We start from the raw sequence: 71,919 nt of genomic DNA, 5'->3' as shown, positions 1-71,919 counted from the left end.
TTCATAACCGTCATCTCAGTGCACCAAGAAGAGTTCAAGCTACCTAGTTTTACTGCATTGCCAGTCAGGTTAATACAAGTGAAATTGTTCACAGCTACATCTGAAGAAAAGAAAGGTGGTTTATTAGAGACCGAGCGTTGAGTTTTAGGAAAGTGGTTTTCCAGATATGAGCAATGACCTCGTTTTGTATTGTTCATAAGGTGCAGGAGGCATGCACTATTGACTGGCGCCGGTACAACTCTTAAAGTGGGGCGTGCTCCCATACAAACTATGCAGTCGGAAGCCGTCTTGTCAGCAGCTTGTTCAGCTAGTAGTAACCAGTTGTTTGTTGCTCCAGAAATACCGGTTAGAATTTGGAAGAGGTCATCTTTAGACATTTTATTTGTGTCTACAATGCGTATTCGGCCGTTTCTCCCCCCGTTTGTATATGTCACCGGAGGGCCATTAAAGGTGGGGTTATCATCTTTAACTACAGAGCTTGGAGCTGCACCAACGCTAGGGCATATTTCCATTTGCCAATACAGGGCGGTGCGATCAGTCCAAGGGGCAAGTATAAATTGTTGACAGGAGGTCAAGGCCAGATCCTTTAGGGTAAAAATTAAGCCTGAAAGATCCGGTTTTTTTGCTATTCTGAGCATATTTTGGTTTCTCCAGTGCAAAGCCTGACCCCTAGAGTGCTTGGACCAATCGAGGTCCGTTTCTGACACTAAACTGGACCACTTCCACTGATGCCAACCTCCCAGGGTTATATACCACACTGAGGAGGAGAGATGTACTGCAAGGTTAAAAAGATCCCCCCCTTGGTCTTTGGTGACGGGAGTGACTGGGAAGCTAGCGAAATCTATTTCGACTACCCAACTTTTATTGTTGGGGACACAGAGAGTAATCATTCTAGTCGTACTTGGGGTACAGGAGGTAACCGTGTGTCGTTTCTTTCTAAATGGAGCGGGCGTGGGCAAAACTGGAGAGGAAGTGGTGGGCAAGACCCTAGGGGCTACATTTGTCAGATTGGGACTGTCAGAAGGGGGCGAAGCTTTTGAACTTGAAGGTGTCAGAAGTGTCGGGGGCCCTTCACAGATCAGGATTATGCCAATGGGAATGAGACCCAGGGCCAGGAAGCAAACAAAGACGCAACATCTTTGCCTGCCTGTCATTTCAGGGGGAAAGGGCCAAGACATGTTTACTTAGCTTGGATGTCGTCTAATAGAGGATGATGGGGCACAGAAAGGTGGTCCAGTTCCCCCCACCTCGCCAAGGGCGTGTTCTAGGAGTTAAAGAGCAACAAAAAGTATCAGTGACACAACTTTAAATGAGCTTTCAGCGGTTAAAACTATTGCAATGTAAAATGTAAATCTTAAAAACTCAAGCCAATATAAAAGCAAAGTCATAAAAGATGTTAAAAATATAAAAAAAATGTTTAGTTCAGTATGAAGAACACCCCCTTTTGTAACCAGCCGGCTTGTAGGTTGAGCTTTGGCTCCCTCAAGTGGTTGGTGATGCTGTTGCAGCTCCTTCTGACAGGTCCTTCTGCACCTCTCTCAAGGTTCTTCCTGGTTCGGTGGCAGCAGCGCACTGTGTGTAATGAAACCAGGTGTCACCTTTTCCTTCGAGCCTGACAGCGTGGGAGGTCCGCTCTGTTATGCGGTAAGGGCCTGTCCAGCGAGGCTCAGCCCACTTTCTCTTTGTGACTTTCAGGAGGACGTAGTCCATTCCAGGTGTAGCCGCCTCTTTCAGCTCTTGCTGGTTTCTTTCAGCGACCTGTGAGGAATACTGGGCAACAAAACTGCGGAGCATGTTATAATATGTCCTCGGATCGAGGTCTGAATCAGCTTCATCCGACATTAACAGGCGAGAGGAGGGGCCAGGAAAAGGCCTGCCATGCTCCAACTCAAATGGAGTGTAACCAGAGGTTTGATTTACTGAGCATCTTATGGACATTAATGCAAGAGGCAATGCCTTAACCCAATCTAATTTGGTCTGTGCACAGATTTTAGCCAATTTAGTTTTTAGAGTTTGATTCATCCTTTCCACTTTCCCCTGGGACTGGGGGTGGTAAACTGAGCCAAACTTATGTTTCAAACCTAATGCGGCTTCAACCCTCTGCAGATCGTGGTTCCTGAAATGTGAACCATTGTCCGACCTTATGACCTCGGGAAACCCATGCTGTGGTATATAATGATTAATCAGACACTTCACCACAGTTCTACTGTTTTCACTTGCTGTCGGCCAGGCTTCTGGCCAACCTGAAAATGCATCCACAGCCACCAGCAGGTACCTGTAACCACCCACTCTGTCCACCATGTCTGTGTAATCAATGATTATTTCTTTCCCTGGGCAAAGTGGGATGGGGAAGTACCCTGCTATTGGCTTGAAGGCGGGCTTGATTCCAAATTGGTTGCACTCCTTACAGGTTTTAACCATGTATTTTGTCATGTCTTTTAGATAAGGGTGCCACCAGACGGCTAAGTTTCTCATCATTTGTGCAGGTCCCACATGCCCCACTCCATGTGCCTCTTCCATTGCTGTCTGTCTGACCCCTGGCGGTAGAATGGGCCTTCCATCTGGGCCACGCCAAACATCTGTGTTTGTGGCCCCTCTTGTTACCCATAATGATTTTTCCTGGGGGCTGGCTTTGTCCTGTAACTCTCTGATTGTGGCTAGGCCTAGTTGTATGGGTGGTCTTTCTGGAGGGGGTGTGGCTTCTGGGTCCATTACCATAATCAGGGAGGGTAAGTAACCAGCTGTCTGCTTAGCTACTAAGTCGGCCTGTTTGTTACCTAATGCCACTAAATCCAATCCGGCACTGTGTCCTTTGCATTTTACCACTGCCACCTTAACAGGTAACAACAGTGCTTCCGCTAATTCCCTCATTTCCATCTCATGTTTAATAGGCTTTCCGCTGGCTGTCAAAAAACCAGCTCTTAGCCACTGCTTGAGCTCCACATGCACTGCTCCCACAGCATAAGCTGAATCACTGTATATATTCACTTTCTGTCCCTTTCCCATCCTTAAGGCTTCAATCACCGCTCTCAGTTCAGCTCTCTGTGCAGACTGTTGTCCTGTCAACTGCTCTGCCTTCACTGTTTTCCATCTCATGTCTGTCTGTTCCACTATTGCCCATGCAGCCTTCAACATTCCACTTTCAGTTCTGAAACAACATCCATCTGTGAACCAATCTTTTTCTGCATCCATTAGAGGTTCTGCCTGCAAATCTGGCCTGATTTTCTCCTGTACCTGCACAACCTCATCACACATATGTGGTTCCCCCGATCCCATGTGATCAGCCATGTTTATGCCTTCATGTGAGTAGGTGATGTGTGGTGCTTCCAAAATGGTACTGAGGCGTCTCTGCCTGAGTGAAGTGAGTGTGAAGGCCTGTGAGGAGACGTAGGCCACCACACTGTGTGATGTCAAAATTTTTAGTGGGTGGTTCATCACTATGTGTGCTGTTTTCTGAATGATTTTTGCAAGTCCAGAAACGTGTTGTGTGCACGGTGGGTGGCGTTTTTCAGTGTTGTCAAGCATTACGCTTACATATGTCAACACTTTTCTCTCTCCCCCTTTTTTCTGGAACAGGATACCATTGATATGGGTTCCAGTTCCAGAAACATCAAGATGAAAAGGCAAAGCATAATCCGGCACAGCAAGGTCAGAGGCGACAGAAAGCTGTTGTTTTAACTTTATAAACGCCTGTTCTGTTTCTGTAGTCCATGAGAGGGGAGCAGAGAGGTTTCTCATGCCTTGTTCATTTACCAAAGCGCGCAAAGGGGAAGTAAGGCCAACATAGTCTGGGACATAGGTCCTGCTGTAACCAGTCAGGCCCAAAAATGACAACATGTCTTTTACAGTTAGAGGTTTTGGATGGTGCAAAATGGAGTTCCTGTGTTCTGGGGACAAGGAAATACCGGACTGTGAGACCATGCGGCCTAGAAAAGAAACCTGTTTTCTTGCAATCTGTAGTTTGGTTTTGCTCACTTTAAAACCTGTGTTGGCCAGGTGGTGAAGTACCACTCTGGTGGCCTCCAAACAGATGTCAGCCGTGGGGGCAGACAGCAAAAGGTCATCCACATATTGTATTAACATACAGTCAGATGGTAGTGGGCTGGTTTGTAAAAGTTCTTTCAAACACTGATTAAACAGTCCTGGGGAGAGGGCAAATCCCTGTGGTAAGCGAGTGTAACGCCATTGTCGGCCTCTAAATGTAAATGAGAAAATGTCACGCAGTGACTCACGAAGTGGGAGGCAGAAGAAGGCATTAGCCAAGTCAATGCAGGTGAACCAGGCATGAGATGGTGGGAGGTTGGTCAAGGCAACATAAGGATTAGGCACAGGCAAAGTAGGAGTGCCAAGTAAGGCATTAATCCTTCTCAAATCATGTGCCATTCTGAACTTCCCCGTGCCTTTTTTCTCAACGGGTAGGATGGGCGTGTTCCACTTAGAGCAGGAGGGCTCCAGGACACCGGCAGTGACCAAACCAGAAATTGTTTCTGCAATCCCGGCCTCAGCCTCCGGTTTGTGTGGGTACTGAGGCTGCCACAAAGGGGTAGCAGATGACAGTTGAAAAGAGACTGGCTCCACATCAACTAAACCTACATCTGTGGGTCCAAGGGACCACAAACAATCTGGAAGAGAGTCGAGTAAAGGCGCAGCATCACAGTGGTCTGTGTGTTCTCTGCCATGTGACCCGCTGACTACTCCATGTTGCAGTGTTGCGGAATTAAAGCAATCATTTAAAATTTGGTATGTCTTGGTAGATGGAGAAAACAAAACCTGTGGGAGTTTTGTAGGTGTCCAGTCAGTGGCCGCAAGGGAACGTTTAACCATTCCACCCAGCTCCTTAGCCTGGTGTCCAGGATGTAAGGCCAGTGACACATGGGGAGCTGCCTCATCAGACATCATGTACCACTGTAATTGATCTGTTGTAAAAGTAACCGCTGCTGCCACTCCCTCCGGTGCCGCAAAAATGCACGACATGCTCAAAGACCAAGCCCGCCCCTCACACTGCTCTTGGAACATGTGCTGGTACCAGGTGGTGTCATGCCTGTCATAAAACAGTGTAACATGAGGTGGGTCAGGGGGAGGGACATAAGGATGCAGGAGTGAGAGCCACGGCCGCCATTGCTGAAAAGCAGTACAAACTCCTGGTTCAGCAGGTGTTTCAACTTCCAATAATGCCCAGTAGATGTCAGCAGAGTCCGCCAAACAGGAGGAGGGTTGCAGCAGAAACTGACCACCTCCCTCTGGCCCATTAGAACAGGGAAGCACAACCCCAGTAGGGAGAGTTACAGTTAGGCCTTGTGAAGAGCAGAGTATTGTGGCTCCTAATTTAATCAACAAGTCTCTTCCCAGTAAATTCACAGGCGCCTGTTTCGAACAAACATAGCTGTGTAACAAAGTCTGATCTCCAACCGTTGTGGGGAGGGGCACGGTGTAAGGCAGAGTTTTAGGTTCCCCAGATATGCCCACCACTGTAATCACTGTGTCAGTAAGTCTTTCACGAGCAACATCCTTAATGGTGGAGTACGTAGCTCCAGTGTCCACTAAAAAGCTGCTTCTTCTTCTATCTACAGTTATGGACAGCATAGGGTCCGCCGTTGTCCCTTCACCGTCCTGGGCAGTCTGTGGGGTGTCCTATAGCTGGGGACCACCCTCGTAGTACTCCCACCCCATCACAGGCATCTGTGGGGCCGGGGGCACTTCAACTAAAGCACCACGAGGTCCACCTCTGTGGCCAGGATGCCGATAGGGCCCACCACGGGCTCCCCTGCCTCTTCCAGCAGCCGGGTTCAAAGGGCACGCTTTAGCCCAGTGTCCAGGTTGTCCACACCGGAAACAAACATACATCTGGCCTCCCCTACCACCTCCCATCTGACCCCTTCCCCTGAAACCACCTCTGTTTCCTCCAAATGGGGAACCTCTCTGCCCATAAGGGGCCGGGGAGTGATAAGCACCATACTGGGGGGGCTGTGGATCAGCTGGCCACGGGTTCGGATACAAATCAGGGGCAACTGGACCAGGAGGGGGAGCCGCAGCGGCCACAAGCTGCTTTTTAGGCTTGTCACCTTTTCCACCCAGGTCGTTCTTAGCTTTCTGCAGCTGAACCTTCAACAGTTGCAACTGTAAATCTTCGACGCTCTCCGCTTTATCATCAGACTTAATCTGCACTTTGTTAAGATTAAAAATCAAATGTTTCTTCCAGATTGCAAAGTCACAGTCCTGCAAATCAGGATTATCCTCCATTTTCTGGCTTACTGACTCCGGAATGCCCCTCAGCACCGCCCTTCTAAACCACATGCTCTGTGAACAAGTCCTACTGGGGTGATGACCTGTATGGTTCACCCAGTCTTCAACAGCCTGATTTAGATAATGGGTGGGATTTTGCTTTCCCTCCCATTTAAATTTCTGTAAGGTGCCTTGATTTTTGGGTGGGAATTGTTTGCGCAGGGCCGGTCCAATAAACCTCAAGGCCTGCATTAGTGGCACCTCGTTCTCATGCGTGGTAGTACCCGCATTTTGTTCCAGGTCCGCTGCCTGAGATCGGGATGTGCACCTAGTTATAATAGCTCTAAAATCTCCCAGTGCGAGGTCCTGTCCAGCTGTGTATTTATCCAAACCAGCCAACCAGGCATTCCCTCCCTCCATTATGTCAGGGAGTTTGTCCACTAGGGCCTGGACATCTCCGAATGAATAAGGTTGATACACTGGTCTACGTTGCGCTTTAGTCTGGACCAGGGGAAACATGCCTGGAGGCTGAGGCACAGGGCCCTTAGATCTAGTCTGATATCCTAAACTGTGAGGGGTAGAGGGGGGTGTATTGTTAAGGTCACTGAGTTCATCATCAGTATCCTCAGTTTTTCCCCCGCCTGGTGGGGTAGCAGTGTCAGCAAAAACGTGGGCTAAACTCATCTGTGTTTCCGGATCCTGACGGCCCACCAAAGACATGGTAACTGTGACATTTGGTGAAGTGCCAGGCTCAGTTTTTGCAGTAGCGGTCAGATCTCCTTTAACAGCGACAGGAGTGCTGGCAAAGGGGTTGGACCGGGAAAGAGGGGCTGACGCAACACGATTATTCACCTGGACCACTGACCTATGTTCATTTAAGCAGCTGCGTAATGCTGCTTCTAGATCAGTTAATTGTTGTTCAGTGGGTTCCTGTCTGTTCATTCGAACCGCAAATGGTGCGCTCGCAAATGGGTCAGTTAGGCCCTCAGATCCGGTTCCAAAACAATGGGACATGGAAGAGGGGGCTCTACTACTAGCTGAGGATGTCGCCGACAGAGAGGAGCTTCCTGGGCAAAGATGCTTGGTATCTATGGGAGTTGGAGCTACGGGCGGTTCTTCTCCAATAGTCATTATTCCACCAGAGATATTGAGTACCGGATATATGCCTGCTGAGGGAGGAGTTGAGGCAGAATAGGGAGGTGGCTGAGACCTATTTTTCTTCATGTGTGGTTTTGCAGTTTCCCATAAACACACCCAGTGATTAAATTTAGCTTTGCGGCCTGCGTGCTTATCTGCTTCCTTTCTGTGTCTCACCCCGCTCATCACACCTGCACCTGCTGCTGCTGAGTTGGCTTCTTCCTCTTTCTCTTTTGCCTGCATAGCCTTATTCTGCCAAATTATTCCCCAGTTACCACTACTCCCCTCGTCCTTTCCCTTTTCTTTCATTAACCTTTCAGCTGTTTTCCTCAATGACTCTTTCTGCTTTTTTGCTTCTTTAGGCTGGTGTGTGGAGTTGATGACTGTCTCAACACATGTTAATTGTTCTCCCAATGTGCTAAGAATAACACCGGGACCCCAACCATCATCATTAGTTTCTCGATCTAATTCTCCATCCATTTTACTGTCAATGGAGGAGTATTCTTTTATTGATTTTAAAGGAGAATTTGGGCCAGCTGGGTTTCTGCCTCTGTTAGGCACTAACAGCTGGGGCGCTGCTTTAAAGGTGAGTCAGCACTGAAATATCCCTTCAGGTGTTACCAAGCTTCTACCAAACCGGAGTCTGGCGGGTAACCTTGCCTAGAGCTTCCTGATAGGGGTGCTAGTTGGTTGTCACCTTGTTCACACGTCTCATTCACACTTCATACATTACCTGCAGTCACTCATTACCCTCCTTATGTATGTAATAAATGTGTAAAAAAAAAATTCTATGTGTGGTGTATTATTTTAACCAAAAGAGGAACTTAGTTCCTTTAATTGTGTAATCTGTGAACAACGGAGAACCAAAATGTCCTGCCCAGTGTTCCACAGCAAGCATTCAGCGTGTATTTATGTGTGTCCAATATCAAACAGAACATCAAAACATTTAAAACACTAAAATCATCGGGGTTTTAAGAAGAGATCCGTTTTCTCCTATTGATCAAAGGGACCCCTCCTTTGGACTCCAACCAGTACTTCTCCTTTTTAAGTTTTAGAGGATCTTTTCTAATAAAGTCCTCTGGGCCTTCCTAACCCTTCTGTAGTTTAGAGAATATTACTAAAAAATATTCTCAAGGCCTTTAACCTTTTAATTTGTTTAGAAAGGCGTTACTAATAAACCCTTTCAAGGTCCCAGACCTGCACTGAGGTATATATCCGACACCGGAGAGCAACCCGTCGGCTGCAACCGTGGTCAGACCTCAGTTCACTCTTATCTTTATTCACTTATTCACTTATTTCTTATTCACTTATCTCTTATTCACTTGTCTGATTCTCAGCAAGCCTTAAGTAAGCCAGACAATTTTGGTTATGAATTACTAGGAGTTTGGACACTAAGTATTTTTATAATGTTCAATATAGCAGAAATAAAAGGTCTGCTTACCTTGTTTTTGTGTGCACACAGCTTTTGTCCAAACTCCGTTCACTCAGACCACTGCCGATGTCCTCCCATCCGATCCAGTTGACCTGGAGCGGATCCTGTTCCGTGACGCCAATTGAAGGATATAAAAAAAACAACAACAGCAATAGAATAATATTAAACACAAAGTGAACCCGTCTTCCTTCATTAAATAGGTTCTTTTAGATGTTAAGGAGGAATTGACTTAACCAGGCTGGCGGAGAATGAAGACAACCGGACACCTGCTGCAGATGGGGAATCAGTGAACTTTTATTGAGACAGAGACAACCTCTCAACACAGCTCACATCAGGAGATTCCTAATATTTGCTGTGAGGATGGGTATATATTCTCTAAAACTTACAGGAGGGGGTTGTGAGGAAAGTGCTGCATTAGCAGAAAAACAACTCCATAAAAGGAAAGCGGCCTTGGGTGTTCTAGTCTCTTCGCTTGCAGATATCTTTCACCTGCAGGATGAGGCGATCGCTTCTTATCGCTCTCAAGGCCAAAGTCGTGAGCACATTTTTATTACACAGTTGCACAGTAACTTTAAAGCTGAACAATATTTAAAGCTGAATAATGTTTGATCAGATTATATTTTCTTCAGCTTTCAAAAAACGTACGGAATAGATAATAATAATAAAAAAATAGAATAATAATAAAGATTCGAATAACAATACTGTGAATGCTTTTTAAGCATTCACACTAATAAAGATTCGAATAACAATACTGTGAATGCTTTTCAAGCATTCACACTAATAATAATAATAATAAAGATTAGAAGAACAATACTGTGAATGCTTTTCAAGCATTCACACTAACTAGAAAGTGCATTTTCTGAAGAAACTGCAGTGTGAATGCTTGAATCTGAATGTATGCACTGAAATGAATTAATTGCTGAATTTTGAGTTAAAAATATTGAATGAGATAAAAAAAAAAAAAAAAAAAACGAATTTAACCTGAAAACAAAGGTGCTGAACTGCTAAAAGCTGAAGGTTACACAGAAGGAGGAGTTGGAAAAAAACTGAAAATGTTTTAAATGTAAATTAGAAAACCCTAAGAAATGAGAAAAGAACATTTAGAGTCAGAAAACATCTGAATGAATATTAAAAGGTCATATTCTTTGAATCACTGAATGACTCAAATGTGATCCCCTCCACTTTGATCCACACAGTTTAAAAAGTTTAAATGCCTGAGCTTTGAAAGATACGGTGTTGGAAAGAGAACAATAATGGCGACAATTTGAGGGTAAAATGATGGCTGTAACACTGTGGACACAGCAGCAGTTGAAAGAGAAGTGCTTAAGCTGAATCTTGGTACAGTGGCAGGCAGAGCTCGTTAAGCAGGCAGGTGTGAGCCTGGTTGCTATAGTGACCGCACCCAATGGCTCCATACACACGCACACAGACATGCACCTCACTTTTGCTGCTTAAAATGAACAGAAAAGTCAGGCCGAAACAAATCGTTCCCAAATGAAAAGTAAAAGTCGTATTGACAAAATTCTTTCACCGTGAGCGACAGCCATGTCTAGTCTACCAAATTCTCAGTTTTCATGCCTGTGGAGTTTATTATATGGACGTGGTGACAGTGGAAAGACACCATGCTCTTCTGATTTTCAAACGAACCTTCTGAGCCATTTTAACATTAGAGTCTATGGAAGAGTTGGAGGGAGGAGGCTGTGCATTGGTGACATTTATGAAAGAACCATAACACCTAGGACAATAGTAAACACATTGGATGAAAGAGGACAGCCATGGCTACGTTTTGAGGGTAAAATCATACCTGTAGAGCAAATGCTGCGGACACAGCAGCAGTTTTAAAAAAGATTTTAAGATTAATTTTTTTGCTCCTCTCACTCTAGCAGTTGAGCTGTCTCACTCTAGCCCCAACATTCCGTCCCATACACACCCATTATAAACTCTGAAACGGGTGAAAAAACATCATGAAACTTAAACTGGAACTGAAGAAAAAGTATAATAGATATTGAAAAGATAAATACAAGTTGAATAGTTGAATGTCTTGTCTTCGTTTTAAAGTTTGAATGGTGGCTCTATGTCAATGTATGTGGAAGTAGATACAGTTTAAAGAGGAGGAAGTTGAATGAGAATTTGAAGGGTCTCCCCATTGAAATACATTATAAATTTTTGTTGAAAAAAGTTGAATAAAATTAAAAATATAAATGTTAAAAATGAGAAAAATAGAAGCAATGTTATCCAAAAGAATAGGAATCTAATGGTGTTTGAATGGTTTTTCTAAGTTGAACGGTTTTGAAGGAGTAGGCTTTCAAAAAACGTACGGAATAGATAATAATAAAATAGAACTAGAAAGTGCATTTTCTGAAGAAACTGCAGTGTGAATGCTTGAATCTGAATGTATGCACTGAAATGAATTAATTGCTGAATTTTGAGTTAAAAATATTGAATGAGATTAAAAAAAACCAAAAAAAAAAACCGAATTTAACCTGAAAACAAAGGTGCTGAACTGCTAAAAGCTGAAGGTTACACAGAAGAAGGAGTTGGAAAAAAACTGAAAATGTTTTAAATGTAAATTAGAAAACCCTAAGAAATGAGAAAAGAACATTTAGAGTCAGAAAACATCTGAATGAATATTAAAAGGTCATATTCTTTGAATCACTGAATGACTCAAATGTGATCCCTCCACTTTGATCCACACAGTTTAAAAAGTTTAAATGCCTGAGCTTTGAAAGATACGGTGTTGGAAAGAGAACAATAATGGCGACAATTTGAGGGTAAAATGATGGCTGTAACACTGTGGACACAGCAGCAGTTGAAAGAGAAGTGCTTAAGATGAATCTTGGTACAGTGGCAGGCAGAGCTCGTTAAGCAGGCAGGTGTGAGCCTGGTTGCTATAGTGACCGCACCCAATGGCTCCATACACACGTACACAGACATGCGCCTCACTTTTACTGCTTAAAATGAACAGAAAAGTCAGGCCGAAACAAATCGTTCCCAAATGAAAAGTAAAAGTCGTATTGACAAAATTCTTTCACCGTGAGTGACAGCAATGTCTAGTCTACTGAATTCTCAGTTTTCATGCCTGTGGAGTTTATTATATGGACGTGGTGACAGTGGAAAGACACCATGCTCTTCTGATTTTCAAACGAACCTTCTGAGCCATTTTAACATTAGAGTCTATGGAAGAGTTGGAAGGAGGAGGCTGTGCATTGGTGACATTTATGAAAGAACCGTAACACCTAGGACAATAGTAAACACATTGGATGAAAGAGGACAGCCATGGCTACGTTTTGAGGGTAAAATCATACCTGTAGAGCAAACGCTGAGGACACAGCAGCAGTTTTAAAAAAGATTTTAAGATTAATTTTTTTGCTCCTCTCACTCTAGCAGTTGAGCTGCCTCACTCTAGCCCCAACATTCCGTCCCATACACACCCATTATAAACTCTGAAACGGGTGAAAAAACATCATGAAACTTAAACTGGAACTGAAGAAAAAGTATAATAGATATTGAAAAGATAAATACAAGTTGAATAGTTGAATGTCTTGTCTTCGTTTTAAAGTTTGAATGGTGGCTCTATGTGAACGTATGTTGAAGTAGTAAGAGTTTAAAAATGAGTAAGTTGAATGAGAATTTGAAGGGTCTCCCCATTGAAATACATGGGAAATTTTTGTTGAATAAAGTTGAATAAAATTAAAAATATAAATGTTAAAAATGAGAAAAATAGAAGCAATGTTGTCCAAAATAATAGGAATCTAACGATGTTTGAATGGTTTTTCTAAGTTGAACGGTTTTGAAGGAGTAGGCTTTCAAAAAACGTACGGAAAAATAAAATATAATAATAACTAGAAAGTGCATTTTCTGAAGAAACTGCAGTGTGAATGCTTGAATCTGAATGTATGCACTGAAATGAATTAATTGCTGAATTTTGAGTTAAAAATATTGAATGAAATTAAAAAAAAAATCAAAAAATCAAATTTAACCTGAAAACAAAGGTGCTGAACTGCTAAAAGCTGAAGGTTACACAGAAGAAGAAGTTGGAAAAAAACTGAAAATGCTTTAAATGTAAATTAGAAAACCCTAAGAAATGAGAAAAGAACATTTAGAGTCAGAAAACATCTGAATGAATATTAAAAGGTCATATTCTTTGAATCACTGAATGAAGAAAATGTGATCCCTCCACTTTGATCCACACGGTTTAAAAAGTTTAAATGCCTGAGCTTTGAAAGACACGGTGTTGGAAAGAGAACAATAATGGCGACAATTTGAGGGTAAAATGATGGCTGTAACACTGTGGACACAGCAACAGTTGAAAGAGAAGTGCTTAAGATGAATCTTGGTACAGTGGCAGGCAGAGCTAGTTAAGCAGGCAGGTGTGAGCCTGGTTGCTATAGTGACCGCACCCAATGGCTCCATACACACGTACACAGACATGCGCCTCACTTTTGCTGCTTAAAATGAACAGAAAAGTCAGGCCGAAACAAATCGTTCCCAAATGAAAAGTAAAAGTCGTATTGACAAAATTCTTTCACCGTGAGCGACAGCAGCTTCTAGTCTACTGAATTCTCAGTTTTCATGCCTGTGGAGTTTATTATATGGACATGGTGACAGTGGAAAGACACCATGCTCTTCTGATTTTCAAACGAACCTTCTGAGCGATTTTAACATTAGAGTCTATGGAAGAGTTGGAGGGAGGAGGCTGTGCATTGGTGACATTTATGAAAGAACCATAACACCTAGTACAATAGTAAACACATTGGATGAAAGAGGACAGCGATGGCTACATTTTGAGGGTAAAATCATACCTGTAGAGCAAACGCTGCGGACACAGCAGCAGTTTTAAAAAAGATTTTAAGATTAATTTTTTTGCTCCTCTCACTCTAGCAGTTGAGCTGCCTCACTCTAGCCCCAACATTCCGTCCCATACACACCCATTATAAACTCTGAAACGGGTGAAAAAACATCATGAAACTTAAACTGGAACTGAAGAAAAAGTATAATAGATATTGAAAAGATAAATACAAGTTGAATAGTTGAATGTCTTGTCTTCGTTTTAAAGTTTGAATGGTGGCTCTATGTCAATGTATGTGGAAGTAGATACAGTTTAAAGAGGATGAAGTTGAATGAGAATTTGAAGGGTCTCCCCATTGAAATACATTATAAATTTTTGTTGAAAAAAGTTGAATAAAATTAAAAATATAAATGTTAAAAATGAGAAAAATAGAAGCAATGTTGTCCAAAAGAATAGGAATCTAACGGTGTTTGAATGGTTTTTCTAAGTTGAACGGTTTTGAAGGAGTTGGCTTTCAAAAAACGTACGGAATAGATAATAATAATAAAATATAACTAGAAAGTGCATTTTCTGAAGAAACTGCAGTGTGAATGCTTGAATCTGAATGTATGCATTGAAATGAAATAATTACTGAATTTAAGTTAAAAATTTTGAATGAGATAAAAAAAAAAAAACCCGAATTTAACCTGAAAACAAAAGTGCTGAACTGCTAAAAGCTGAAGGTTACACAGAAGAAGAAGTTGGAAAAAAGCTGAAAATGTTTTAATTGTAAATTAGAAAAACCTAAGAAATGAGAAAAGAACATTTAGAGTCAGAAAACATCTGAAAGAATATTAAAAGGTCATATTCTTTGAATCACTGAATGACTAAAATGTGATCCCTCCACTTGGATCCACACAGTTTAAAAAGTTTAAATGTCTGAGCTTTGAAAGACAAGATGTTGGAAAGAGAACAACGATGGCGACGTTTTGAGGGTAAAATGATGGCTTTAACACTGTGGACACAGCAGCAGTTGAAAGAGAAGTGTTTAAGATGAATCTTGGTACAGTGGCAGGCAGAGCTCGTTAAGCAGGCAGGTGTGAGCCTGGTTGCTATAGTGACCGCACCCAATGGCTCCATACACATGACACAGACATGCACCTCACTTTTGCTGCTTAAAATGAACAGAAAAGTCAGGCCGAAACAAATCGTTCCCAAATGAAAAGTACATGTCGTACTGACAAAATTCTTTCACCGTGAGCGACAGCAATGTCTAGTCTACCTAATTCTCAGTTTTCATGCCTGTGGAGCTTATTATATGGACGTGGTGACAGTGGAAAGACACCATGCTCTTCTGATTTTCAAACGAACCTTCTGAGCCATTTTAACATTAGAGTCTATGGAAGAGTTGGAGGGAGGAGGCTGTGCATTGGTGACATTTATGAAAGAACCATAACACCTAGGACAATAGTAAACACATTGGATGAAAGAGGACAGCCATGGCTACGTTTTGAGGGTAAAATCATACCTGTAGAGCAAACGCTGTGGACACAGCAGCAGTTTTAAAAAAGATTTTAAGATTAATTTTTTTGCTCCTCTCACTCTAGCAGTTGAGCTCTCTCACTCTAGCCCCAACATTCCGTCCCATACACACCCATTATAAACTCTGAAACGGGTGAAAAAACATCATGAAACTTAAACTGGAACTGAAGAAAAAGTATAATAGATATTGAAAAGATAAATACAAGTTGAATAGTTGAATGTCTTGTCTTCGTTTTAAAGTTTGAATGGTGGCTCTATGTCAATGTATGTGGAAGTAGTAAGAGTTTAAAAATGAATAAGTTGAATGAGAATTTGAAGGGTCTCCCCATTGAAATACATGGGAAATTTTGGGAAATTTTTGTTGAATAAAGTTGAATAAAATTAAAAATATAAATGTTAAAAATGAGAAAAATAGAAGCAGTCATGTCCAAAAGAAGAGGAATCTAATGGTGTTTGAATGGTTTTTCTAAGTTGAACGGTTTTGAAGGAGTAGGAGTACAAAAAACGTACGGAATACAGAATAAAATAGAATAAAGATTAGAAGAACAATACTGTGAATGCTTTTCAAGCATTCACACTAACTAGAAAGTGCATTTTCTGAAGAAACTGCAGTGTGAATGCTTGAATCTGAATGTATGCACTGAAATGAATTAATTACTGAATTTAAGTTAAAAATCTTGAATGAGATTAAAAAAAAACCCGAATTTAACCTGAAAACAAAGGTGCTGAACTGCTAAAAGCTGAAGGTTACACAGAAGAAGGAGTTGGAAAAAAACTGAAAATGTTTTAAATGTAAATTAGAAAACCCTAAGAAATGAGAAAAGAACATTTAGAGTCAGAAAACATCTGAATGAATATTAAAAGGTCATATTCTTTGAATCACTGAATGACTCAAATGTGATCCCTCCACTTTGATCCACACAGTTTAAAAAGTTTAAATGCCTGAGCTTTGAAAGATACGGTGTTGGAAAGAGAACAATAATGGCGACAATTTGAGGGTAAAATGATGGCTGTAACACTGTGGACACAGCAGCAGTTGAAAGAGAAGTGCTTAAGATGAATCTTGGTACAGTGGCAGGCAGAGCTCGTTAAGCAGGCAGGTGTGAGCCTGGTTGCTATAGTGACCGCACCCAATGGCTCCATACACACGTACACAGACATGCGCCTCACTTTTGCTGCTTAAAATGAACAGAAAAGTCAGGCCGAAACAAATCGTTCCCAAATGAAAAGTAAAAGTCGTATTGACAAAATTCTTTCACCGTGAGCGACAGCAGCTTCTAGTCTACTGAATTCTCAGTTTTCATGCCTGTGGAGTTTATTATATGGACGTGGTGACAGTGGAAAGACACCATGCTCTTCTGATTTTCAAACGAACCTTCTGAGCCATTTTAACATTAGAGTCTATGGAAGAGTTGGAGGGAGGAGGCTGTGCATTGGTGACATTTATGAAAGAACCATAACACCTAGTACAATAGTAAACACATTGGATGAAAGAGGACAGCGATGGCTACGTTTTGAGGGTAAAATCATACCTGTAGAGCAAACGCTGCGGACACAGCAGCAGTTTTAAAAAAGATTTTAAGATTAATTTTTTTGCTCCTCTCACTCTAGCAGTTGAGCTGTCTCACTCTAGCCCCAACATTCCGTCCCATACACACCCATTATAAACTCTGAAACGGGTGAAAAAACATCATGAAACTTAAACTAGAACTGAAGAAAAAGTATAATAGATATTGAAAAGATAAATACAAGTTGAATAGTTGAATGTCTTGTCTTCGTTTTAAAGTTTGAATGGTGGCTCTATGTCAATGTATGTGGAAGTAGTAAGAGTTTAAAAATGAGTAAGTTGAATGAGGATTTGAAGGGTCTCCCCATTGAAATACATTATAAATTTTTGTTGAATAAAGTTGAATAAAATTAAAAATATAAATGTTAAAAATATGAAAAATAGAAGCAGTGTTGTCCAAAAGAATAGGAATCTAACGGTGTTTGAATGGTTTTTCTAAGTTGAACGGTTTTGAAGGAGTAGGCTTTCAAAAAACGTACGGAATAGATAATAATAAAATAGAACTAGAAAGTGCATTTTCTGAAGAAACTGCAGTGTGAATGCTTGAATCTGAATGTATGCATTGAAATGAAATAATTACTGAATTTAAGTTAAAAATATTGAATGAGATAAAAAAAAAAAACCCGAATTTAACCTGAAAACAAAAGTGCTGAACTGCTAAAAGCTGAAGGTTACACAGAAGAAGAAGTTGGAAAAAAGCTGAAAATGTTTTAATTGTAAATTAGAAAAACCTAAGAAATGAGAAAAGAACATTTAGAGTCAGAAAACATCTGAAAGAATATTAAAAGGTCATATTCTTTGAATCACTGAATGACTCAAATGTGATCCCTCCACTTTGATCCACACAGTTTAAAAAGTTTAAATGCCTGAGCTTTGAAAGACAAGATGTTGGAAAGAGAACAATAATGGCGACAATTTGAGGGTAAAATGATGGCTGTAACACTGTGGACACAGCAGCAGTTGAAAGAGAAGTGCTTAAGATGAATCTTGGGACAGTGGCAGGCAGAGCTCGTTAAGCAGGCAGGTGTGAGCCTGGTTGCTATAGTGACTGCACCCAATGGCTCCATACACACGTACACAGACATGCGCCTCACTTTTGCTGCTTAAAATGAACAGAAAAGTCAGGCCGAAACAAATCGCTCCCAAATGAAAAGTATAGGTCGTATTGACGAAATTCTTTCACCGTGAGCGGCAGCAATGTCCACTCTACCTAATTCTCAGTTTTCATGCCTGTGGAGTTTATTATATGGACGTGGTGACAGTGTAAAAACACCATGCTCTTCTGATTTTCAAACCAACCTTCTGAGCCGTTTTAACATTAGAGTCTATGGAAGAGTTGGAGGGAGGAGGCTGTGCATTGGTGACATTTATGAAAGAACCGTAACACCTAGGACAATAGTAAACACATTGGATGAAAGAGGACAGCCATGGCTACGTTTTGAGGGTAAAATCATACCTGTAGAGCAAACGCTGTGGACACAGCAGCAGTTTTAAAAAAGATTTTAAGATTAATTTTTTTGCTCCTCTCACTCTAGCAGTTGAGCTGCCTCACTCTAGCCCCAACATTCCGTCCCATACACACCCATTATAAACTCTGAAACGGGTGAAAAAACATCATGAAACTTAAACTGGAACTGAAGAAAAAGTATAATAGATATTGAAAAGATAAATACAAGTTGAATAGTTGAATGTCTTGTCTTCGTTTTAAAGTTTGAATGGTGGCTCTATGTCAATGTATGTGGAAGTAGATACAGTTTAAAGAGGAGGAAGTTGAATGAGAATTTGAAGGGTCTCCCCATTGAAATACATTATAAATTTTTGTTGAAAAAAGTTGAATAAAATTAAAAATATAAATGTTAAAAATGAGAAAAAATAGAAGCAATGTTGTCCAAAAGAATAGGAATCTAATGGTGTTTGAATGGTTTTTCTAAGTTGAACGGTTTTGAAGGAGTAGGCTTTCAAAAAACGTACGGAATAGATAATAATAATAATAAAATATAACTAGAAAGTGCATTTTCTGAAGAAACTGCAGTGTGAATGCTTGAATCTGAATGTATGCATTGAAATGAAATAATTACTGAATTTAAGTTAAAAATATTGAATGAGATAAAAAAAAAAACCCCGAATTTAACCTGAAAACAAAAGTGCTGAACTGCTAAAAGCTGAAGGTTACACAGAAGAAGAAGTTGGAAAAAAGCTGAAAATGTTTTAATTGTAAATTAGAAAAACCTAAGAAATGAGAAAAGAACATTTAGAGTCAGAAAACATCTGAAAGAATATTAAAAGGTCATATTCTTTGAATCACTGAATGACTCAAATGTGATCCCTCCACTTTGATCCACACAGTTTAAAAAGTTTAAATGCCTGAGCTTTGAAAGACAAGATGTTGGAAAGAGAACAATAATGGCGACAATTTGAGGGTAAAATGATGGCTGTAACACTGTGGACACAGCAGCAGTTGAAAGAGAAGTGCTTAAGATGAATCTTGGGACAGTGGCAGGCAGAGCTCGTTAAGCAGGCAGGTGTGAGCCTGGTTGCTATAGTGACTGCACCCAATGGCTCCATACACACGTACACAGACATGCGCCTCACTTTTGCTGCTTAAAATGAACAGAAAAGTCAGGCCGAAACAAATCGCTCCCAAATGAAAAGTATAGGTCGTATTGACGAAATTCTTTCACCGTGAGCGGCAGCAATGTCCACTCTACCTAATTCTCAGTTTTCATGCCTGTGGAGTTTATTATATGGACGTGGTGACAGTGTAAAAACACCATGCTCTTCTGATTTTCAAACCAACCTTCTGAGCCGTTTTAACATTAGAGTCTATGGAAGAGTTGGAGGGAGGAGGCTGTGCATTGGTGACATTTATGAAAGAACCGTAACACCTAGGACAATAGTAAACACATTGGATGAAAGAGGACAGCCATGGCTACGTTTTGAGGGTAAAATCATACCTGTAGAGCAAACGCTGTGGACACAGCAGCAGTTTTAAAAAAGATTTTAAGATTAATTTTTTTGCTCCTCTCACTCTAGCAGTTGAGCTGCCTCACTCTAGCCCCAACATTCCGTCCCATACACACCCATTATAAACTCTGAAACGGGTGAAAAAACATCATGAAACTTAAACTGGAACTGAAGAAAAAGTATAATAGATATTGAAAAGATAAATACAAGTTGAATAGTTGAATGTCTTGTCTTCGTTTTAAAGTTTGAATGGTGGCTCTATGTCAATGTATGTGGAAGTAGATACAGTTTAAAGAGGAGGAAGTTGAATGAGAATTTGAAGGGTCTCCCCATTGAAATACATGGGAAATTTTTGTTGAAAAAAGTTGAATAAAATTAAAAATATAAATGTTAAAAATGAGAAAAAATAGAAGCAATGTTGTCCAAAAGAATAGGAATCTAACGGTGTTTGAATGGTTTTTCTAAGTTGAACGGTTTTGAAGGAGTAGGCTTTCAAAAAACGTACGGAATAGATAATAATAATAATAAAATATAATAATAAAGATTACAACAACAATACTGTGAATGCTTTTCAAGCATTCACACTAATAATAAAGATTACAACAACAATACTGTGAATGCTTTTCAAGCATTCACACTAACTAGAAAGTGCATTTTCTGAAGAAACTGCAGTGTGAATGCTTGAATCTGAATGTATGCACTGAAATGAATTAATTGCTGAATTTTGAGTTAAAAATATTGAATGAGATTTTAAAAAAACAACAACAAAAAAAAAAAACGAATTTAACCTGAAAACAAAGGTGCTGAACTGCTAAAAGCTGAAGGTTACACAGAAGAAGAAGTTGGAAAAAAGCTGAAAATGTTTTAATTTTAAATTAGAAAAACCTAAGAAATGAGAAAAGAACATTTAGAGTCAGAAAACATCTGAAAGAATATTAAAAGGTCATATTCTTTGAATCACTGAATGACTAAAATGTGATCCCTCCGCTTGGATCCACACCATTTAAAAATTTTAAATGTCTGAGCTTTTAAAGACACAGTGTTAGAAAGAGAACAACGATGGCGACATTTTGAGGGTAAAATGATGGCTGTAACACTGTGGACACAGCAGCAGTTGAAAGAGAAGTGTTTAAGATGAATCTTGGCAGAGTGGCAGAGAGAGCTCGTTAAGCAGGCAGGTGTGAGCCTGGTTGCTATAGTGACTGCACCCAATGGCTCCATACACACGTACACAGACATGCGCCTCACTTTTGCTGCTTAAAATGAACAGAAAAGTCAGGCCGAAACAAATCGCTCCCAAATGAAAAGTATAGGTCGTATTGACGAAATTCTTTCACCGTGAGCGGCAGCAATGTCCAGTCTACCTAATTCTCAGTTTTCATGCCTGTGGAGTTTATTATATGGACGTGGTGACAGTGTAAAGACACCATGCTCTTCTGATTTTCAAACGAACCTTCTGAGCCATTTTAACATTAGAGTCTATGGAAGAGTTGGAGGGAGGAGGCTGTGCATTGGTGACATTTATGAAAGAACCGTAACACCTAGGACAATAGTAAACACATTGGATGAAAGAGGACAGCGATGGCTACGTTTTGAGGGTAAAATCATACCTGTAGAGCAAATGCTGCGGACACAGCAGCAGTTTTAAAAAAGATTTTAAGATTAATTTTTTTGCTCCTCTCACTCTAGCAGTTGAGCTGCCTCACTCTAGCCCCAACATTCCGTCCCATACACACCCATTATAAACTCTGAAACGGCTGAAAAAACATCATGAAACTTAAACTGGAACTGAAGAAAAAGTATAATAGATATTGAAAAGATAAATACAAGTTGAATAGTTGAATGTCTTGTCTTCGTTTTAAAGTTTGAATGGTGGCTCTATGTCAATGTATGTGGAAGTAGTAAGAGTTTAAAAATGAGTAAGTTGAATGAGAATTTGAAGGGTCTCCCCATTGAAATACATGGGAAATTTTTGTTGAATAAAGTTGAATAAAATTAAAAATATAAATGTTAAAAATGAGAAAAATAGAAGCAATGTTGTCCAAAATAATAGGAATCTAACGATGTTTGAATGGTTTTTCTAAGTTGAACGGTTTTGAAGGAGTAGGCTTTCAAAAAACGTACGGAAAAATAAAATATAATAATAAAGATTAGAAGAACAATACTGTGAATGCTTTTCAAGCATTCACACTAACTAGAAAGTGCATTTTCTGAAGAAACTGCAGTGTGAATGCTTGAATCTGAATGTATGCACTGAAATGAATTAATTACTGAATTTAAGTTAAAAATCTTGAATGAGATAAAAAAAAAAAACGAATTTAACCTGAAAACAAAAGTGCTGAACTGCTAAAAGCTGAAGGTTACACAGAAGAAGAAGTTGGAAAAAAGCTGAAAATGTTTTAATTGTAAATTAGAAAAACCTAAGAAATGAGAAAAGAACATTTAGAGTCAGAAAACATCTGAAAGAATATTAAAAGGTCATATTCTTTGAATCACTGAATGACTAAAATGTGATCCCTCCACTTGGATCCACACAGTTTAAAAAGTTTACATCTCTGAGCTTTGAAAGACAAGATGTTGGAAAGAGAACAACGATGGCGACGTTTTGAGGGTAAAATGATGGCTGTAACACTGTGGAGATAGCAGCAGTTGAAAGAGAAGTGTTTAAGATGAATCTTGGCAGAGGGAGAGAGAGAGCTCGTTAAGCAGGCAGGTGTGAGCCTGGTTGCTATAGTGACCGCACCCAATGGCTCCATACACACGTACACAGACATGCACCTCACTTTTGCTGCTTAAAATGAACAGAAAAGTCAGGCCGAAACAAATCGCTCCCAAATGAAAAGTAAAAGTCGTATTGACAAAATTCTTTCACCGTGAGCGACAGCAATGTCTAGTCTACCTAATTCTCAGTTTTCATGCCTGTGGAGCTTATTATATGGACGTGGTGACAGTGTAAAGACACCATGCTCTTCTGATTTTCAAACGAACCTTCTGAGCCATTTTAACATTAGAGTCTATGGAAGAGTTGGAGGGAGGAGGCTGTGCATTGGTGACATTTATGAAAGAACCATAACACCTAGTACAATAGTAAACACATTGGATGAAAGAGGACAGCGATGGCTACTTTTTGAGGGTACAATCATACATGTAGAGCAAACGCTGTGGACACAGCAGCAGTTTTAATAAAGATTTTAAGATTAATTTTTTTGCTCCTCTCACTCTAGCAGTTGAGCTCTCTCACTCTAGCCCCAACATTCCGTCCCATACACACCCATTATAAACTTTGAAACGGGTGAAAAAACATCATGAAACTTAAACTGGAACTGAAGAAAAAGTATAATAGATATTGAAAAGATAAATACAAGTTGAATAGTTGAATGTCTTGTCTTCGTTTTAAAGTTTGAATGGTGGCTCTATGTCAATGTATGTGGAAGTAGTAAGAGTTTAAAAATGAGTAAGTTGAATGAGAATTTGAAGGGTCTCCCCATTGAAATACATGGGAAATTTTTGTTGAATAAAGTTGAATAAAATTAAAAATATAAATGTTAAAAATGAGAAAAGTAGAAGCAGTCATGTCCAAAAGAATAGGAATCTAATGGTGTTTGAATGGTTTTTCTAAGTTGAACGGTTTTGAAGGAGATAGATTACAAAAAACGTACGGAATAGATAATAATAAAATAGAATAAAGATTCGAAGAACAATACTGTGAATGCTTTTCAAGCATTCACACTAATAAAGATTAGAATAACAATACTGTGAATGCTTTTCAAGCATTCACACTAATAATAAAGATTAGAAGAACAATACTGTGAATGCTTTTCAAGCATTCACACTAATAAAGATTAGAATAACAATACTGTGAATGCTTTTCAAGCATTCACACTAATAATAATAATAAAGATTAGAAGAACAATACTGTGAATGCTTTTCAAGCATTCACACTAATAAAATAGAACTAGAAAGTGCATTTTCTGAAGAAACTGCAGTGTGAATGCTTGAATCTGAATGTATGCACTGAAATGAATTAATTGCTGAATGTTAAGTTAAAAATTCTGAATGAGCTGGAAAATACAGAAATTTTCACCTGAAAACAAAAGTGCAGAACTTTTGAAAGCTGATGTTCACACAGAAGAAGTTGGAAAAAAGCTAAACATGTTTAAAATGTAAATAATAAAAAGATGAGTAATGACAAAAGAAAATTTAGAGTCAGAAAACCTCTGAATGAATATTAAAAGTTCAAATTCTTCTAATTGAAATGAACTTAAAAGATGAACAAAAATTCTGGAGAAAATACAAACTTTAATATACAGCATAATGTTTTTCAGACATATACACATGTGTATATCATGTTTAATAGTATTACATACATCAATTTGTTTTGTATGTCATAGAAAATAACATAAAAATCTTAAGTCATATTTTACAGCTTCTTTCTGAAAAGGACTAGTAGAATAAATAAAAATAACTAAATTAAATAACTAAATAAAAAATAATAAGCAAGATATGAAATACATGAAAATTCAACTTTTAAAACCACAATCCTGAACCTTTAAATTGTGTTGGTTTCTTAGAACATGGCTGAACAGCTGTTTCTATCGGTCTACTTAATCTGTCTACACATCTTTTTATTACTCATTCTTCTTTATGTTTTAATGTAAACAGAGTCCACACAGTGGTAAAAGAGAACTGTATAGAGATTTTTGAGTAAAGTCAAATGAAAGCGTAAGGTGGTGACACAGTTTAACACATGCAAATAATCAAATAAACACATTAGTCCTTTTTGTGAACATGGATAAATAAGTATCAATACAGCATTGTTCAGCCATGCCACTAAATGCTTTTTTACACATTGTTTTAACCTGGGCTCAGACACAAAGTCCCAAAATTAGTTAGTCCCTGACTTTGAGTTGTGGTTATGACTAATTATTATACACAAGGCTTTATCTATCTGAACTCTAAGGACACAAATATGAAAAAAAAAACCTATACTTACCAGCTGATACCCCACACTACACACTAGGTGTGCCATGTGACCTGAAACTTTGGTACAAAATCATCATAATCATTCTGTTAACACTGTTTTTTAACGCTGTTTGTGTTGCTGTTCAGCAGTTTAAAATGTTTTAGATTGGATTACATGGAATGAATTTGAATTTTCTTGGGGGGTTTTGTGTGTGTTTTGTTCTTAGCAGATTTTTTCTTCCATACTGTTGAATTCCAGTTACCACATTTCTGGTCATATGACATCCCGAGTGCCCACTTAAAAAAAATCCCCACAGTTAATTCAACATTAGAACAAAATAAAAATATCCATCCATCCCTCCATTCGCTTCCGCTTATCCTTTCCAGGGTCGCGGGGGGCGCTGGAGCCTATCCCAGCTGTCATAGGGCGAAAGGCGGGGTACACCCTGGACAGGTCGCCAGTCTGTCACAGGGCCAACACACAGGGACAGACAACCATTCACACTCACATTCACTCGCACATTCACACCTAGTGACAATTTGGATTAATCAATTAACCTATCCCCACAAAAAAAAAAAAAAAATATGTTAAAGAAAAAAAGGTTTGCTCTGTGATGAAATACTAAATAAGCATACATTGTACAGAGCACTAACAATGACAACAATCCTTTAGCCTGTTGATCAGAGAGAGGCAGTCATTATGTCCATTTAAAACCTGTAATCACAGAGCACATCGTTTCTGTGAAACTATAAAGTCCCATATGATCCTCATCATGTCCAGTGACTTCAGAGTGGATCCTCCCTGTCATCCGGCCAGTGTTTGATGTGTGGCAAGCAGCACAGAAGCAGGATAGCTGAGGACTTTAAAAGAAGAGCAGAAAACAGGAATATGTAGTTGTAAATGTAAATATCAGTGATACTTGTCTTGTCAAAGGGAATAAAATAATGAAAATGTTAACTTACACACTCATTTAGGGAGGATCTTGACACTGCACAGAGGAGGCACAGTCAGTCTGACAATGATGGTGATCTCCAGGGATGTTTTCCTGCAGCAACATTCCTGCCAACTGGCCATATGATCCAGAGTAGTGGGTTTGTAATGAACAGAAAGGTGTATATGTTAGGTAGTGTGCACTCAGAGCTGGTCCTAAGAAACAAACACATCCTGTAATAAACTGAATACCTGTAGTAGTGCTGCTGCAAATATAAAGCCCTTCTATCATGAGTGGTTTCAAAGAAGGTGTTTTGGAGGCTCAGTCACAGAAACTGTGCCGTCTGTTCAGTCCTGAGTGTCTCAGCTCTGAAGGGGATGGATCACAGAGGGAAACACCTGAGTACAGACATTACAATACACTCTAACACTCCTAAGGTCAAGTGAAAACACAATTTAAACACTTTACAAAGAATGAATACATGTTTTCATGGAAATTATGTCATTAACCCTTTTTGTTGTGAGTAAATCTCACCGACTGCTTGTGGGACAAGCTAGAAGGAGGACTTATCACAGAATCTCTCCTGTGCTCCAGATGTGAAGTCTCACGCTCTGATCGTATGGCGATGAAGATGGTGATCATGAAGTTTCTCTGATCTGTGGCATTACAGTTTCTGGCTGCTATGTGCTTCACATTGTTGGATTTTACATGTGAAGCTTGGAGAAGACACAGGAGGACTGTGTCTTGCTTTAAAAAAAAAAAAGAAAAAAAAAGGAAACCTAACAGGAAAGGAAACCCCCCCCCCTCAACTCCCACCGTACCCCCCCCCCCCCCCCTCCCACTCAACTCCCCAACCTCACACCATCCAATGTCTATACAAATGTAGGGTATCAGCTGGTAACAGAAAGCAAGTGTAACATATGCACTACATATGTAACACTGCTGAAACATTTCTGGCCAGAAATGTGCAGTTATCAACCCAGACCCACCCTGATGATTGCACTGGCCAGAAACATGATAAAAGCTCATAAAAATTTATGTTTCATAGTAAAATTGGTCCAAAAATATAATCGTATACTTTTGAAAAAGTTTAAAGTTTATAACAAACCAAAATAATAACATTTTTGTAAATAGTATTTCAAAATAGAGGCACACATAAAGTGGCTTAACTGTCATTATTGCTGTAATTAGGTTTGTTTGTTTGTTTGTTTGTTTTTTTAAAAAGCAACCTTTAGTCATTATTGTTCTCTCAGAAACAATGAAGAAGCTGTTGAACATTTATGTGTTGTGTAGGCAATCCTCTGGTCCACCCTCCCTCCCTCCCAGCCACAGTGAGACTGGGGCAGCCTGGCAGGATGTTGAAGCCTGGCTGCAGAGAGGATATGCCTACACTATTCATTTTAAACTGCTATATTTGATTTTTCTGACATTTATAGGTTACTGTTAGTGAATTTTAGATTTTTTATAATAAATAAAATTGTCATCTTTTACTGATATCATTACTTAATTCATGTAATTGTATTTTATGTAAACAATTCAAACATTATACTGCAATGCAGGGCGTCAACTTTTAAATATCGCTCTACTTTATGTCTGTGAAGGTTCTCAGTCATCCAGGTCATCGTAGTCAAAGGAGCTTGCAAAGAAAAGCGTCTGGACTTCTTTCTGGAGTTCAAGCATCGCTCTACTTTCTTAAGTCATTCAAAAATATAGATATTACTTACTGTATTCAAAGATCTAGATCATGAATCATCACAGGACAATACACAGTATACTGGGTCATGGTAACTATGGTAGGTCTTCATGACTCCAGAATGGAGACATCGATCTGACTGAGAAATGAAAATTAGGTCAAGCAGTGTGTTCTTCTCTGTGGTAGGGGCAGTGATGACCTGTGCGTATCCCCTAGACTCAAACAGCTCCAGGATTGGTTTGTTTGCACTGGATAAAACATTCTCATTAAAATCACCACAAACTATGATGGGATGACAGTCCATGATCTCCAATGAGTCTAATAGGCTTACCAGGTTTTTCAGGAATGGCCTCAGAGTGTAGTCTGGAGGTCTGTATACAACTGCAATCAGAGCACTGACTGGTGCTTCAACCTTTAAAGCCAGAAATTCAAGGTCAGTTACATTATGGATGTACTGTTTTTCATGCACTTGAATGTCACTTTTCACATAAACAGCAACTCCACCACCACTTCTGTTTGCCATCTGGGGAAAGTTTGTGTAGGACAGGTGTCTGTTGCGTTTGAACAAATTGTAATTTTCCAAGTGGAGACTCTCTGCGACAAAAGAGCCCCGCAGGTGTGTTTCTGTTAGGCACAAAACATCTGCTAGACACAATTCATGGTGACTTTTGATGTCATTAATGTGAGCTGGCAGTCCCTCTGTATTATGATGAACAATGGTGAAAACCTCTGACCTGCTCAGTGTTTGCCTCACGTGTAGAAGAGGCATCATGTCATCAAGGTTGGCTTGTCTCATGTTCTCAAGCGCTGCAGTGATTTCTGGGTTGGTGAATATTTTTTTCTCCTCCATATCAAGAAGATACAGTCCACTGAGAGACGTCACTCTACTGACAGCTACGTAGGCCATGCCGGGCTCAAAAATGCTCTTAAGAGAGACAACAGCTGATGTAGTTGTCATACCCTGTACCTTATGTATTGTACATGCAAAGGCCAGCTTCACTGGGAACTGTCTTCGTACCACTCCTTTCTGCTTCAGATTCTCCTCTGCTCTCTCAATGTACACCATGTCGTCTGCTGGTGTGCGGTTATTCTTTCCAGATGTCTCATTATCCATTTTAAGTCCAAGCTTGATGATGTGTTGGTCGTTTTCAGAGTGAACTACTCTAAGTAGTATTCCAAAAGCTCCATTAACCAAACCATTTTGTATGTCAATGTTTCTGGTGAGCATGACACGAGCTCCTTCTGCAACTTTCAGTGTGTCTGGTAACTCGTTTTTACCTCCTTTCAATGGTCTGTCTTGAAGTGCCATTCTGCCAGTTCTAGGATCTTTTCTATAATCATCTGCATGGATGTCAATGATATGAGTGTGGAGCAGAGCCAGTGTTGCAGAGTTGTGTGCATCCACTTCTTTATTAGTTGCAAAAATGTGCAACGCATCAGTTGGACAAAGGGCTGGTTCAGTTATGGCCTGTGACAACAAATTTCTATCTGCTTCGCAAAGCTCATCCAACTTTCCTTTCACACGAATTCTGTTCAGCATCTCTGCAAAGACAACATCATCTTTCTGACGCATAATCTCAGTCAGAGTGATCATCTGAAAATGCTCCCGCCACAGGTCGATCTCGGACGGGTCGTGCACACAGAGAGGTTTAGACTGTCGCACTGGGGGTAGCTGATAGAAGTCTCCGACAGCAATGACTGACATGCCTCCAAAGGGTCTCCGAGTCCCTTTGATCTGTTTGAGTCTTGCATCTACATATGCAAACAGATGTCTTGACACCATAGACACTTCGTCAATGACGATTATTTCAGCATTCAAAAGTTCTGATCTGACTTCATCCAGCTGATTGCCAAGTCCCTGAATGGGAGGTTTTAAGCTTCTAGGCAGCTTGAGAAGAGAATGCAGTGTTGTTCCAGAAATGTTAAAAGCTGCAGTCCCAGTGAAAGCAGTTAACAGGACAGTGGGTTTTGATATGTCAACGTCGTCTGCATATCTGGGCACTTTGCTCAGTATCTTAGATGCTTCTGAGTAGATGCATTTGATAAGATGTGATTTTCCTGTTCCAGCACCACCATTAATATAAAAGAAAAACTGCTCTGGATTTAGAGCACAGACTCTTTTAATGCACCAGTCTCTAACTGCATAAAATATGCAGGCTTGCTTCTTGTTCAGATTCTGAAACATCTGACGTAACAATGTGGGATCAATAGCAGGGGGTTCCCTGATGGCTCTGACTTCTGTTGAAGCATCAGCCTGACGGCTGTAGTCGGGCACATCTTCCTGTTCATTTTCATTGTCTCGCTCTCTTTCTTGTTCAACAAGTGGCAACCTTACGAGATCTGATTCAGGTGCCAGATTACACCATTCGTCAGTCACACCTCTGTTCTGCTCATATTCCTCAACAGCGCTCTCGATCTCCTCACTGTTTTTCTCATATTTTTCTCTGTTTCTTTTGACAATGTGTTGCACGTACTCAAGACGGTCAGTACCTGGCAGCTGTACACAGCCAGCACCATAGAAAGCCTGATAGGTTGGCAACGATGGTGTTTTCAGTTCGTGGTCTGAACGATGAGGAAGGTACAGTTTAAGCAGTCTTCCGTAATATTGCTCTGGATGTTTTTCTTGTGAGCAGCGGTGAAATCTGATGATAGCAGGCTTATTGTTTTTGCGCCTTTGCACAAACCCCATCTCATTGAGAAGGGGCAAAACATCTTTACCTTTTTTCTGTTGGCCATAGACAATCCTGCAAGTAGCAGCAAAGTCTGCCATGCACATCTCCTCATACTCTGGTGTTTCAGGTCTGGCTTTGTATTTGTCATTCAAAGATGTCATCCAAACATTGGAAGACTCAGGTGTTGTGTTGTCCAGAACTGACAGGGGACGACTCATTTTCACAGGATTATCATCAGTTGGAATGAATATTACAGCACGTGAGCATTGCTTCATGTGAAGACCACATGCACGAGCAACACACTCCTGTGCACTGATCTCTCGCTTCTTTGAATATGCCTGCATGACGGCTCTCATTTCATCGCACTCATTTACACTGTCCTTATGGGAGTTCTCAATGACAGTTTTCAGGTACTCAGATAGCCCGCCCTCTTTTTTTGATATATATTTCATTAAATAATTTGCAGCACCAAAAGCATCTAAAACAAAGCTTATGTCGATATTACTGTTCCAGGCTTCAAGCAGATGTGGATTATAGCCGTTTATCCAAGAGTCTTTTGGATCACGCTTTAGTATGATCGTACTCCTCATGTTCATTTTATTCAGGTATCTCTCATATTCTGCATGTGTCAACTTGCATCTTTCCAAGAGCTGCTCTAAACTCATGGAAGCAGTTTCAGGTTCATTCAGCAGCTGGTTCAGTGGTCTGAGCTTGTTCTTTGCCGTTTCTACTTCCAGTGCATCATCCTCACTGGGTCTTGTGATCATTGTCTCATTGCAGGGTGGTTTGGGAAAACCAAAACGGCACCCGGAGCTTAAACTCCTAAAGCACGTCTTTGTGTGGTTCTTACTGTGTTTTTGCACTTCTGTTACTTTTTTGTACAGTTCAGGTTGTTTATGTGGATCAGGCAGCTGAGCTGTGATGTATTTGTTTATAAAATCAAGAACAGTTTGCTCATCATCCTCCTCAAACACAGGAGCACCTTCTACCCACAGGAGGCAGTGTATGTGTGGGCTTCCTCTGTGCTGAAACTCAACTCTGTAAAAGTAGTCAATGACTTTGCCAAGTGGCTCTGCGGGAGATAAGAGTAAATCTCTGAATAATGCTTCAACTCTCTTGTCAAACATGCGCATTGTTGTGACAGGATTGCTTCTCAGGATGTCACACTTTGCTGACCAGTCGAGTCCTTCAAAATTCACTTGTTCACCTTGCTGCCTTGTTATTGCCTCGATCACTTCAGGCCAGCGCATTTCAGCAGCTGAAAATGTGCAAAAGAACGTGGGAGTTCCCAACTGTCTGATCATGGCAAAAAGATCTCTTGTTGTTTTCTCCCAATAGGCTGGGGTTCCTCTCAGAGGCTGCATGAATCTCACTGCATCTTTATTTCGCACCAGTTTCTCCACCTCATGTTTATCTTGTAACATGCCTGAGGTTATTTTTCTACCATCTCTGGTCAGAGGCTTTGCCTTCCTTAACTGTACTGTCATGCTGGATGTAGCCAAGTGTATTTCAGTCACAAACTGTGCAAAGAATAAATAGTTTGTGTCTTTGGCAAAACGATCATCAATGCAGAAAAGTCTTGATTTGAAATACCCACTGGGGGATACTTTGATCAGCCTTCTTTCATCAAGTGTGTTTTGGCCTGTAGGAAACTGCACAGGGAAGGCCATGGCCTCCAGTTTAGGTGTTTTGAAAAAACTTATTGGATTGTTTCTCTCTGCAGGAGCAACAGAGTAGATTCCTTCACTGAAACATAATATCTCCTCAGCCACATCAGGGGGCTGCAAACAGGACTCGAGTGCAAAACCACCATTAGTCAGTCCATCTGCTTGCTCTGAATCATCTCTCATCTGTTCATGCGATTGTTCACCATCACAGGGTAACATGTCAATGTCCTGTTCATTTATATTTTGTGCTTCACTCAGTGCATTTTTCTCACAGCTGTCAATTTCCATTAAATCAGCCTCATCATAATCGTCCTCATTCATGTTTTCATCATCATCATCATCTTCATCAGGAAGTGTTGGATCACACAGCTCAGCATCATCTCTGATGCTCACATCCTTATACTGTGGATGAATCTGCTTGAGTTTATGCAGTGCTTGCACAAGTTTAGACCAGCTTACAGTCTGAAACAGCTGATGACCTTTGTAAGACAAGCGTCTCTTCAGTTTTATTCTCATGACCTGAGAATTAATTCTTAATCGAGGCAATGCTTCAACAGTTTCCTGTACCTCTGATGGGACACAGACCACATTTCCTCTAATTGCTCTTTGTCTGCCTTTGGGAAGAGGAATGATCTTGGCAAATGGTATACACTTGGCTATGAGATGTCTCTCCAGTATGTTGAGATCAGACAGTTCAGGTGGAGTATCAGCAAGATCCAGTTTATTGGCAACAGCAAGCGCTGGCATGGATCCATTTTTAAGATGATCGTGGCAGGTGTGACAAATCCACTCTCTCTTTCTCTCATCGGGAACATTGCACTGCTCATTTCTGCAGTTTTCATCACAAACATGAACAAATCTTCCAGTCAAACATGTTGCAACCACATGTGGGTTTTTGACATACTTTGACCTTGTGCAGGGTCGCACTTGGTTTGGAAATGAAGCCTTGAAGCATACAGTACATGGGTATGATGGTCCAGCTTTGATTTGTGATTTGAACACAGATATGGCCTCGTTGATCACACTGTTGTCACTCTCTTGGGTTTGTCTGTTCACCCATCTGTATTTCCTTTTTATTTTCATTGCACATCTCATGTTGTGCATAATCCTGAATGCAAGATTACTTTGATACCTGTCTCGCATTAGTTGTTTCATTAGTTGTCTGTGTCTTACTCTGAATGCGTTATCACGTGCATAACGCTGAGTCACTCGAGATCTCTGTCTCTCTCTGAATTCAGGGTTTTCTTGATACCTTTTAGTGATATAGTTTTTTTGTTTTTGTCTAAATTCAGCATTGTCACAGTAGCGTCTTTTAATATATTGTTGTTGTTTCTTTCTGAATTCATCGTTCTCACAGTAGCGTCTTTTAATATATTGTTGTTGTTTCTTTCTAACTGTAGCATTCTCAGAAAAACGTTTTTTAACATATTGTTTTTGTTTCTTTCTGAATTCATCATTTTCACAGTAACGTCTTCTAATATATCTCTGTTTTTTCTGTCTCAATTCATCATTCTCACAATAACGTCTTTTCATATACTGTTGTTTTTTCTGTCTGACTTGAGGATTGTTTTTATATGCCTCGCTTGTGCAAGACTTTTTCTTTTCTTTGTACTCTTTGTTTGAAGCATACTTTTGTCGTTCTTTCCTTTTTTGGTTTTCTTTTCTCTGATTTCTGGGTTTCTCTGATGCCATTAATCTTCTTTTCATTTTGTGCCTTTGTTCTTTATTAACTTTTTTCAGTTTTTGTAAAACTATATCAGAAAGATCACAGGAAGCAACATTTGTTATTGCAGCATTTGATTGACATAAAAAAGCATCCCTTGATGGAAGGAAACTTAATTCACTGCATAGTTCTTCAGTTGGTATATTAGGAGGTTCATTCTGATCTTCATATGATGTGAACTGAGTCACGTGAACTTCTTTTTGTTTCACCGGTGGCGTACAAATGGACATTTGACAAAAGATGTTCTCAGTCAGATCAGTCGTTGTGTTTCTCCTTGGAGTAGAGGAGTTTGCTTCATCAACAGTTGTATCAGAGTGAGTAGATGCCACAGCAGTGGCAGCTGTTGGTCTGCAGACTGTGTCTGTGATAGTATCACTCAGGTTGACTGTGCTCATACTGTAGAACTGCACAGGCTTCAGTTCATAGTTACAAGAGGGTGATATCTCCATCATTTCATAAGAATCTTGGATCCTCTTAATCATGTCACTGAGGAGTGTGAATTTCAGCATCACTGCTGTACCACGATTACGTGACCATAGTGCTAGAGGAAGACCACTGGGTGTTCTGGAGTGTGGATCAAAGAAACCATATTTGCCTGATGTGGATCTGAACACTGCGATACACAATCCACTCATAATCAATAAGGCATACTGCACATCTGACAACAGGCAGCTCAGTCCTGCTTCTAAGCTGAGAAAGGTATCTACTGCTTCCTCTGGAGGTTCTTCAAATGTCCCATACCGGGAAGGCTGTGTCATGTCGACATCATACATAGACCAGCGAGCATCAACTTTGTCTGGCAGCTCATCGGTTGCCAAATGAATATTTTTAGGAAATCTTTTCTTGGCCTCTTTGTACATCACATCACCTTTATCCAAGACCAGATTAAGGTCAGCTGTAGTCATGTTTTCATTCTCATGAAGGAATGCAAGAAATGTGAGTGAGTTGCATGTGCACTGCTTGTTTCTGGAGTCTCCATATTTAGGATGTGCCTGGCTGTGAGATGCACAGACAAGTGTAATAGAGGGCTGGTTTTCAAGGTTCACTCTTTCTGCATGAGATGGTCCTGCCACATCACTGTGACAGCCTCTTTTCAAAAAGTCAGCATAAACCCACCTGTGGGGCACTTGACACCTCATGTTGTTCATTAACTTTATGCTGCAGTCCACTCTTTACAGCATCAGCATAAGATACCTGTTGTACATGTGCAGGAACATGTTGACCTGCCTGTTTGACACTGTCAGAATTGGTCTTTGTAGACACACTGTCTTCTGCAGAGCTCTGAGGAAAATCAAACTCAGCTTGTTCACATGTTGGTACTTTGTGAAACTCATGAAACTTTTTCCAGCGTTGTTTTGCAGCTTGTGACTTTTTCTGCTTCCTTGGCATTTTCACACACCTGCAAGTGTTTCTTAGTCTTTAGAAAATATGTTCACAAGATAAGAGTGGCACACACCAGGAGATGTTGTCTTTGTTTTTATATTTCAGTTTTTATTTGTCTTAAACAGTTGTCTTTCGTTTGACAGTTTGTTCTTCAGTTGAGAGAATATTATGCACTCTCTTTATTGGCTTGGCATTTTTCAGCAGCAAGCCAAGAGTGAAAAACAGGTAGAGAGAAAATTTAGAAGAGAGAACAGGCAGAGCAGGAGAGACACGGCTGGGAAATCACAATCAAACCGTGAATTAGTTTTCTTTGTTTGTTCAGTTTGTTCTCAGGTAGAGGCAATATATGCACTCTTTATTGCTTTAATGGCTTGGCGTTTTTCAGCAGCAAGCCAAGAGTGAAAAACAGGTAGAGAGAAAATTTAGCAGTGAGAACAGACAGAGCAGGAGAGACACGGCTTTAAATCAAACCGCAGATTTTTCTTTGTTTGTTCAGTTTGTTCATAGGTTGAGGCAAAATATGCACTCTTTATTGCTTTGTTGGCTTGGCGTTTTTCAGCAGCAAGCCAAGAGTGAAAAACAGGTAGAGAGAAAATTTAGCAGAGAGAACAGACAGAGCAGGAGAGACACGGCTTTAAATCAAACCGCAAAAGGATTGTTGGTTTGGCAAAATTTCTCACAAACCACAGAGTGAAATACAGATGGAAAGAAGGCAGAGACAATAGGTGGAGCAGGACAGAGGATAGAGGGGTTGGGGGGTTGGGATGTGAGAGAGAAGACTGGAGATCTGGTCCTTGTTCTTCTTCTTCTACACACTCTGAACAAAAAACAAGAAAAAAATAATTTTATTAAAATTATATCACATGGTAATTGTATGAACTAAATGTGACTACTGCAAAAGGACAAAACAAATATTCAAGCTAAACTGTTGTCGGCTGCCATGTGCAAAAAGTTGCATAATTGGGCACTTTTTAAAAGAATAAATATTTAATTAAATTCAGCAATAATATTTTTAAATACAAATATGATTGAGTGAATCATTAATTAATCACATGTAGTGTGACTACAAAAATGTACGAAAAAAATATTTTAGCCCAATTGTTAAGCTGCACTTATGTGTATTTATTATAAAATTGTGTTTAAAAGGTCTAGCACAAAGTTTGAACCCATCACTTTACAGCTTATATTAGTCATATAATTTTTTTTATTTTGGTCTACTTCTCTTACAGTATGTGCACACCTACCAGGCAAAGCACAGTGTCAGTCAGGTTCCTGAAAGAAACGAGAAATAATACGTTAGTTGTCTGTACAGTGTTATCAGACTAACAGAAATACAAAGCCCACACGACATGATACACTGAACTTCTAGTCAGCAGGGTAATTATAGAGTAATATAGCACACCAACTGATACAGCAGTCATTTTACAATTCAAACTAGTTAACTGAAGTATTGCCACTTATGTAAGGCTACTGTTAGACTGTTACTAGCCTTAGCATTGCTGCTAGCGCTAGCATTCCGGCTAGCATTAGCACTTCAGTTAGTGTTAGCATTGCAGCTAGCGTTAGCATTGCAGCTAGCGTTAGCAATGCTGCTAGCGCTAGCAATGCTGCTAGCAATGCTGCTAGCGCTAGCACTCTTACTATTAAAACTGAGCCACAATGGCAATAATAAAGCTAATTTCTTACTTTTGTCTCACTGACCGGCAAGAAATATCACAGGAATATTATTTTTGTCAGTTAACAACTGCTAAGGCTAGTGTTAGCACTATAGCTAGCGTTAGCATTGTTGCTAGCATTAGCATTGAAGCTAGCGTTAGCACTGCTGCTAACAGCAAAACGTAATAAACGTATATAAATGATAGCGAAGGTTATTCTTTTTTCTTTCTTTCTTCTTTGAATTGTTTTTAACTCTGTTGGACTTGATATGTGAGTTTAAATGTCAAACATGTATTTTTTCCATCATAAAAATAAAACACTGCAGTACTGAGTGTACTGTACTTACCACAGCAGAGAGCAAAGCGGAATGACGACAGTTGGTCCAGTGATAGGTTAAAAACAGATGAGGCGTTCAGGTGGTGCTTGGAAATTTGACCATCAGTTTGAACAGCAATAATGAGCATATACATGTCTGTGTGTTGGTCTCTGTGTGTGACAGACATAGAGAGATAGAGTGAAAAAATACACTATACTAGTGTAAAAATTGGTCCTTTTTGCCCAAGTATAAGCGAATGAGTGACATACAGAAAAACAACTGGCAACTGGCATTAAATGAGCAAATAAAAAGTATTAAATCTTGAACTGTTTTGTGGGTTTTATTTTAAGACTACTTTGAGTGTATTCGTGGGGAAATAAACTATACAGACTATAAACAGAGACATTAAATGAGATTAGGTTAGTTAAACGTTAGTTAAAAGGTGGGGAAATTAACTACAGACTGATAGATGCTGAGAGCTTTAATTATCCAGTCAGAAAGGATGATTTTGAAGTCATCAACTGACTCCAACTGCCCAGATCTGAAAAACCTTTGTGCCAATCACAATGCTCTACTTAGTTGGCATATACTAACTAGTGACAAACTATTAATCTGTGGCAAAACCCTGTCAAATCTGTCTTATTGTACTTTTGAAAAAGTTAATCTTACTACAATCTAACATTTTTAGGTTTAACCTTGGCAGAGTGAGAGAGAGCTCGTTAAGCAGGCAGGTGTGAGCCTGGTTGCTATAGTGACAATGGCTCCATACACACGACACAGACATGCACCTCACTTTTGCTGCTTAAAATGAACAGAAAAGTCAGGCCGAAACAAATCGTTCCCATATGAAAAGTACAAGTCGTATTGACGAAATTCTTTCACCGTGAGCGACAGCAGCTTCTAGTCTACTGAATTCTCAGTTTTCATGCCTGTGGAGTTTATTATATGGACGTGGTGACAGTGTAAAGACACCATGCTCTTCTGATTTTCAAACGAACCTTCTGAGCCATTTTAACATTAGAGTCTATGGAAGAGTTGGAGGGAGGAGGCTGCGCATTGGTGACATTTATGAAAGAACCATAACACCTAGTACAATAGTAAACACATTGGATGAAAGAGGACAGCGATGGCTACGTTTTGAGGGTAAAATCATACCTGTAGAGCAAACGCTGCGGACACAGCAGCAGTTTTAAAAAAGATTTTAAGATTAATTTTTTTGCTCCTCTCACTCTAGCAGTTGAGCTGCCTCACTCTAGCCCCAACATTCCGTCCCATACACACCCATTATAAACTCTGAAACGGCTGAAAAAACATCATGAAACTTAAACTGGAACTGAAGAAAAAGTATAATAGATATTGAAAAGATAAATACAAGTTGAATAGTTGAATGTCTTGTCTTCGTTTTAAAGTTTGAATGGTGGCTCTATGTCAATGTATGTGGAAGTAGTAAGAGTTTAAAAATGAGTAAGTTGAATGAGGATTTGAAGGGTCTCCCCATTGAAATACATTATAAATTTTTGTTGAATAAAGTTGAATAAAATTAAAAATATAAATGTTAAAAATATGAAAAATAGAAGCAATGTTGTCCAAAAGAATAGGAATCTAACGGTGTTTGAATGGTTTTTCTAAGTTGAACGGTTTTGAAGGAGTAGGGTTACAAAAAACGTACGGAATACAGAATAAACTAGAAAGTGCATTTTCTGAAGAAACTGCAGTGTGAATGCTTGAATCTGAATGTATGCACTGAAATGAATTAATTGCTGAATTTTGAGTTAAAAATATTGAATGAAATAAAAAAAAATCAAAAAATCAAATTTAACCTGAAAACAAAGGTGCTGAACTGCTAAAAGCTGAAGGTTACACAGAAGAAGAAGTTGGAAAAAAGCTGAAAATGCTTTAAATGTAAATTAGAAAACCCTAAGAAATGAGAAAAGAACATTTAGAGTCAGAAAACATCTGAATGAATATTAAAAGGTCATATTCTTTGAATCACTGAATGACTAAAATGTGATCCCTCCACTTTGATCCACACAGTTTAAAAAGTTTAAATGCCTGAGCTTTGAAAGACACGGTGTTGGAAAGAGAACAATAATGGCGACAATTTGAGGGTAAAATGATGGCTGTAACACTGTGGACACAGCAGCAGTTGAAAGAGAAGTGCTTAAGATGAATCTTGGTACAGTGGCAGGCAGAGCTCGTTAAGCAGGCAGGTGTGAGCCTGGTTGCTATAGTGACTGCACCCAATGGCTCCATACACACGTACACAGACATGCACCTCACTTTTGCTGCTTAAAATGAACAGAAAAGTCAGGCCGAAACAAATTCTTCCCAAATGAAAAGTACATGTCGTATTGACAAAATTCTTTCACCGTGAGCGACAGCCATGTCTAGTCTACCTAATTCTCAGTTTTCATGCCTGTGGAGTTTATTATATGGACGTGGTGACAGTGTAAAGACACCATGCTCTTCTGATTTTCAAACGAACCTTCTGAGCCATTTTAACATTAGAGTCTATGGAAGAGTTGGAGGGAGGAGGCTGTGCATTGGTGACATTTATGAAAGAACCATAACACCTAGTACAATAGTAAACACATTGGATGAAAGAGGACAGCCATGGCTACGTTTTGAGGGTAAAATCATACCTGTAGAGCAAACGCTGTGGACACAGCAGCAGTTTTAAAAAAGATTTTAAGATTAATTTTTTTGCTCCTCTCACTCTAGCAGTTGAGCTGTCTCACTCTAGCCCCAACATTCCGTCCCATACACACCCATTATAAACTCTGAAACGGGTGAAAAAACATCATGAAACTTAAACTGGAACTGAAGAAAAAGTATAATAGATATTGAAAAGATAAATACAAGTTGAATAGTTGAATGTCTTGTCTTCGTTTTAAAGTTTGAATGGTGGCTCTATGTCAATGTATGTGGAAGTAGTAAGAGTTTAAAAATGAGTAAGTTGAATGAGGATTTGAAGGGTCTCCCCATTGAAATACATTATAAATTTTTGTTGAATAAAGTTGAATAAAATTAAAAATATAAATGTTAAAAATATGAAAAATAGAAGCAGTGTTGTCCAAAAGAATAGGAATCTAACGGTGTTTGAATGGTTTTTCTAAGTTGAACGGTTTTGAAGTTATAGGATTACAAAAAACGTACGGAATAGATAAAATATAATAACTAGAAAGTGCATTTTCTGAAGAAACTGCAGTGTGAATGCTTGAATCTGAATGTATGGACTGAAATGAATTAATTGCTGAATTTTGAGTTAAAAATTTTGAATGAGATAAAAATAAAAAAAAAAACAACCTGAATTTAACCTGAAAACAACAGTGCTGAACTGCTAAAAGCTGAAGGTTACACAGAAGAAGAAGTTGGAAAAAAGCTGAAAATGTTTTAATTGTAAATTAGAAAAACCTAAGAAATGAGAAAAGAACATTTAGAGTCAGAAAACATCTGAAAGAATATTAAAAGGTCATATTCTTTGAATCACTGAATGACTAAAATGTGATCCCTCCACTTGGACCCACACAGTTTAAAAAGTTTACATCTCTGAGCTTTGAAAGACAAGATGTTGGAATAAGAACAACGATGGCGACGTTTTGAGGGTAAAATGATGGCTTTAACACTGTGGACACAGCAGCAGTTGAAAGAGAAGTGTTTAAGATGAATCTTGGCAGAGTGAGAGAGAGAGCTCGTTAAGCAGGCAGGTGTGAGCCTGGTTGCTATAGTGACTGCACCCAAGGGCTCCATACACACGTACACAGACATGCACCTCACTTTTGCTGCTTAAAATGAACAGAAAAGTCAGGCCCAAACAAATCGCTCCCAAATGAAAAGTAAAAGTCGTATTGACAAAATTCTTTCACCGTGAGCGACAGCAATGTCTAGTCTACCTAATTCTCAGTTTTCATGTCTGTGGAGTTTATTATATGGACGTGGTGACAGTGGAAAGACACCATGCTCTTCTGATTTTCAAACGAACCTTCTGAGCCATTTTAACATTAGAGTCTATGGAAGAGTTGGAAGGAGGAGGCTGTGCATTGATGACATTTATGAGAGAACCGTAACACCTAGGACAATAGTAAACACATTGGATGAAAGAGGACAGCGATGGCTACGTTTTGAGGGTAAAATCATACCTGTAGAGCAAACGCTGCGGACACAGCAGCAGTTTTAAAAAAGATTTTAAGATTAATTTTTTTGCTCCTCTCACTCTAGCAGTTGAGCTGCCTCACTCTAGCCCCAACATTCCGTCCCATACACACCCATTATAAACTCTGAAACGGCTGAAAAAACATCATGAAACTTAAACTGGAACTGAAGAAAAAGTATAATAGATATTGAAAAGATAAATACAAGTTGAATAGTTGAATGTCTTGTCTTCGTTTTAAAGTTTGAATGGTGGCTCTATGTCAATGTATGTGGAAGTAGTAAGAGTTTAAAAATGAGTAAGTTGAATGAGAATTTGAAGGGTCTCCCCATTGAAATACATGGGAAATTTTTGTTGAATAAAGTTGAATAAAATTAAAAATATAAATGTTAAAAATGAGAAAAGTAGAAGCAGTCATGTCCAAAAGAATAGGAATCTAATGGTGTTTGAATGGTTTTTCTAAGTTGAACGGTTTTGAAGGAGTAGGAGTACAAAAAACGTACGGAATAGATAAAATATAATAACTAGAAAGTGCATTTTCTGAAGAAACTGCAGTGTGAATGCTTGAATCTGAATGTATGCACTGAAATGAATTAATTGCTGAATTTTGAGTTAAAAATATTGAATGAGATTAAAAAACAAAACAAAACAAAACGAATTTAACCTGAAAACAAAGGTGCTGAACTGCTAAAAGCTGAAGGTTACACAGAAGAAGGAGTTGGAAAAAAACTGAAAATGTTTTAAATGTAAATTAGAAAACCCTAAGAAATGAGAAAAGAACATTTAGAGTCAGAAAACATCTGAAAGAATATTAAAAGGTCATATTCTTTGAATCACTGAATGACTCAAATGTGATCCCTCCACTTTGATCCACACAGTTTAAAAAGTTTAAATGCCTGAGCTTTGAAAGATACGGTGTTGGAAAGAGAACAATAATGGCGACAATTTGAGGGTAAAATGGTGGCTGTGACACTGTGGACACAGCAGCAGTTGAAAGAGAAGTGCTTAAGATGAATCTTGGTACAGTGGCAGGCAGAGCTCGTTAAGCAGGCAGGTGTGAGCCTGGTTGCTATAGTGACCGCACCCAATGGCTCCATACACACGTACACAGACATGCACCTCACTTTTGCTGCTTAAAATGAACAGAAAAGTCAGGCCGAAACAAATCGTTCCCATATGAAAAGTAAAAGTCGTATTGACGAAATTCTTTCACCGTGAGCGACAGCAGCTTCTAGTCTACTGAATTCTCAGTTTTCATGTCTGTGGAGTTTATTATATGGACGTGGTGACAGTGGAAAGACACCATGCTCTTCTGATTTTCAAACGAACCTTCTGAGCCATTTTAACATTAGAGTCTATGGAAGAGTTGGAGGGAGGAGGCTGTGCATTGGTGACATTTATGAAAGAACCATAACACCTAGGACAATAGTAAACACATTGGATGAAAGAGGACAGCCATGGCTACATTTTGAGGGTAAAATCATACCTGTAGAGCAAACGCTGTGGACACAGCAGCAGTTTTAAAAAAGATTTTAAGATTAATTTTTTTGCTCCTCTCACTCTAGCAGTTGAGCTGCCTCACTCTAGCCCCAACATTCCGTCCCATACACACCCATTATAAACTTTGAAACGGGTGAAAAAACATCATGAAACTTAAACTGGAACTGAAGAAAAAGTATAATAGATATTGAAAAGATAAATACAAGTTGAATAGTTGAATGTCTTGTCTTCGTTTTAAAGTTTGAATGGTGGCTCTATGTCAATGTATGTGGAAGTAGTAAGAGTTTAAAAATGAGTAAGTTGAATGAGAATTTGAAGGGTCTCCCCATTGAAATACATGGGAAATTTTTGTTGAATAAAGTTGAATAAAATTAAAAATATAAATGTTAGAAATGAGAAAAATAGAAGCAGTCATGTCCAAAAGAATAGGAATCTAACGGTGTTTGAATGGTTTTTCTAAGTTGAACGGTTTTGAAGGAGTTAGATGCCAAAAAACGTACGGAAGATGATATAATAATAAAGATTAGAAGAACAATACTGTGAATGCTTTTCAAGCATTCACACTAACTAGAAAGTGCATTTTCTGAAGAAACTGCAGTGTGAATGCTTGAATCTGAATGTATGCACTGAAATGAATTAATTGCTGAATTTTGAGTTAAAAATATTGAATGAGATAAAAAAAAAACAAAAAAAAAAACGAATTTAACCTGAAAACAAAGGTGCTGAACTGCTAAAAGCTGAAGGTTACACAGAAGAAGAAGTTGGAAAAAAGCTAAACATGTTTAAAATGTAAATAATAAAAAAATGAGTAATGACAAAAGAAAATTTAGAGTCAGAAAATCTCTGAATGAATATTAAAAGTTCAAATTCTTCTAACTGAAATGAACTTAAAAGATGAACAAAAATTCTGGAGAAAATGCAAACTTTAATATACAGCATAATGTTTTTCAGACATATACACATGTGTATATCATGTTTAATAGTATTACATACATCAATTTGTTTTGTATGTCATAGAAAATAAAAAAAAAATCTTAAGTCATATTTTACAGCTTCTTTCTGAAAAGGACTAGTAGAATAAATAAAAATAACTAAATTAAATAACTAAATAAAAAATAATAAGCAAGATATGAAATACATGAAAATTCAACTTTTAAAACCACAATCCTGAACCTTTAAATTGTGTTGGTTTCTTAGAACATGGCTGAACAGCTGTTTCTATCGTCCTACTTAATCTGTCTACACATCTTTTTATTACTCATTCTTCTTTATGTTTTAATGTAAACAGAGTCCACACAGTGGTAAAAGAGAACTGTATAGAGATTTTTGAGTAAACTCAAATGAAAGCCTAAGGTGGTGACACAGTTTAACATGTGCAAATAATCAAATAAACACATTAGTCCTTTTTGTGAACATGGATAAATAAGTATCCATACAGCATTGTTCAGCCATGCCACTAAATGCTTTTTTACACATTGTTTTAACCTGGGCTCAGACACAAAGTCCCAAAATTAGTTAGTCCCTGACTTTGAGTTGTGGTTATGACTAATTATTATACACAAGGCTTTATCTATCTAAACTCTAAGTACACAAATATGAAAAAAAAACCTATACTTACCAGCTGATACCCCACACTACACACTAGGTGTGCCATGTGACCTGAAACTTTGGTACAAAATCATCATAATCATTCTGTTAACACTGTTTTTTAACACTGTTTGTGTTGCTGTTCAGCAGTTTAAAATGTTTTAGATTGGATTACATGGAATGAATTTGAATTTTCTTGGGGGGTTTTGTGTGTGTTTTGTTCTTAGCAGATTTTTTCTTCCATAACGTTGAATTCCAGTTACCACATTTCTGGCCATATGACATCCCGAGTGCCCACTTAAAAAAATCCCCACAGTTAATTCAACATTAAAACAAAATAAAAATATGTTAAATAAATAAAGGTTTGCTCTGTGATGAAATACTAAATAAGCATACATTGTACAGAGCACTAACAATGACAACAATCCTTTAGCCTGTTGATCAGAGAGAGGCAGTCATTATGTCCATTTAAAACCTGTAATCACAGAGCACAACGTTTCTGTGAAACTATGAAGTCCCATATGATCCTCATCATGTCCAGTGACTTCAGAGTGGATCCTCCCTGTCATCCGGCCAGTGTTTGATGTGTGGCAAGCAGCACAGAAGCAGGATAGCTGAGGACTTTAAAAGAAGAGCAGAAAACAGGAATATGTAGTTGTAAATGTAAATATCAGTGATACTTGTCTTGTCAAAGGGAATAAAATAATGAAAATGTTAACTTACACACTCATTTAGGGAGGATCTTGACACTGCACAGAGGAGGCACAGTCAGTCTGACAATGATGGTGATCTCCAGGGATGTTTTCCTGCAGCAACATTCCTGCCAACTGGCCGTATGATCCAGAGTAGTTGGTTTGTAATAAACAGAAAGGTGTATATGTTAGGTAGTGTGCACTCAGAGCTGGTCCTAAGAAACAAACACATCCTGTAATAAACTGAATACCTGTAGTAGTGCTGCTGCAAATATGAAGCCCTTCTATCATGAGTGGTTTCAAAGAAGGTGTTTTGGAGGCTCAGTCACAGAAACTGTGCAGTCTGTTCAGTCCTGAGTGTCTCGGCTCTGAAGGGGATGGATCACAGAGGGAAACACCTGAGTACAGACATTACAATACACTCTAACACTCCTAAGGTCAAGTGAAAACACAATTTAAACACTTCACAAAGAATGAATACATGTTTTCATGGAAATAATGTCATTAACCCTTTTTGTTGTTAGTAAATCTCACCGACTGCTTGTGGGACAAGCTAGAAGGAAGACTTATCACAGAATGTCTCCTGTGCTCCAGATGTGAAGTCTCACGCTCTGATCGTATGGCGATGAAGATGGTGATGATGAAGTTTCTCTGATCTGTGGCATTACAGTTTCTAGCTGCTATGTGCTTCACATTGTTGGATTTTACATGTGAAGATTGGAGAAGACACAGGAGGACTGTGTCTTGCTTAAAAAAAAAAAAGAAAAAAAAAAGGAAACCTAACAGGAAAGGAAACCCCCCCTCAACTCCCACCGTACCCCCCCCCCCCCTCCCCTCCCACTCAACTCCCCAACCTCACACCATCAAATGTCTATACAAATGTAGGGTATCAGCTGGTAACAGAAAGCAAGTGTAACATATGCACTACATATGTAACACTGCTGAAACATTTCTGGCCAGAAATGTGCAGTTATCAACCCAGACCCACCCTGATGATTGCACTGGCCAGAAACATGATAAAAGCTCATAAAAATTTATGTTTCATAGTAAAATTGGTCCAAAAATATAATTGTGTACTTTTGAAAAAGTTTAAAGTTTATAACAAACCAAAATAATAATATTTTTGTAAATAGTATTTCAAAATAGAGGCACACATAAAGTGGCTTAACTGTCATTATTGCTGTAATTAGGTTTGTTTGTTTGTTTGTTTGTTTGTTTTTTTAAAAAGCAACCTTTAGTCATTATTGTTCTCTCAGAAACAATGAAGAAGCTGTTGAACATTTATGTGTTGTGTGGGCAATCCTCTGGTCCACCCTCCCTCCCTCCCAGCCACAGTGAGACTGGGGCAGCCTGGCAGGATGTTGAAGCCTGGCTGCAGAGAGGATATGCCTACACTATTCATTTTAAACTGCTATATTTGATTTTTCTGACATTTATAGGTTACTGTTAGTGAATTTTAGATTTTCTGTAATAAATAAAATTGTCATCTTTTACTGATATCATTACTTAATTCATGTAATTGTATTTTATGTAAACAATTCAAACATTATACTGCAATGCAGGGCGTCAACTTTTAAATAGCGCTCTACTTTCTTAAGTCATTCAAAAATATAGAAATTACTTACTGTATTCAAAGATCTAGATCATGAATCATCACAGGACAATACACAGTATACTGGGTCATGGTAACTATGGTATGTCTTCATGACTCCAGAATGGAGACATCGATCTGACTGAGAAATGAAAATAAGGTCAAGCAGTGTGTTCTTCTCTGTGGTAGGGGCAGTGATGACCTGTGCGTATCCCCTAGACTCAAACAGCTCCAGGATTGGTTTGTTTGCACTGGATAAAACATTCTCATTAAAATCACCACAAACTATGATGGGATGACAGTCCATGATCTCCAATGAGTCTAATAGGCTTACCAGGTTTTTCAGGAATGGCCTCAGAGTGTAGTCTGGAGGTCTGTATACAACTGCAATCAGAGCACTGACTGGTGCTTCAACCTTTAAAGCCAGAAATTCAAGGTCAGTTACATTATGGATGTACTGTTTTTCATGCACTTGAATGTCACTTTTCACATAAACAGCAACTCCACCACCACTTCTGTTTGCCATCTGGGGAAAGTTTGTGTAGGACAGGTGTCTGTTGCGTTTGAACAAATTATAATTTTCCAAGTGGAGACTCTCTGCGACAAAAGAGCCCCGCAGGTGTGTTTCTGTTAGGCACAAAACATCTGCTAGACACAATTCATGGTGACTTTTGATGTCATTAATGTGAGCTGGCAGTCCCTCTGTATTATGATGAACAATGGTGAAAACCTCTGACCTGCTGAGGGTTTGTCTCACGTGTAGAAGAGGCATCATGTCATCAAGGTTGGCTTGTCTCATGTTCTCAAGTGCTGCAGTGATTTCTGGGTTGGTGAATATTTTTTTCTCCTCCATATCAAGAAGATACAGTCCACTGAGAGACGTCACTCTACTGACAGCTACGTAGGCCATGCCGGGCTCAAAAATGCTCTTAAGAGAGACAACAGCTGATGTGGTTGTCATACCCTGTACCTTATGTATTGTACATGCAAAGGCCAGCTTCACTGGGAACTGTCTTCGTACCACTCCTTTCTGCTTCAGATTCTCCTCTGCTCTCTCAATGTACACCATGTCGTCTGCTGGTGTGCGGTTATTCTTTCCAGATGTCTCATTATCCATTTTAAGTCCAAGCTTGATGATGTGTTGGTCGTTTTCAGAGTAAACTACTCTAAGTAGTTTTCCAAAAGCTCCATTAACCAAACCATTTTGTATGTCAATGTTTCTGGTGAGCATGACACGAGCTCCTTCTGCAACTTTCAGTGTGTCTGGTAACTCGTTTTTACCTCCTTTCAATGGTCTGTCTTGAAGTGCCATTCTGCCAGTTCTAGGATCTTTTCTAAAATCATCTGCATCGATGTCAATGACATGAGTGTGGAGCAGAGCCAGTGTTGCAGAGTTGTGTGCATCCACTTCTTTATTAGTTGCAAAAATGTGCAATGCATCAGTCGGACAATGGGCTGGTTCAGTTATGGCCTGTAACAACAAATCTCTATCTGCTTCGCAAAGCTCATCCAACTTTCCTTTTACACGAATTCTGTTCAGCATCTCTGCAAAGACAACATCATCTTTCTGACGCATAATCTCGGTCAGAGTGATCATCTGAAAATGCTCCCGCCACAGGTCGATCTCGGATGGGTTGTGCACACAGAGAGATTTAGACTGTCGCACTGGGGGTAGCTGATAGAAGTCTCCGACAGCAATGACTGACATGCCTCCAAAGGGTCTCCGAGTCCCTTTGATCTGTTTGAGTCTTGCATCTACATATGCAAACAGATGTCTTGACACCATAGACACTTCGTCAATGACGATTATTTCAGCATTCATAAGTTCTGATCTGACTTCATCCAGCTGATTGCCAAGTCCCTGAATGGGAGGTTTTAAGCTTCTAGGCAGCTTGAGAAGAGAATGCAGTGTTGTTCCAGAAATGTTAAATGCTGCAGTCCCAGTGAAAGCAGTTAACAGGACAGTGGGTTTTGATATGTCAACGTCGTCTGCATATCTGGGCACTTTGCTCAGTATCTTAGATGCTTCTGAGTAGATGCATTTGATAAGATGTGATTTTCCTGTTCCAGCACCACCATTAATATAAAAGAAAAACTGCTCTGGATTTAGAGCACAGACTCTTTTAATGCACCAGTCTCTAACTGCATAAAATATGCAGGCTTGCTTCTTATTCAGATTTTGAAACATCTGACGTAACAATGTGGGATCAATAGCAGGGGGTTCCCTGATGGCTCTGACTTCTGTTGAAGCATCAGCCTGACGGCTGTAGTCGGGCACATCTTCCTGTTCATTTTCATTGTCTCGCTCTCTTTCTTGTTCAACAAGTGGCAACCTTACGAGATCTGATTCAGGTGCCAGATTACACCATTCGTCAGTCACACCTCTGTTCTGCTCATATTCCTCAACAGCGCTCTCGATCTCCTCACTGTTTTTCTCATATTTTTCTCTATTTCTTTTGACAATGTGTTGCACGTACTCAAGACGATCAGTACCTGGTAGCTGTACACAGCCAGCACCATAGAAAGCCTGATAGGTTGGCAAAGATGGTGTTTTCAGTTCGTGGTCTGAACGATGAGGAAGGTACAGTTTAAGCAGTCTTCCATAATATTGCTCTGGATGTTTTTCTTGTGAGCAGCGGTGAAATCTGATGATAGCAGGCTTATTGTTTTTGCGCCTTTGCACAAACCCCATCTCATTGAGAAGGGGCAAAACATCTTTACCTTTTTTCTGTTGGCCATAGACAATCCTGCAAGTAGCAGCAAAGTCTGCCATGCACATCTCCTCATACTCTGGTGTTTCAGGTCTGGCTTTGTATTTGTCATTCAAAGATGTCATCCAAACATTGGAAGATTCAGGTGTTGTGTTGTCCAGAACTGACAGGGGACGACTCATTTTCACAGGATTATCATCAGTTGGTATGAATATTACAGCACGTGAACATTGCTTCATGTGAAGACCACATGCACGAGCAACACATTCTTGTGCACTGATCTCTCGCTTCTTTGAATATGCCTGCATGACGGCTCTCATTTCATCGCACTCATTTACACTGTCCTTATGGGAGTTCTCAATGACAGTTTTCAGGTACTCAGATAGCCCGCCCTCTTTTTTTGATATATATTTCATTAAATAATTTGCAGCACCAAAAGCATCTAAAACAAAGCTTATGTCAATATTACTGTTCCAGGCTTCAAGCAGATGTGGATTATAGCCATTTATCCAAGAGTCTTTTGGATCACGCTTTAGTATGATCGTACTCCTTGTGTTCATTTTATTCAGGTATCTCTGATATTCTGCATGTGTCAAGTTGCATCTTGCCAAGAGCTGCTCTAAACTCATGGAAGCAGTTTCAGGTTCATTCAGCAGCTGGTTCAGTGGTCTGAGCTTGTTCTTTGCCGTTTCTACTTCCAGTGCATCATCCTCACTGGGTCTTGTGATCATTGTCTCATTGCAGGGTGGTTTGGGAAAACCAAAACGGCACCCGGAGCTTAAACTCCTAAAGCACGTCTTTGTGTGGTTCTTACTGTGTTTTTGCACTTCTGTTACTTTTTTGTACAGTTCAGGTTGTTTATGTGGATCAGGCAGCTGAGCTGTGATGTATTTGTTTATAAAATCAAGAACAGTTTGCTCATCATCCTCCTCAAACACAGGAGCACCTTCTACCCACAGGAGGCAGTGTATGTGTGGGCTTCCTCTGTGCTGAAACTCAACTCTGTAAAAGTAGTCAATGACTTTGCCAAGTGGCTCTGCGGGAGATAAGAGTAAATCTCTGAATAATGCTTCAACTCTCTTGTCAAACATGCGCATTGTTGTGACAGGATTGCTTCTCAGGATGTCACACTTTGCTGACCAGTCGAGTCCTTCAAAATTCACTTGTTCACCTTGCTGCCTTGTTATTGCCTCGATCACTTCAGGCCAGCGCATTTCAGCAGCTGAAAATGTGCAAAAGAACGTGGGAGTTCCCAACTGTCTGATCATGGCAAAAAGATCTCTTGTTGTTTTCTCCCAATAGGCTGGGGTTCCTCTCAGAGGCTGCATGAATCTCACTGCATCTTTATTTCGCACCAGTTTCTCCACCTCATGTTTATCTTGTAACATGCCTGAGGTTATTTTTCTACCATCTCTGGTCAGAGGCTTTGCCTTCCTTAACTGTACTGTCATGCTGGATGTAGCCAAGTGTATTTCAGTCACAAACTGTGCAAAGAACAAATAGTTTGTGTCTTTGGCAAAACGATCATCAATGCAGAAAAGTCTTGATTTGAAATACCCACTGGGGGATACTTTGATCAGCCTTCTTTCATCAAGTGTGTTTTGACCTGTAGGAAACTGCACAGGGAAGGCCATGGCCTCCAGTTTAGGTGTTTTGAAAAAACTTATTGGATTGTTTCTCTCTGCAGGAGCAACAGAGTAGATTCCTTCACTGAAACATAATATCTCCTCAGCCACATCAGGGGGCTGCAAACAGGACTCGAGTGCAAAACCACCATTAGTCAGTCCATCTGCTTGCTCTGAATCATCTCTCATCTGTTCATGCGATTGTTCACCATCACAGGGTAACGTGTCAATGTCCTGTTCATTTATATTTTGTGCTTCACTCAGTGCATTTTTCTCACAGCTGTCAATTTCCATTAAATCAGCCTCATCATAATCGTCCTCATTCATGTTTTCATCATCATCATCCTCATCATCTTCATCAGGAAGAGTTGGATCACACAGCTCAGCATCATCTCTGATGCTCACATCCTTATACTGTGGATGAATCTGCTTGAGTTTATGCAGTGCTTGCACAAGTTTAGACCAGCTTACAGTCTGAAACAGCTGATGACCTTTGTAAGACAAGCGTCTCTTCAGTTTTACTCTCATGACCTGAGAATTAATTCTCAATCGAGGTAGTGTTTCAACAGTTTCCTGTACCTCTGATGGGACACAGACCACATTTCCTCTAATTGCTCTTTGTCTGCCTTTGGGAAGAGGAATGATCTTGGCAAATGGTATGCACTTGGCTATGAGATGTCTCTCCAGTATGTTGAGATCAGACAGTTCAGCTGGAATATCAGCAAGATCCAACTTATTGGCAACAGCAAGTGCTGGCATGGATCCATTTTTAAGATGATCGTGGCAGGTGTGACAAATCCACTCTCTCTTTCTCTCATCGGGAACATTGCACTGCTCATTTCTGCAGTTTTCATCACAAACATGAACAAACTTTCCTGTCAAACATGTTGTAACTACATGTGGGTTTTTGACATAATTTGACCTTCTGCAGGGTCGTACTTGGTTTGGAAATGAAGCCTTGAAACATACAGTACATGGGTATGATGGTCCAGCTTTGATTTGTGATTTGAACACAGATATGGCCTCGTTAATCACACTGTTGTCACTCTCTTGGGTTTGTCTGTTCACCCATCTGTATTTCCTTTTTATTTTCATTGCACATCTCATATTGTGCATAATCCTGAAGGCAAGATTACTTTGATACCTGTCTCGCATTAGTTGTTTCATTAGTTGTCTGTGTCTTACTCTGAATGCGTTATCACGTGCATAACGCTGAGTCACTCGAGATCTCTGTCTCTCTCTGAAATCTGGGCTCTCTTGATACCTTTTAGTGATATAGTTTTTTTGTTTTTGTCTAAATTCAGCATTGTCACAGTAGCGTCTTTTAATATATTGTTGTTGTTTCTTTCTGAATTCATCGTTCTCACAGTAGCGTCTTTTAATATATTGTTGTTGTTTCTTTCTGAATTCATCGTTCTCACAGTAGCGTCTTTTAATATATTGTTGTTGTTTCTTTCTGAATTCAGCATTCTCACAGTAACGTCTTTTAATATATTGTTGATGTTTCTGTCTAACTTCAGGATTGTTTTTATATGCCTCGCTTGTAGAAGATTTCTTCTTTTCTTTGTAATCTTTATTTGAAGCGTACTTTTGTCGTTCTTTCCTTTTTTGGTTTTCTTTTCTCTGATTTCTTGGTTTGTCTGATGCCATTAATCTTCTTTTCATTTTGCGCCTTTGCTGTTTATTAACTTTTGTCAGTTTATAGATTTTTTGTATAACTGTATCAGAAAGATCACAGTTAGCACCATTTTTTATTGCAGTCCTTGACTGACAGGAAAAAACATCATTTGATGGAAGGAAATTAAAGTCACTCGATAGTTCTTTGGTAGTTATAAAAGTAGATTCATTTTGAGGAGCTTCGTGTGATGTGAACTGAGTCATACGGACTTCTTGTTGTTTCTCCAGTGGTGTACAAACAGACATTGGAGAGATCTCAGTAAGATCAGTGGTTGTGTTTCTCCTTGGAGAAGAGGAGTTTGCTTCATCAACAGTTGTATCAGAGTGAGTAGGTGCCACAGCAGTGGCAGCTGTTGGTCTGCAGACTGTGTCTGTGATAGTATCACTCAGGTTGACTGTGCTCATACTGTAGAACTGCACAGGCTTCAGTTCATAGTTACAAGAAGGTGATATCTCCATCATTTCATAAGAATCCTGGAGTCTCTTAATCATGTCACTGAGGAGTGTGAATTTCACCATCACAGCCGTACCACGATCACGTGACCATAGTGCTAGAGGAAGACCACTGGCTGTTCTGGAGTGTGGGTCAAAGAAACCATATTTGCCCGATGTGGATCTGAACACTGCGATACACAATCCACTCATAATCAGTAAGGCATACTGCACATCTGACAACAGGCAGCTCAGTCCTGCTTCTAAGCTGAGAAAGGTATCTACTGCCTCCTCTGGAGGTTCTTCAAATGTCCCATACCGGGAAGGCTGTGTCATGTCGACATGATACATAGACCTGCGAGCATCAACTTTGTCTGGCAGCTCATCGGTAGCCAAATGAATATTTTTAGGAAATCTTTTCTTGGCCTCTTTGTACATCACATCACCTTTATCCAAGACCAGATTAAGGTCAGCTGTAGTCATGTTATCATTCTCATGAAGGAAAGCAAGAAATGTGAGTGAGTTACATGTGCACTGCTTGTTTCTGGAGTCTCCATATTTGGGATGAGCCTGGCTGTGAGATGCACAGATATGTGTAACAGAGGGCTGGTTTTCAAAGTTCACTCTTTCTGCATGAGATGGTCCTGCCACATCACTGTGACGGCCTCTTTTTACAATATCAGCATAACCCACCTGTGGGGCACTTGACACCTCAGGTTGGTCTCTATGGTTTACCTGATGATCATTAAATTCATGCTGCAATCCAATCTTTACAGCATCTGCATAGGATACCTGTTGTACATGTGCAGGAACATGTTGACCTGCCTGTTTGACACCATCAGCATTGGTCTTTGCAGACACAAAGTCTTCTGCAGAGCTCTGAGGAAAATCACACTCAGCTTGTTCACATGTTGGTACTTCATGAAACTCATGGAACTTCTTCCAGCGTTGTTTTGCAGCTTGTGACTTTTTCTGCTTCCTTGGCATTTTTACACAAGTGTTTCTCTTAGTCTTTAGAAAATATGTTTATAAAATAAGAGTGGCACACAGCAGATGTTCTCTTTGTCTTTATATTTCAGTTTTTATTTCTCAGAAACAGATGTCTTTGTTTGTTTGACAGTTTGTCAGTCGAGAGAATAATATGCACTCTCTTTATTGGCTTGGCACAACTTAGCAGCAAGCGCAAAGTGAAAAACAGCTAGAGAGAAAATTTAGAAGAGAGAACAGACAGAGCAGGAGAAACACGGCTGGGAAATCACAATCAAACCGTGAATTAGAGTTTTCTTTATTTGTTCAGTTTGTTCTCAGGTAGAGGCAATATGCACTCTTTATTGCTTTAATGGCTTGGCATTTTTCAGCAGCAAGCCAAGAGTGAAAAACAGGTAGAGAGAAAATTTAGCAGAGAGAACAGACAGAGCAGGAGAGACACGGCTTTAAATCAAACCGCAGAGTTTTCTTTGTTTGTTCAGTTTGTTCTCAGGTTGAGGCAAAATATGCACTCTTTATTGCTTTATTGGCTTGTGCATTTTTCAGCAGCAAGCCAAAGAGTGAAAAACAGGTAGAGAGAAAATTTAGCAGAGAGAACAGACAGAGCAGGAGAGACACGGCTTTAAATCAAACCGCAATAAGATTCTTGGTTTGGCAAAATTTCTCACAAACCACAGGGTGAAATACAGATGGAAAGAAGGCAGAGACAACAGGTGGAGTAGGACAGAAGATAGAGGGGTTGGGGGGTTGGGATGTGAGATAGAAGACTGGAGATCTGGTCCTTGTTCTTCTTCTGCACACTGTGAACAAAAAACAAGAAAAAAAAATAATTTTAATAAAATTATATCACATGGTAATTGTATGAACTAATTGTGACTACTGAAAAAGGACAAAACAAATATTCAAGCTAAACTGTTGTCGGCTGCCATGTGCAAAAAGTTGCACAATTTGGCACTTTTTAAAAGAATAAATATTTAATTAAATTCAGCAATAATATTTTTAAATACAAATATGATTGAGTGAATTGTTAACTAATCACATGTAATGTGCAAAAATGTACGAAAAAAATATTTTAGCCCAATTGTTAAGCTGAACTTATGTGTATTTATTATAAAAATGTGTTTAAAAGGTCTAGCACAAAGTTTGAACCCATCACTTTAAAGCTTATATTAGTCAGACTCTTTTTTTAAAATTTTGGTGTACTTCTCTAACAGTATGTGCACACCTACCAGGCAAAGCACAGATGTGAGTCAAGTTCCTGAAAGTGTAAGACAAGAAATAACATGTTAGTTGTCTGTACAGTGTTATCAGACTAACAAAAAAACAAAGCCCACACGACATGATACACTGAACTTATAGTCAGCAGGGTAATTATAGAGTAATATAGCACACCAGCTGATACAGCAGCCATTTTATAATTCAAACTAATTAACTGAAGTATTTATTTAAGTACTTATATAAGGCTACTGTTAGACTGTTACTAGCCTTAGCATCGCTGCTAACGCTAGCATTCCTGCTAGCGTTAGCACTTCAGTTAGTGTTAGCACTGCTGGTAGAACTAGCACTCTTACTGTTAAAACTGAGGCACAATGGCAATAATAAAGCTCATTTGTTACTTTTGTCTCACTGACCGCCAATAAATATCACAGGAATATCACAGGAATATTCTTTTTGTCAGTTAAAAACTGCTAAGGCTAGTGTTGGCACTATAGCTAGCGTTAGCATTGATGCTAGCATTAGCATCGAAGCTAGCATTAGCACTGCTACTAACAGCAAAAGTCATGAAGTACTCTTACTGTTAAAACTGAGGCACAATGGCAATAATAAAGCTCATTTGTTACTTTTGTCTCACTGACCGCCAATAAATATCACAGGAATATCACAGGAATATTCTTTTTGTCAGTTAAAAACTGCTAAGGCTAGTGTTGGCACTATAGCTAGCGTTAGCATTGATGCTAGCATTAGCATCGAAGCTAGCATTAGCACTGCTACTAACAGCAAAAGTCATGAAGTACTCTTACTGTTAAAACTGAGGCACAATGGCAATAATAAATCTCATTTGTTACTTTTGTCTCACTGACCGCCAATAAATATCACAGGAATATCACAAGAATATTCTTTTTGTCAGTTAACAACTGCTAAGGCTAGTGTTAGCACTATAGCTAGCATTAGCATTGAAGCTAGCGTTAGCACTGCTGCTAACAGCAAAAGTCATAAACCTATATAAATGGTAGCAAAGGTTATTCTTTTTTTGCTTTCTTTATTCTTTGAACTCTGTTGAACTTTAAAAAGACTTGATATGTGAGTTTAAATGTCAAACATGTATTTTTACCATAAAATTAAAACAGTGCTGTACTGAGTGTATTGTACTTACCACAGCAGAGAGCAAAGCGGAATGACGGCAGTTGGTGCAGTGATTAGTTAAAGACTGATGAGGCGTTCAGGTGGTGCTTGGAAATTTGAGCATCAGTTTGAACATCAATAATGAGCATATATATTTCTCTGTCATAGAGAGACAGAGAAAAAAATACACAAGACTCACCAGCATACAAATTGGTACTTTTTCTCTTTATGTCACTCATTCGCTTATACTCAGGAAAGAGGGCAACTGGCATTAAATTAGCAAATAAAAAGTATGTCATCTTGAACTGTTTTATGGATTTTATTTTAAGACTACTTTGAGCGTATTCGTGGGGAGATAAACTATACAGACTAAAAACAGAGACATTAAATGAGATTCGATTATTTAAAATGTGGGAAAATACACTACAGACAGGTAGATGCTGTGAGCTTTAATTATCCTGTCAGAAAAGATTATTTTAAAGTCATCAACTGACTAAAACTGCCGAGGTATGAAAAACCTGTGTGGAGAAGACAAGTCCACCAATACACAATCAACTTGAATTTAACAGGGCAATAATTCAGGGCTCTATTCAGTTAGCCTATATTAACTACTGACATACTGTTAATCTGTGGCAAAAGCCTGTCAAACCTGTCTTATTGTACCTATTGAAAAAGTTAATCTTACTACAACTGCTTAGATGTAACACACATTTTTGATTTAATCTTGGCAGAGTGAGAGACAGAGCTCGTTAAGTAGGCAGGTGTGAGCCTGGTTGCTATAGTGACTGCACCCAAGGGCTCCATACACACGGACACAGACATGCACCTCACTTTTGCTGCTTAAAATGAACAGAAAAGTCAGGCCGAAACAAATCGCTCCCAAATGAAAAGTAAAAGTCGTATTGACAAAATTCTTTCACCGTGAGCGACAGCAATGTCTAGTCTACCTAATTCTCAGTTTTCATGCCTGTGGAGCTTATTATATGGACGTGGTGACAGTGGAAACATACCATGCTCTTCTGATTTTCAAACGAACCTTCTGAGACATTTTAACATTAGAGTCTATGGAAGAGTTGGAGGGAGGAGGCTGTGCATTGGTGACATTTATGAAAGAACCATAACACCTAGTACAATAGTAAACACATTGGATGAAAGAGGACAGCGATGGCTACGTTTTGAGGGTAAAATCATACCTGTAGAGCAAACGCTGCGGACACAGCAGCAGTTTTAAAAAAGATTTTAAGATTAATTTTTTTGCTCCTCTCACTCTAGCAGTTGAGCTGTCTCACTCTAGCCCCAACATTCCGTCCCATACACACCCATTATAAACTCTGAAACGGGTGAAAAAACATCATGAAACTTAAACTGGAACTGAAGAAAAAGTATAATAGATATTGAAAAGATAAATACAAGTTGAATAGTTGAATGTCTTGTCTTCGTTTTAAAGTTTGAATGGTGGCTCTATGTCAATGTATGTGGAAGTAGTAAGAGTTTAAAAATGAGTAAGTTGAATGAGAATTTGAAGGGTGTCCCCATTGAAATACATGGGAAATTTTTGTTGAATAAAGTTGAATAAAATTAAAAATATAAATGTTAAAAATATGAAAAATAGAAGCAGTGTTGTCCAAAAGAATAGGAATCTAACGGTGTTTGAATGGTTTTTCTAAGTTGAACGGTTTTGAAGGAGTGAGATGCCAAAAAACGTACGGAATATATAATAATAATAACTAGAAAGTGCATTTTCTGAAGAAACTGCAGTGTGAATGCTTGAATCTGAATGTATGCACTGAAATGAATTAATTGCTGAATTTTGAGTTAAAAATATTGAATGAGATAAAAAAAAAACAAAAAAAAAAAAAAACGAATTTAACCTGAAAACAAAGGTGCTGAACTGCTAAAAGCTGAAGGTTACACAGAAGAAGGAGTTGGAAAAAAACTGAAAATGTTTTAAATGTAAATTAGAAAACCCTAAGAAATGAGAAAAGAACATTTAGAGTCAGAAAACATCTGAATGAATATTAAAAGGTCATATTCTTTGAATCACTGAATGACTCAAATGTGATCCCTCCACTTTGATCCACACAGTTTAAAAAGTTTAAATGCCTGAGCTTTGAAAGATACGGTGTTGGAAAGAGAACAATAATGGCGACAATTTGAGGGTAAAATGATGGCTGTAACACTGTGGACACAGCAGCAGTTGAAAGAGAAGTGTTTAAGATGAATCTTGGTACAGTGGCAGGCAGAGCTCGTTAAGCAGGCAGGTGTGAGCCTGGTTGCTATAGTGACCGCACCCAATGGCTCCATACACACGCACACAGACATGCACCTCACTTTTGCTGCTTAAAATGAACAGAAAAGTAAGGCCGAAACAAATCGTTCCCAAATGAAAAGTAAAAGTCGTATTGACAAAATTCTTTCACCGTGAGCGACAGCAATGTCTAGTCTACCAAATTCTCAGTTTTCATGCCCGTGGAGCTTATTATATGGACGTGGTGACAGTGGAAAGACACCATGCTCTTCTGATTTTCAAACCAACCTTCTGAGCCATTTTAACATTAGAGTCTATGGAAGAGTTGGAGGGAGGAGGCTGTGCATTGGTGACATTTATGAAAGAACCATAACACCTAGTACAATAGTAAACACATTGGATGAAAGAGGACAGCCATGGCTACGTTTTGAGGGTAAAATCATACCTGTAGAGCAAACGCTGTGGACACAGCAGCAGTTTTAAAAAATATTTTAAGATTAATTTTTTTGCTCCTCTCACTCTAGCAGTTGAGCTGTCTCACTCTAGCCCCAACATTCCGTCCCATACACACCCATTATAAATTTTGAAACGGGTGAAAAAACATCATGAAACTTAAACTGGAACTGAAGAAAAAGTATAATAGATATTGAAAAGATAAATACAAGTTGAATAGTTGAATGTCTTGTCTTCGTTTTAAAGTTTGAATGGTGGCTCTATGTCAATGTATGTGGAAGTAGTAAGAGTTTAAAAATGAGTAAGTTGAATGAGAATTTGAAGGGTCTCCCCATTGAAATACATGGGAAATTTTTGTTGAATAAAGTTGAATAAAATTAAAAATATAAATGTTAAAAATGAGAAAAATAGAAGCAGTCATGTCCAAAATAATAGGAATCTAACGATGTTTGAATGGTTTTTCTAAGTTGAACGGTTTTGAAGGAGTTAGATGCCAAAAAACGTACGGAATATGGAATAATAGATAACTAGAAAGTGCATTTTCTGAAGAAACTGCAGTGTGAATGCTTGAATCTGAATGTATGCACTGAAATGAATTCATTGCTGAATTTTGAGTTAAAAATTTTGAATGAGATGAAAAATACAGAATTTAACCTGAAAACAAAGGTGCTGAACTGCTAAAAGCTGAAGGTTACACAGAAGAAGGAGTTGGAAAAAAAACTGAAAATGTTTTAAATGTAAATTAGAAAACCCTAAGAAATGAGAAAAGAACATTTAGAGTCAGAAAACATCTGAAAGAATATTAAAAGGTCATATTCTTTGAATCACTGAATGACTAAAATGTGATCCCTCCACTTTGATCCACACAGTTTAAAAAGTTTAAATGCCTGAGCTTTGAAAGATACGGTGTTGGAAAGATAACAATAATGGCGACAATTTGAGGGTAAAATGATGGCTGTAACACTGTGGACACAGCAGCAGTTGAAAGAGAAGTGTTTAAGATGAATCTTGGTACAGTGGCAGGCAGAGCTCGTTAAGCAGGCAGGTGTGAGCCTGGTTGCTATAGTGACCGCACCCAATGGCTCCATACACACGTACACAGACATGCGCCTCACTTTTGCTGCTTAAAATGAACAGAAAAGTCAGGCCGAAACAAATCGTTCCCAAATGAAAAGTAAAAGTCGTATTGACAAAATTCTTTCACCGTGAGCGACAGCCATGTCTAGTCTACTGAATTCTCAGTTTTCATGCCTGTGGAGTTTATTATATGGACGTGGTGACAGTGGAAAGACACCATGCTCTTCTGATTTTCAAACGAACCTTCTGAGCGATTTTAACATTAGAGTCTATGGAAGAGTTGGAGGGAGGAGGCTGTGCATTGGTGACATTTATGAAAGAACCATAACACCTAGTACAATAGTAAACACATTGGATGAAAGAGGACAGCGATGGCTACATTTTGAGGGTAAAATCATACCTGTAGAGCAAACGCTGCGGACACAGCAGCAGTTTTAAAAAAGATTTTAAGATTAATTTTTTTGCTCCTCTCACTCTAGCAGTTGAGCTGCCTCACTCTAGCCCCAACATTCCGTCCCATACACAGCCATTATAAACTCTGAAACGGGTGAAAAAACATCATGAAACTTAAACTGGAACTGAAGAAAAAGTATAATAGATATTGAAAAGATAAATACAAGTTGAATAGTTGAATGTCTTGTCTTCGTTTTAAAGTTTGAATGGTGGCTCTATGTCAATGTATGTGGAAGTAGTTAGAGTTTAAAAATGAGTAAGTTGAATGAGAATTTGAAGGGTCTCCCCATTGAAATACATGGGAAATTTTTGTTGAATAAAGTTGAATAAAATTAAAAATATAAATGTTAAAAATATGAAAAATAGAAGCAGTCATGTCCAAAAGAATAGGAATCTAATGGTGTTTGAATGGTTTTTCTAAGTTGAACGGTTTTGAAGGAGTTAGATGCCAAAAAACGTACGGAATATGGAATAATAGATAATAAGAAAGATTAGAAGAACAATACTGTGAATGCTTTTCAAGCATTCACACTAATAAGAAAGATTAGAATAACAATACTGTGAATGCTTTTCAAGCATTCACACTAATAATAAAGATTAGAATAACAATACTGTGAATGCTTTTCAAGCATTCACACTAATAAAGATTCGAATAACAATACTGTGAATGCTTTTCAAGCATTCACACTAATAATAAAGACTAGAAAGTGCATTTTCTGAAGAAACTGCAGTGTGAATGCTTGAATCTGAATGTATGGACTGAAATGAATTAATTGCTGAATTTTGAGTTAAAAATTTTGAATGAGATAAAAAAACAAAAAAAACAACCTGAATTTAACCTGAAAACAAAAGTGCTGAACTGCTAAAAGCTGAAGGTTACACAGAAGAAGAAGTTGGAAAAAAGCTGAAAATGTTTTAATTGTAAATTAGAAAAACCTAAGAAATGAGAAAAGAACATTTAGAGTCAGAAAACATCTGAAAGAATATTAAAAGGTCATATTCTTTGAATCACTGAATGACTAAAATGTGATCCCTCCACTTGGACCCACACAGTTTAAAAAGTTTAAATGCCTGAGCTTTGAAAGATACGGTGTTGGAAAGAGAACAATAATGGCGACAATTTGAGGGTAAAATGATGGCTGTAACACTGTGGACACAGCAGCAGTTGAAAGAGAAGTGCTTAAGATGAATCTTGGCACAGTGGCAGGCAGAGCTCGTTAAGCAGGCAGGTGTGAGCCTGGTTGCTATAGTGACCGCACCCAATGGCTCCATACACACGTACACAGACATGCGCCTCACTTTTGCTGCTTAAAATGAACAGAAAAGTCAGGCCGAAACAAATCGTTCCCAAATGAAAAGTAAAAGTCGTATTGACAAAATTCTTTCACTGTGAGCGACAGCAATGTCTAGTCTACCAAATTCTCAGTTTTCATGCCTGTGGAGTTTATTATATGGACGTGGTGACAGTGTAAAGACACCATGCTCTTCTGATTTTCAAACGAACCTTCTGAGCCATTTTAACATTAGAGTCTATGGAAGAGTTGGAGGGAGGAGGCTGTGCATTGGTGACATTTATGAAAGAACCATAACACCTAGTACAATAGTAAACACATTGGATGAAAGAGGACAGCCATGGCTACGTTTTGAGGGTAAAATCATACCTGTAGAGCAAACGCTGTGGACACAGCAGCAGTTTTAAAAAAGATTTTAAGATTAATTTTTTTGCTCCTCTCACTCTAGCAGTTGAGCTGTCTCACTCTAGCCCCAACATTCCGTCCCATACACACCCATTATAAACTCTGAAACGGGTGAAAAAACATCATGAAACTTAAACTGGAACTGAAGAAAAAGTATAATAGATATTGAAAAGATAAATACAAGTTGAATAGTTGAATGTCTTGTCTTCGTTTTAAAGTTTGAATGGTGGCTCTATGTCAATGTATGTGGAAGTAGTAAGAGTTTAAAAATGAGTAAGTTGAATGAGGATTTGAAGGGTCTCCCCATTGAAATACATTATAAATTTTTGTTGAATAAAGTTGAATAAAATTAAAAATATAAATGTTAAAAATATGAAAAATAGAAGCAGTGTTGTCCAAAAGAATAGGAATCTAACGGTGTTTGAATGGTTTTTCTAAGTTGAACGGTTTTGAAGTTATAGGATTACAAAAAACGTACGGAATAGATAAAATATAATAACTAGAAAGTGCATTTTCTGAAGAAACTGCAGTGTGAATGCTTGAATCTGAATGTATGCACTGAAATGAATTAATTGCTGAATTTTGAGTTAAAAATTTTGAATGAGATAAAAAAAAATCCGAATTTAACGTGAAAACAAAAGTGCTGAACTGCTAAAAGCTGAAGGTTACACAGAAGAAGAAGTTGGAAAAAAGCTGAAAATGTTTTAATTGTAAATTAGAAAAACCTCAGAACTGAGAAAAGAAAATTCAGAGTCAGAAAACATCTGAAAGAACATTAAAAGTTCATATTCTTTGAATCACTGAATGACTAAAATGTGATCCCTCCGCTTGGATCCACACAGTTTAAAAAATGTAAAAGTCTGAGCTTTGAAAGACAATGTTGGAAAGAGAACAACGATGGTGACATTTTGAGGGTAAAATGATGGCTGTAACACTGTGGACACAGCAGCAGTTGAAAGAGAAGTGTTTAAGATGAATCTTGGCAGAGTGAGAGAGAGAGCTCGTTAAGCAGGCAGGTGTGAGCCTGGTTGCTATAGTGACCGCACCCAATGGCTCCATACACACGTACACAGACATGCGCCTCACTTTTGCTGCTTAAAATGAACAGAAAAGTCAGGCCGAAACAAATCGCTCCCAAATGAAAAGTAAAAGTCGTATTGACGAAATTCTTTCACCGTGAGCGACAGCAATGTCTAGTCTACCTAATTCTCAGTTTTCATGCCTGTGGAGCTTATTATATGGACGTGGTGACAGTGGAAAGACACCATGCTCTTCTGATTTTCAAACGAACCTTCTGAGCCATTTTAACATTAGAGTCTATGGAAGAGTTGGAGGGAGGAGGCTGTGCATTGGTGACATTTATGAAAGAACCATAACACCTAGGACAATAGTAAACACATTGGATGAAAGAGGACAGCGATGGCTACGTTTTGAGGGTAAAATGGTGGCTGTAGAGCAAACGCTGTGGACACAGCAGCAGTTTTAAAAAATATTTTAAGATTAATTTTTTTGCTCCTCTCACTCTAGCAGTTGAGCTCTCTCACTCTAGCCCCAACATTCCGTCCCATACACACCCATTATAAACTCTGAAACGGGTGAAAAAACATCATGAAACTTAAACTGGAACTGAAGAAAAAGTATAATAGATATTGAAAAGATAAATACAAGTTGAATAGTTGAATGTCTTGTCTTCGTTTTAAAGTTTGAATGGTGGCTCTATGTCAATGTATGTGGAAGTAGTAAGAGTTTAAAAATGAGTAAGTTGAATGAGGATTTGAAGGGTCTCCCCATTGAAATACATTATAAATTTTTGTTGAATAAAGTTGAATAAAATTAAAAATATAAATGTTAAAAATATGAAAAATAGAAGCAGTGTTGTCCAAAAGAATAGGAATCTAACGGTGTTTGAATGGTTTTTCTAAGTTGAACGGTTTTGAAGGAGTAGGATTACAAAAAACGTACGGAATAGATAAAATATAATAATAACTAGAAAGTGCATTTTCTGAAGAAACTGCAGTGTGAATGCTTGAATCTGAATGTATGCACTGAAATGAATTAATTACTGAATTTTGAGTTAAAAATATTGAATGAGATAAAAAAAAACCCGAATTTAACCTGAAAACAAAAGTGCTGAACTGCTAAAAGCTGAAGGTTACACAGAAGAAGAAGTTGGAAAAAAGCTGAAAATGTTTTAATTGTAAATTAGAAAACCCTAAGAAATGAGAAAAGAACATTTAGAGTCAGAAAACATCTGAATGAATATTAAAAGGTCATATTCTTTGAATCACTGAATGACTCAAATGTGATCCCTCCACTTTGAGCCACACAGTTTAAAAAGTTTAAATGCCTGAGCTTTGAAAGACACGGTGTTGGAAAGAGAACAATAATGGCGACAATTTGAGGGTAAAATGATGGCTGTAACACTGTGGACACAGCAGCAGTTGAAAGAGAAGTGCTAAAGATGAATCTTGGTACAGTGGCAGGCAGAGCTCGTTAAGCAGGCAGGTGTGAGCCTGGTTGCTATAGTGACCGCACCCAATGGCTCCATACACACGTACACAGACATGCGCCTCACTTTTGCTGCTTAAAATGAACAGAAAAGTCAGGCCGAAACAAATCGCTCCCAAATGAAAAGTAAAAGTCGTATTAACAAAATTCTTTCACCGTGAGCGACAGCAATGTCTAGTCTACCTAATTCTCAGTTTTCATGCCTGTGGAGCTTATTATATGGACGTGGTGACAGTGGAAAGACACCATGCTCTTCTGATTTTCAAACGAACCTTCTGAGCCATTTTAACATTAGAGTCTATGGAAGAGTTGGAGGGAGGAGGCTGTGCATTGGTGACATTTATGAAAGAACCATAACACCTAGTACAATAGTAAACACATTGGATGAAAGAGGACAGCCATGGCTACGTTTTGAGGGTAAAATCATACCTGTAGAGCAAACGCTGCGGACACAGCAGCAGTTTTAAAAAAGATTTTAAGATTAATTTTTTTGCTCCTCTCACTCTAGCAGTTAAGCTGCCTCACTCTAGCCCCAACATTCCGTCCCATACACACCCATTATAAACTCTGAAACGGGTGAAAAAACATCATGAAACTTAAACTGGAACTGAAGAAAAAGTATAATAGATATTGAAAAGATAAATACAAGTTGAATAGTTGAATGTCTTGTCTTCGTTTTAAAGTTTGAATGGTGGCTCTATGTCAATGTATGTGGAAGTAGTAAGAGTTTAAAAATGAGTAAGTTGAATGAGGATTTGAAGGGTCTCCCCATTGAAATACATTATAAATTTTTGTTGAATAAAGTTGAATAAAATTAAAAATATAAATGTTAAAAATATGAAAAATAGAAGCAGTGTTGTCCAAAAGAATAGGAATCTAACGGTGTTTGAATGGTTTTTCTAAGTTGAACGGTTTTGAAGGAGTAGGCTTACAAAAAACGTACGGAAAAATAAAATATAATAATAACTAGAAAGTGCATTTTCTGAAGAAACTGCAGTGTGAATGCTTGAATCTGAATGTATGCACTGAAATGAATTAATTGCTGAATTTTGAGTTAAAACTTTTTTAATGAGATAAAAAAAAACCAAATTTAACCTGAAAACAAAAGTGCTGAACTGCTAAAAGCTGAAGGTTACACAGAAGAAGAAGTTGGAAAAAAGCTGAAAATGTTTTAATTGTAAATTAGAAAACCCTAAGAAATGAGAAAAGAACATTTAGAGTCAGAAAACATCTGAATGAATATTAAAAGGTCATATTCTTTGAATCACTGAATGACTAAAATGTGATCCCTCCACTTGGATCCACACAGTTTAAAAAGTTTACATCTCTGAGCTTTGAAAGACAAGATGTTGGAAAGAGAACAACGATGGTGACATTTTGAGGGTAAAATGATGGCTGTAACACTGTGGACACAGCAGCAGTTGAAAGAGAAGTGTTTAAGATGAATCTTGGCAGAGTGAGAGAGAGAGCTCGTTAAGCAGGCAGGTGTGAGCCTGGTTGCTATAGTGACCGCACCCAATGGCTCCATACACACGTACACAGACATGCGCCTCACTTTTGCTGCTTAAAATGAACAGAAAAGTCAGGCCGAAACAAATCGCTCCCAAATGAAAAGTAAAAGTCGTATTGACGAAATTCTTTCACCGTGAGCGACAGCAATGTCTAGTCTACCTAATTCTCAGTTTTCATGCCTGTGGAGCTTATTATATGGACGTGGTGACAGTGGAAAGACACCATGCTCTTCTGATTTTCAAACGAACCTTCTGAGCCATTTTAACATTAGAGTCTATGGAAGAGTTGGAGGGAGGAGGCTGTGCATTGGTGACATTTATGAAAGAACCATAACACCTAGGACAATAGTAAACACATTGGATGAAAGAGGACAGCGATGGCTACGTTTTGAGGGTAAAATGGTGGCTGTAGAGCAAACGCTGTGGACACAGCAGCAGTTTTAAAAAATATTTTAAGATTAATTTTTTTGCTCCTCTCACTCTAGCAGTTGAGCTCTCTCACTCTAGCCCCAACATTCCGTCCCATACACACCCATTATAAACTCTGAAACGGGTGAAAAAACATCATGAAACTTAAACTGGAACTGAAGAAAAAGTATAATAGATATTGAAAAGATAAATACAAGTTGAATAGTTGAATGTCTTGTCTTCGTTTTAAAGTTTGAATGGTGGCTCTATGTCAATGTATGTGGAAGTAGTAAGAGTTTAAAAATGAGTAAGTTGAATGAGGATTTGAAGGGTCTCCCCATTGAAATACATTATAAATTTTTGTTGAATAAAGTTGAATAAAATTAAAAATATAAATGTTAAAAATATGAAAAATAGAAGCAGTGTTGTCCAAAAGAATAGGAATCTAACGGTGTTTGAATGGTTTTTCTAAGTTGAACGGTTTTGAAGGAGTAGGATTACAAAAAACGTACGGAATAGATAAAATATAATAACTAGAAAGTGCATTTTCTGAAGAAACTGCAGTGTGAATGCTTGAATCTGAATGTATGGACTGAAATGAATTAATTGCTGAATTTTGAGTTAAAAATTTTGAATGAGATAAAAAAACAAAAAAAACAACTGAATTTAACCTGAAAACAACAGTGCTGAACTGCTAAAAGCTGACGTTTAACATAGAAGAAGAAGTTGGAAAATAGCTGAAAATGTTTTAAATGTAAATTAGAAAAACCTAAGAAATGAGAAAAGAAAATTTAGAGTCAGAAAACATCTGAATTAATATTAAAAGCTCATATTCTTTGAATCACTGAATGACTCAAATGTGATCCCTCCACTTTGATCCACACCGTTTAAAAAGTTGACATTTCTGAGCTTTGAAAGACACTGTGTTGGAAAGAGAACAACGATGGCGACGTTTTGAGGGTAAAATGATGGCTTTAACACTGTGGACACAGCAGCAGTTGAGAGAGAAGTGTTTAAGATGAATCTTGGTACAGTGGCAGGCAGAGCTCGTTAAGCAGGCAGGTGTGAGCCTGGTTGCTATAGTGACTGCACCCAATGGCTCCATACACACGTACACAGACATGCACCTCACTTTTGCTGCTTAAAATGAACAGAAAAGTCAGGCCGAAACAAATCGTTCCCAAATGAAAAGTAAAAGTCGTATTGACAAAATTCTTTCACCGTGAGCGACAGCAGCTTCTAGTCTACTGAATTCTCAGTTTTCATGCCTGTGGAGTTTATTATATGGACGTGGTGACAGTGGAAAGACACCATGCTCTTCTGATTTTCAAACGAACCTTCTGAGCCATTTTAACATTAGAGTCTATGGAAGAGTTGGAAGGAGGAGGCTGTGCATTGGTGACATTTATGAAAGAACCGTAACACCTAGGACAATAGTAAACACATTGGATGAAAGAGGACAGCCATGGCTACGTTTTGAGGGTAAAATCATACCTGTAGAGCAAACGCTGCGGACACAGCAGCAGTTTTAAAAAAGATTTTAAGATTAATTTTTTTGCTCCTCTCACTCTAGCAGTTGAGCTGCCTCACTCTAGCCCCAACATTCCGTCCCATACACACCCATTATAAACTCTGAAACGGGTGAAAAAACATCATGAAACTTAAACTGGAACTGAAGAAAAAGTATAATAGATATTGAAAAGATAAATACAAGTTGAATAGTTGAATGTCTTGTCTTCGTTTTAAAGTTTGAATGGTGGCTCTATGTCAATGTATGTGGAAGTAGTAAGAGTTTAAAAATGAGTAAGTTGAATGAGAATTTGAAGGGTCTCCCCATTGAAATACATGGGAAATTTTTGTTGAATAAAGTTGAATAAAATTAAAAATATAAATGTTAAAAATGAGAAAATTAGAAGCAGTCATGTCCAAAATAATAGGAATCTAACGATGTTTGAATGGTTTTTCTAAGTTGAACGGTTTTGAAGGAGTAGGCTTTCAAAAAACGTACGGAAAAATAAAATATAATAATAATAATAACTAGAAAGTGCATTTTCTGAAGAAACTGCAGTGTGAATGCTTGAATCTGAATGTATGCACTGAAATGAATTAATTGCTGAATTTTGAGTTAAAAATATTGAATGAGATTAAAAAAAACCCCGAATTTAACCTGAAAACAACAGTGCTGAACTGCTAAAAGCTGAAGGTTACACAGAAGAAGAAGTTGGAAAAAAGCTGAAAATGTTTTAATTGTAAATTAGAAAAACCTAAGAAATGAGAAAAGAACATTTAGAGTCAGAAAACATCTGAAAGAATATTAAAAGGTCATATTCTTTGAATCACTGAATGACTCAAATGTGATCCCTCCACTTGGACCCACACAGTTTAAAAAGTTTACATCTCTGAGCTTTGAAAGACAAGATGTTGGAAAAAGAACAACGATGGCGACGTTTTGAGGGTAAAATGATGGCTTTAACACTGTGGACACAGCAGCAGTTGAAAGAGAAGTGCTTAAGATGAATTTTGGCAGAGTGAGAGAGAGAGCTCGTTAAGCAGGCAGGGCAGGCAGGTGTGAGCCTGGTTGCTATAGTGACCGCACCCAAGGGCTCCATACACACGGACACAGACATGCACCTCACTTTTGCTGCTTAAAATGAACAGAAAAGTCAGGCCGAAACAAATCGCTCCCAAATGAAAAGTAAAAGTCGTATTGACAAAATTCTTTCACCGTGAGCGACAGCAATGTCTAGTCTACCTAATTCTCAGTTTTCATGCCTGTGGAGCTTATTATATGGACGTGGTGACAGTGGAAAGACACCATGCTCTTCTGATTTTCAAACGAACCTTCTGAGCCATTTTAACATTAGAGTCTATGGAAGAGTTGGAGGGAGGAGGCTGTGCATTGGTGGCATTTATGAAAGAACCATAACACCTAGTACAATAGTAAACACATTGGATGAAAGAGGACAGCGATGGCTACGTTTTGAGGGTAAAATCATACCTGTAGAGCAAACGCTGCGGACACAGCAGCAGTTTTAAAAAAGATTTTAAGATTAATTTTTTTGCTCCTCTCACTCTAGCAGTTGAGCTGCCTCACTCTAGCCCCAACATTCCGTCCCATACACACCCATTATAAACTCTGAAACGGGTGAAAAAACATCATGAAACTTAAACTGGAACTGAAGAAAAAGTATAATAGATATTGAAAAGATAAATACAAGTTGAATAGTTGAATGTCTTGTCTTCGTTTTAAAGTTTGAATGGTGGCTCTATGTCAATGTATGTGGAAGTAGTAAGAGTTTAAAAATGAGTAAGTTGAATGAGAATTTGAAGGGTCTCCCCATTGAAATACATGGGAAATTTTTGTTGAATAAAGTTGAATAAAATTAAAAATATAAATGTTAAAAATGAGAAAAATAGAAGCAGTCATGTCCAAAATAATAGGAATCTAACGATGTTTGAATGGTTTTTCTAAGTTGAACGGTTTTGAAGGAGTAGGGTTTTAAAAAACGTACGGAAAAATAATAAAATATAATAATAAAGATTAGAAGAACAATACTGTGAATGCTTTTCAAGCATTCACACTAACTAGAAAGTGCATTTTCTGAAGAAACTGCAGTGTGAATGCTTGAATCTGAATGTATGCACTGAAATGAATTAATTACTGAATTTAAGTTAAAAATCTTGAATGAGATAAAAAAAAAAACCGAATTTAACCTGAAAACAAAAGTGCTGAACTGCTAAAAGCTGAAGGTTACACAGAAGAAGAAGTTGGAAAAAAGCTGAAAATGTTTTAATTGTAAATTAGAAAAACCTAAGAAATGAGAAAAGAACATTTAGAGTCAGAAAACATCTGAAAGAATATTAAAAGGTCATATTCTTTGAATCACTGAATGACTAAAATGTGATCCCTCCACTTGGACCCACACAGTTTAAAAAGTTTACATCTCTGAGCTTTGAAAGACAAGATGTTGGAAAAAGAACAACGATGGCGACGTTTTGAGGGTAAAATGATGGCTTTAACACTGTGGACACAGCAGCAGTTGAAAGAGAAGTGTTTAAGATTAATTTTGGTACAGTGGCAGGCAGAGCTCGTTAAGCAGGCAGGTGTGAGCCTGGTTGCTATAGTGACCGCACCCAATGGCTCCATACACACGTACACAGACATGCGCCTCACTTTTGCTGCTTAAAATGAACAGAAAAGTCAGGCCGAAACAAATCGCTCCCAAATGAAAAGTATAGGTCGTATTGACGAAATTCTTTCACCGTGAGCGGCAGCAATGTCCAGTCTACCTAATTCTCAGTTTTCATGCCTGTGGAGTTTATTATATGGACGTGGTGACAGTGTAAAAACACCATGCTCTTCTGATTTTCAAACGAACCTTCTGAGCCGTTTTAACATTAGAGTCTATGGAAGAGTTGGAGGGAGGAGGCTGTGCATTGGTGACATTTATGAAAGAACCATAACACCTAGTACAATAGTAAACACATTGGATGAAAGAGGACAGCGATGGCTACGTTTTGAGGATAAAATCATACCTGTAGAGCAAACGCTGTGGACACAGCAGCAGTTTTAAAAAAGATTTTAAGATTAATTTTTTTGCTCCTCTCACTCTAGCAGTTGAGCTGTCTCACTCTAGCGGCAACATTCCGTCCCATACACACCCATTATAAACTCTGAAACGGGTGAAAAAACATCATGAAACTTAAACTGGAACTGAAGAAAAAGTATAATAGATATTGAAAAGATAAATACAAGTTGAATAGTTGAATGTCTTGTCTTCGTTTTAAAGTTTGAATGGTGGCTCTATGTCAATGTATGTGGAAGTAGTAGGAGTTTAAAAATGAGTAAGTTGAATGAGAATTTGAAGGGTCTCCCCATTGAAATACATGGGAAATTTTTGTTGAATAAAGTTGAATAAAATTAAAAATATAAATGTTAAAAATGAGAAAAGTAGAAGCAGTCATGTCCAAAAGAAGAGGAATCTAATGGTGTTTGAATGGTTTTTCTAAGTTGAACGGTTTTGAAGGAGTAGGAGTACAAAAAACGTACGGAATAGATAAAATAGAATAATAAAGATTAGAAGAACAATACTGTGAATGCTTTTCAAGCATTCACACTAATAAAGATTAGAATAACAATACTGTGAATGCTTTTCAAGCATTCACACTAACTAGAAAGTGCATTTTCTGAAGAAACTGCAGTGTGAATGCTTGAATCTGAATGTATGCACTGAAATGAATTAATTGCTGAATTTTGAGTTAAAAATATTGAATGAGATTAAAAAAAAACAAAAAAAAAACGAATTTAACCTGAAAACAACAGTGCTGAACTGCTAAAAGCTGAAGGTTACACAGAAGAAGAAGTTGGAAAAAAGCTGAAAATGTTTTAATTGTAAATTAGAAAAACCTAAGAAATGAGAAAAGAACATTTAGAGTCAGAAAACATCTGAATGAATATTAAAAGGTCATATTCTTTGAATCACTGAATGACTCAAATGTGATCCCTCCACTTTGATCCACACAGTTTAAAAAGTTTAAATGCCTGAGCTTTGAAAGATACGGTGTTGGAAAGAGAACAATAATGGCGACAATTTGAGGGTAAAATGATGGCTTTAACACTGTGGACACAGCAG

The 71,919-nt window shown here is 38.6% G+C and overlaps 2 protein-coding genes, 3 long non-coding RNA genes and 1 pseudogene across 7 annotated transcripts; all 6 read right to left on the bottom strand.

Annotated features, from left to right (window-relative positions):
- Nucleotides 1–5,386: 5,386 nt before the first annotated feature.
- Nucleotides 5,387–9,413, bottom strand: LOC147307746 (uncharacterized). The gene has a single exon (XM_086272953.1). It carries the CDS (start codon nucleotides 7,837–7,839, stop codon nucleotides 5,632–5,634), a length of 2,208 nt encoding a protein of 735 aa, XP_086129079.1. The 5' UTR covers nucleotides 7,840–9,413; the 3' UTR covers nucleotides 5,387–5,631.
- A 14,498-nt stretch (nucleotides 9,414–23,911) lies between these two features.
- Nucleotides 23,912–25,745, bottom strand: LOC147307745 (uncharacterized). The gene is made up of 2 exons (XR_015126213.1): nucleotides 25,558–25,745; nucleotides 23,912–25,455 (listed from the first exon to the last, which is right to left on the bottom strand). It is a non-coding gene; the product is annotated as an uncharacterized LOC147307745 (long non-coding RNA).
- Nucleotides 25,746–25,805: 60 nt separating this feature from the next.
- LOC147307744 (uncharacterized) lies at nucleotides 25,806–32,083 on the bottom strand. 2 transcript variants are annotated; one of them, XM_086272946.1, is made up of 2 exons: nucleotides 27,551–32,083; nucleotides 25,806–25,894 (listed from the first exon to the last, which is right to left on the bottom strand). In XM_086272946.1, the coding sequence occupies exons 1-2, from the start codon at nucleotides 32,072–32,074 to the stop codon at nucleotides 25,889–25,891; spliced, it is 4,530 nt and encodes a 1,509-aa protein (XP_086129072.1). In that variant the 5' UTR covers nucleotides 32,075–32,083; the 3' UTR covers nucleotides 25,806–25,888. The 2 variants fall into 2 exon arrangements, with proteins under 2 accessions (XP_086129072.1, XP_086129071.1); XM_086272945.1 differs by lacking the exon at nucleotides 25,806–25,894 and adding an exon at nucleotides 27,286–27,467.
- A 25-nt stretch (nucleotides 32,084–32,108) lies between these two features.
- On the bottom strand, nucleotides 32,109–36,809 carry LOC147307743 (uncharacterized; annotated as a pseudogene). Its single transcript, XR_015126024.1, has 4 exons — nucleotides 36,667–36,809; nucleotides 35,909–35,936; nucleotides 32,211–35,481; nucleotides 32,109–32,127 (listed from the first exon to the last, which is right to left on the bottom strand). The product of XR_015126024.1 is annotated as an uncharacterized LOC147307743 (transcript).
- A 6,858-nt stretch (nucleotides 36,810–43,667) lies between these two features.
- LOC147307742 (uncharacterized) lies at nucleotides 43,668–45,145 on the bottom strand. The gene is made up of 3 exons (XR_015126208.1): nucleotides 44,817–45,145; nucleotides 44,597–44,700; nucleotides 43,668–44,494 (listed from the first exon to the last, which is right to left on the bottom strand). It is a non-coding gene; the product is annotated as an uncharacterized LOC147307742 (long non-coding RNA).
- An 8,507-nt stretch (nucleotides 45,146–53,652) lies between these two features.
- Nucleotides 53,653–56,504, bottom strand: LOC147307741 (uncharacterized). The gene is made up of 3 exons (XR_015126207.1): nucleotides 55,963–56,504; nucleotides 54,818–54,846; nucleotides 53,653–54,388 (listed from the first exon to the last, which is right to left on the bottom strand). It is a non-coding gene; the product is annotated as an uncharacterized LOC147307741 (long non-coding RNA).
- Nucleotides 56,505–71,919: the final 15,415 nt, after the last annotated feature.

Source organism: Aulonocara sp. 'chitande type north' Nkhata Bay, linkage group LG18 (assembly GCF_057382095.1).
Source record: "Aulonocara sp. 'chitande type north' Nkhata Bay isolate Kocher_YH1m ecotype deep benthic linkage group LG18, A_spYH_male_GT1.1, whole genome shotgun sequence".
Lineage (NCBI taxonomy): Eukaryota > Metazoa > Chordata > Actinopteri > Cichliformes > Cichlidae > Aulonocara > Aulonocara sp. 'chitande type north' Nkhata Bay.
The sequence above is the reverse complement of the archived record's forward strand: the minus strand, read 5'-3'. Positions and strand labels throughout refer to the sequence as shown.

Bases quoted from the DNA above. Each gene is read 5' to 3' on its own strand.
- LOC147307746 (XM_086272953.1), bottom strand. From the start codon at position 7,839: ATGGATGGAGAATTAGATCGAGAAACTAATGATGATGGTTGGGGTCCC.
- LOC147307744 (XM_086272945.1), bottom strand. From the start codon at position 32,074: ATGAGAATAAAACTGAAGAGACGCTTGTCTTACAAAGGTCATCAGCTG. The intron at 27,468-27,550 runs GTAAGCCTATTA...TGTTTTATCCAG, and splicing joins GGCCATTCCTGAAAAACCTG to TGCAAACAAACCAATCCTGG.